Genomic DNA, 72,089 nt, shown 5'->3' on the forward strand with positions numbered 1-72,089 from the left:
TAACAATGCTACAAACTGTTGGATATGTGGCCGACTCCCTCCCTATCAGAAATATAAGGGAGTTCTGCCTCTCTTCCCGTACCCGTTCACTCACAATGGCTCCTGTGGTGCATGGTTTAGATTAATTAATTCTTTAGACTCTGATATTGCTGTTTTCGAGGGGAATTGGATTTGGGGAAACCTGAACCTAGTTCTGCTCAATGTCTGCTACCCTGACAAGAAGGGACTTCCCATTAGGACAGGAACTGATCTAGAAAATGAAGTATATGGATTAGGTAATTATACAATTAACCTCATGATTCTTACTGTTGAATCCGAAGCTGCACCAGTTCTCCCTGCTATGTCAGTATTACCAGTCACAGGTGACTTATGTGTCAGAAAGAAGGGTTCAGTACACTTAGGTCATAGTAAATGTACTACCGTGGTCGAATTCAGTGATCATGGCAAGTCTTCCTTTAGAGCTACTCGTCATTCCTATTTTGTTTGTGGCCATACCGCTTACATACGCTTACCTCCAGATTGGGATGGTACCTGTTATATTGCCTTCCTTCTGCCACCTGTTTTCCTAGCCCCTCCTGATTATCACAGAAATACAAATCTAGTAAAGAGTAGACTCAGAAGAGATCTCCCGATTGTCGACTACACTGAAACGGCATGGGAGCAATACACAGATTTCAATAAAGGATTCTTTTTCTTCACAGGCCCCGTCCAAAACAGTAAACTAATACGAAGATTAACTAGAACACTCGAAGCAGTAGTGAATGAAACTGCCTCCGCTCTAGGTAACTTAACAGAGGAGCAGTCCGCCATGCGGATTGTTGTTCTTCAAAACCGTCTCGTTATTGACGTCATCTTGGCAGACAGAGGCGGAGCTTGTAAGGTCATCGGGTCAAGTTGCTGTGTTTTCAGTCCAGAAAACGCGCCAACGGTATATCAAGCTATTACACGTCTTCATAAAATTGCAAGTTTGATACATCAGAATCCAGGCACCTGGACTTGGTCCGGTTGGTTCTGGACAACACTTACTGCTTGGGGATGGAAGATCCTATCCTTCCTAGGCATTGCCCTTGTCATAGTATTCAGTTGCTGCCTGTGCCTACAATGTGGGCCAGCGATTTGTGGACTGTGTGCCACATCATGCATTGCACATTCCAGTTTCCACTCAAAACGCAAAAAGAAGAAAGAAGAGCAAATGGTGTTACAAGAACAGACTGATCGATTCATGAGGATCGATATATCATGAAGGGTCCGTAGGGAACAAGGAGGGAATGAGGAAATATAAATTTTATGGTCAAGAAATGTTCCCTAACGTGTACCCCACCGTCTCCATGTACGAGTTTAAAGTGCATGTAACTTCCCTCCTGTGCCAGCTATGGAGACGCAAATACATTTGCGTCCAACGTTAACATGTCCTCTTTCAGACCCGCCATGAACGGGTTGAATATTCAGTTCCTAAATATGCTATGCCAACGTCTTTTTGTGGTGTACTTTACACGTTTTTCAGCTCTGGCGAAGCAGGCCCCGAATTCTGCCATCGAGCCTTTTTCTGTCTTCTGACTCCGAATGCCTCAGCCTGGGCTGCCTCTGTACCCGTGACCTCTGCCTTACTCCCTGCGCGGCCCACGGCGCTTAGCTCAGCCTGCTGCCTGCCAAGACCAAATTCAACCTTCGCATTATCTATTCCGCTCCTCGAAAATGCATTCCTACCTACTAGTTTAAGTAAACATTCCCCCAGCTGCAGAGCAAAAGGGCCCGGCCTCACTGTCTCCGTGCAAGTAATTCATAGCCTCTGTTACCATGAAAGGCCCATGCCCCCTCGCATCTCATGTAGACACTTAGACGCTTATACACGCACTCACAGTCAGTATAGAATAGCTTCTGCCCCAGAGACCTTTCTCTTCTAGATAATATGGTTCCTAAACATCAGATATCAGATATGATAGTGGTACAAGTTGATCTGACATGCCAGACTTCTGTCTCTTTCCGCTAAGTGTAAATGTCAAGTCCCCTGCACCCTCCAGTCACACGTCATGCACACGTCATGCAGCTGCGCGCGCATCCAGGCCTCAGATTTCTGCTGACATTGCAAGATTCTGCTTTTGTTGCCACCCACTTATGACACTTACATGTGACGTTTCTAGCACACACCTCTATGTTCACGCCTAGTTCACGCCTTCTAATTACGTATCACTACCACGTGTGTGCTCTTATCTTGTTTCTCTCAGCTGTTACGCCTACTGTATTGGTTTCTATAATATGATTTAAGTATATAAGCTATGTATTGTCAATAAAATATTGCTCTATCCCTTCCTGCACCCCTGTGGTGACAGGAATACGATATCCGGTCTGGTACCATTCCTTTTTAAGGAATAAAACCCCTAAGAACTCTAACACCACGGACTCTGTCTCTTTCTTTCCGATTGAGTTATTCTTGTTTAAGTACTTACCTGCATAGAAATTAAGACGGTAAATCAAATATTTACCACACTTCATTGGCATATCCGTGAAGATGAACCACGGGTGAGGCGAGATCTGCTTTCAGATTCTGAATCGGACCCCGGAGACCCGAGCTGTGGTGCTCAGAAGATTACGGCCTATGCCTCCGTGATGCCCGGCTGTGGAGTTGGCACAGTGCCCGAGCTGTAGTTGAACAACATCGGCCTGAGGTGGTGGGGTCGACCGGTCTGGTTGACTTTCACTTTCGATTTGGTCTTTCCTGGAGGGAGACTCGACGGCAAGCGGCCCCTTAGTGCCGAGGTCGGCTATTCTACGCCACATCCGAGTGTACCTCCTCACCGCTTTGAGAATCTTGATAGGATACCTGGCGTGTGCCCTCTTGAGTGAGGCTGGGCCATGGCACTGAGGTCCTGGAACCGCCATCTTCCTACCTAGTCTATCTGCCTCACGTCGGTCTGTATTCCGTAATGGCGGGGAAACCAGAGTGAGAAAAGCAGAAGCTCAAGACAACCCAGCGGGGTGGCTATACCCAGACTAATAATATGCACGCTATGCCCAGACTAGGGCATCTCCTAGCGGATCGGGCAGATCGCTGGAGGACACTAGAGATGCTCCGACTTCGGCAACCGAACCAACCCTACAAGACGTTATGGCCCCCATAGATGGGATCAAGTCCTCCCTTGGGCAACAAATTGAGATCCTCGCCCATAAGCTTGACACTGTGGCGATCGATGTTAATCTGATCCGTACGGACCTGACAAAAACTAACGAGAAAGTCAAGTCGTTTGACATTAGGACCTCCAGTTTGACGAGTGATGTTGTTGATCTGCAGACGGAGGTCCGCAATTTGAGGGCCTCCAATGATCTCTTTGTCCGTCGTCTGGAGGATTTTGAAGGGATGGCTCGGTGCAACAACATTCGCATTATCGGTGTCCCGGAGAAGGCGGAAGATTCTGCAGCTGACCTCTTCGTCGAAAATTTGGTTGTTAACCATCTTGCACCCAAGGGACTAAGTAAGTTTTTCATGGTCGAGCGGGCCCATAGAGTTCCGGGTGGTAAGTCAAAGGTGGGGGCCCCACCGCGGCCTATGATCGCAAGGATTTTCAATTTTTGTGACAGGGACTCTATCCTGCAGGCTTCACGGATGAGTGGACCTGTGAAGTTCGAGAACACTACTATCAACTTCTACTCGGACTTTACCCAATCTGTTCAAAAGCAGAGACTTGGTTTCCTGGGGGTAAAGAGGAGACTGCGTGACATGGGCCTTATGTACTCTATGCTTTTTCCGGCCAAGTTGAGGATCGAGCACGCTGAGCGCACTTATTTTTTTGTTCGGCCTGATGCGGTGGCCGACTGGCTTGACACTCTACCAAACCATCCTGCGCCAGAGGAACAATCCGGAGGGGCAGAAGGCGGACCGATGGAACAGGAATAGACACCTTTGCCTGGTTTCTGGGGTCCTCAGTTGGCCTCGAAATGTGGTTCGCTATTCCTGCAATGTGAATGGTTGTGACATCCTGGGGGGTTGCGGGGCTATTGGTGGGTCTCTTTCCTCCTCTGACTTACTTTTTGTAGTGAAGTTGATGTGGGAGCGACAGGCACACTGCAAATTGGGGTGGCTTTCTAGTCTTACGCAGGGGTGCAGGGTGAGGGGGTTCGTAACGGGATGTTGGTGGGGGGAGTGTTTTTTTTTTTTGTTGGGGTGTGTGTTTGTTTTCCTGCAAGGCAATGTATTGTTAGACCTTCTGATCGAAGTGCTGGATTCTCGTTGGGGTTGGAACTTTCACTTTCGGATGGGGGTAGGGGGCTGAAACTGATGAGTTGGAATGTGAATGGGTTGGGGGATAGGATTAAACACGGGGTAGTGCTTGCGGTTGAAACGTCTCTCCCCAGATGTGGTCCTTCATCAGTAGACGCACTTGAAAGGTAATAGTTGTCATGCCATGAATAGGAAGGGATATCGTCTGGCCGCTCATGCTGGGTTTTCCTCAGGCTCAAGGGGGGCTGGTATTCTGATTAAGGCTTCTCTCCCTTTGGAGATCGATGCAACGGTCCTCGATGACATGAATGAATGAATAAATGAATATAGATTTATAGAGCTCATAGTTACCCGGAAGCATCCCAGCGCTAAACCAAAACAGAGAGACAAAAGCGAAGGACCAGAGAGATAAATGCAGAGGAATTAAGGAAATAGGTGGGTTTTTAAGAGTTTCCGAAAGTGCAGATGGCAGGGTTCAGCCCGTAGTTTCAGGGGGAGGGAATTCCACAGTTTAGCTGTGTTAACCGAGAATCGCCTTCCTCCTGTACGTGCCTTTTTTTACTCTGGGCACAATGACCAGATGCTCGCCATATGAGCGAAGTGGTCTGTTGGCTTTGTAGGGTAAGACTAATTTCTTCAGTATGGGGGGCCCCTTGCCCTGCAACAATTTGTGGGCGATACATAGGGATTTGAATTTTACACTTTCGCGTATTGGGAGCCAATGCAGCAGTTTAAGTGCAGGTTTGGCTAACATTCTGACTGGGGTGCCCGTGAGGAGCCGTGCTGCAGCATTCTGAATCTGCTGGAGTTTGTTGAAAGTGGTTTCTGGTGCACCCAGGAGGATAGCGTTGCTGTATTCCAATCTGGACAGGATAAGTCCTTGGATAAGCAGTTTCTTAGAGGAGTATGGAAGAAGTGGCAGAACCTTCCGAGCCGATCGGAGGAGGCCAAAACAGGCTCCCGCCATTTTTTTGGCTTGGGTCTTAAATGAAAGATCCTGTTCCATCCAGACCCCAAGGCTTTTGATCTCATTTTTTGGGGCAGGGGTGTCCCCCAGGCAGGTGGGCCAGATGTTGGGGGGCAAGGAGGGCCCTTTATGCCCTAGTAGCATGATTTCGGTCTTGGACCCATTAAGTTTGAGGGAGGACTCGCACATCCAGGTATAGATATTAGATAGGCAAGAGTGGAGGGAGTCCGGGCACTGGGCATGCTGGGATAAGGAAACGACCAGTTGGGGCGCTATGTCGCTCTAACGGGTAGGTGGGAGGGCCGAACTCTTTCCCTGGTTTCCGTTTATGTTCCCCCTGGCTTACAGTCAACTACTTTCGCGGACCTGGGACGGGTAGTCCTTGCTCTCCCTGAGGGGTCATTGCTATTGGGTGGTGATTTTAACGCTGTGGCTTCTGGTATGGCTGATCGTCATCCACCTAGAGATCTTAAGGGGGCGCAGAACTGGCTTCATGATTTCATTGATACTCTGGGCTTGGTAGATTGTTGGAGATTGTTGCACCCAGTTCAGCGGCAGTACACCTTTCACTCGGGCGCGCACGGTAGCCTTTCTAGAATTGATTATGTTTTGGTCCCGGCTGCACAGGCACTTTATGTTACTGAGGTTAAGCATCTTGCTCGGGGGATCTCTGATCATTCACCACTATGGCTTTGTATGGAGTCCAGTCCTGGGACGGAGGGTCGGATAGCCCCGATCAATCCATGGTACCACCGGAACCCTAAAACTCGTGCTGATCTGGTGAAATCTCTTTACCACTATTTTCTTGAGAATGAGGGTTCGGTTTCATCGGCGGTGTCCCTATGGGAGGCTTTCAAGACTGTTCTTAGGGGCCAGGCCCTGTTGTTAATCGCAGGAGTTAAGAAACGGAGAGACGAGGAGGTTGTTAAGATTGAAGCGGAGATAGCAGACCTTGAGCTCGGCCTGGAGCAGGAAGTTACACGTGCTAGGATGCATGTTTTGCGACTCAAGCAGTTGGAATATAGGGCATTAGTTACTGATGTGGCTAAGGCAATGAGTACAGAACAGCAGGGACGGCTTTATGGCGTAGGAGATAAAGCTGGCAAATTGATAGCGTGGCTAGATAAGAAGGATAGGGCTAGTCGTGTAGTGCCTGTGATCGAGACAGCTAGCGGTTGTAGTGTTACTGACCCTGAGGAGATCGTTCAGTGTTTTGCAGATCACTTTCAGTCAGTCTATTCCTCTGTGTCAGATAGGCCTGAGGAAGATTCACATCTATTGTTGCATGATATTGCTCTACCGCATCTTTCTGATTTGGATAGGGAACAAATGGATGCTCCAATAACCGCACACGAGGTGGCTCTTGCGATTCGCTCCTTGCGCTCGGGAAAGGCTATGGGTCCTAACGGCCTGCCTATTGAACTTTACAAATTGCGGCCTTTCAAGATAGCGCCCTATGTAAGAGATATGTTTCTGGAATCTCGTGAGTGTGGTTCTCTACCCAGCGATCAACGTCTTGCGACTATTGTAGTGATCCATAAGGAGGGGAAACCGAGGGACAGGTGCACATCGTACCGGCCGATTTCTCTTTTGAACGCCGAACCTAAGATCCTTGCAAAACTGCTGGCTAACCGCTTGATCACCGTTATCAGTGAATTGATACATCCGGATCAATCCGGTTTCATTCCGCATAGAAATACGGCCCTGAATCTCAGGCGTCTGCACGGCGTTCTCGCGAAAGCTGCAACGTTGCGTGAGCCGGCCGTCTTGGCGTCATTAGACGCCACGATGGCTTTAGATACCGTGGAATGGCCATACTTATCGGCCGCGTTGGTGGAATTCGGGTTTGGACCTGGTTTTATTGGCTGGGTGCCGCTTCTCTACGAGGACCCCCTTGCGCAAATTGGCGTCAATAGTCGTGTTTCTACTCAGTTTAGTCTTGGAAGAGGCACTCGTCAGGGCTGTCCCTTGTCTACGTTATTGTTTGCCCTAGCCCTAGAACCCCTTGCTGCGTGGATCCGATGGGAACCCTCGATAAAGGGTATTCAATGGTCTCCTGAATTCGAGGATCGCATCTCGCTCTACACGGATGATATCTTACTGTATTTGACCTCACCCCGAAAGTCATTGATGGTTCTATGGGATGTCTTGGCCTCCTTTGGTAGGAACTCTGGTTTGATTATCAATTGGGCGAAATCCTACTTATACGTTCTCTCTGGTGATGTCCCTCTTCTCCCACGTACCTGCCCTATTCAGGTGACTCTGACGGGATTTAAGTACCTTGGTATCTTTATCTTGTTGGATCCGATGGCCCGTTATGAACAGAACCTTTTCCCACCCCTGGCTAGATTGAAACAGGACGTTGCGGGTTGGCGTAAACTTCCGCTTTCACCGCTTGGTCGTGCGGCCCTATTTAAAAGGATGTCTCTGCCTCATTTTTTGTATGCTCTCCAGAACACTCTTGATATTGTTCCCGCTAGCTATTTTCGTGCTGTCGAAGACCTTCAGAGGAAGTTGAAATGGGACGGTATAACTCGTATTGCTCTTGCCAAATTGACGCTCCCCTGGTATGACGGGGGAATCGCTCTACCTGACATCAAACGCTATTTTGGGCTGCTCAACTGGGTGCCATCAACCATGGTATGTATGGTCCTGCATTGAATCCTGCGTTTGCAATGGATAGATGGCTGTTGCCCGGGGGTAATTATTATAGGGCGCTCTACTAAAAATCGATGGTTAGCACTCTGTCGGGGCCTACGAAGACGGCGGTGCGTACGTGGCAGGATGCCAATACTTCCCTGGGGTGGAAAGATCGCTTGACTTTGGCGACCCCGCTCTTTTGGTTCGGACAGGCTTGGGAAGTTGTGGAAGACCAAGGGGTTCGATAGCTGGGACCTTATCGGTATTAGTAAGGTGGGTGACCTCTGGGTTAAGGGCAGGTGAAATTGTTTGAGGTGCTAAAGACGTAGTTTGAATTGGGTGACACAGAGTACTTTCGCTACGTTCAGGTTCACCATGCATTAACATCGGTCTTCCCTTTGGGTGAGGTGATTCCGGAATCGTCCCCACTTGAAGATAGGCTGTTGGATGGCCATGTACCTGGCAGCACTATCTCCCTTGTTTACAAGAAATTAATTAATAATAGGCCTGATCTCCTGCTACAACTCCGGGACTTGTGGACCCGTGACGGCCTTGAATTGGATGACGAGGACTGGCAATCTGCGATCTCCTCTCCCAAGGAGGTCACGATTCCAGCTGGACTCTGACTGGTACAACTTAAGATACTCCACAGGATTTACGTCACGGCCCCCCGTTTGGTCCGAATGGGCTTTTCTGAGGAGGGATTATGCAAGCGAGGGTGTGGGCAGGTTGCTACATTTCTTCATATTATTTGGGAATGTCGCGAGATTGCTGCTTTTTGGATGGGGTCCATGAGGTCATGAAGGAAGTGACTGGTATAGCTCTCTTGCCGGAGGCCAGACGCTGCTTGTTGAACGTTTGGGAACCTACGGACTATAATGTAGCTCAGACTCAGTGGGCATCCCTGGGGGCCATGATCGCTAAGCGAGATATTGCTCAGTTGTGGGGGTCCCAGAGGCCTCCTACAGTAGACTTATGGAAGGAACACATGGATTGGTGTATGTTCAGGGAAAAGACTGTGTACCTGGCCAGGGGCTGTCCCCGGAAGTGGTGTAGAGTTTGGGGACCTTGGAATAGTTATCGTGGAAACATATGTATACCGCCTGCAGTTGATAACATTGATGTTCCACCTTCCCCCTGACCCATGCATTTTGACCATTCTAGTGTTTTTTTATTACATTTGACCCCTGTCCCCCCCTCCCCTTTCTTTACATCGATTGCTGCTCATTGTATCTCTTCCTCCCTTAATTGAACTGGCACTCTGTAAAACATGTTTCATGCCTTGCTTGTTTTTATATTTCAATAAAAAAAACTGTCTTTTTTCCTTATCAGTATATTCTTTATTGAGTAAATATCATAAGATTTTAAAGTTCTACTAAAGACTCAGTTCCAGGATTTTGCAGAATGTTAATACATGAAGAGATTGCTGGTATTTTTCTCTGTGAAGAGGTGGTAACACTGGATGAGACCGAAACACATAATTTGTTTGGTGTACCTCAAAAAAATCTTGCAGCATCGCTCATATATCAGCACAAAAGCCATGTGTGCACCTCAAACCAAACCTACCACAACCAACAACCTGTCAATATCTAGACCAGGGAGAGCTCTAAAAATGTCACTCAATTATGACCTCTGGTACAAATGCTATTCTAACAACAGGACCTTCAGATAGCGCTGTCAATGCACACCAACATCTGGGTGATTTGAATTGTTTTCAGGATTGTCATTCAGGGTTGAAATCTGAGTGGCAGAACGCAGGGGTGTGGAATTTAATAAAATATCTACTTTTCCATGGAACAGGTAGCTTCATAAATCTACGTGTTCTGTATCAAAATCTACTTGCCCCTTTGGTGCCATGTAGTGCAGTGACAAATAATTGCAGCAATCTTATTTTATAAGAGCTCTGATAGTAGCCTCTCTGATTATACCAGGGTTCATATTATAAAAGAGTTTGAATACTATCAATTTCCTTATTTTGCCACCTTTCTGCAGAACAACATACTGGGGCTAGAGGTAGTGGTAAGCAATGGTTCCAAGGTTGAAATGCCTTTTTGAGTCTGTGCAAACCTACTAACTTGCACATTTTAGTGGTTTTTACCAGCTCTTCTCTTCTCTAATCTTTTCCCACACTGACAAAGGTTAGAAATGTACCTACTGACAATAGCAGAAGAAAATTTCTTACTAGGCTGGGAAAATGTGGTTGGAGGAGAAGTGTACTTGTAAACGCTCAACAGATTTTCGCCGGAGCAAAACTATGCATTCATATTTGGTAGTGCTATAATGCAGTTCACAATTATTATCTAGGAGTACGATTTCCTGGCCTTCATGTGACTACATGAAAGCCGTAAATCTGCACTAATGCAAGAAAATATACCACGGGTGAACTTTCGTGACTTTCTTTAAGAATTGGGGTCTTAATTAGGTCTGGTGTTAAGCAAGACCTGTTGCTTTTTTGAAAATTCTATCAATCAACTGGCTTCACCGTGAGTGACGGAATATTGCTCTTTTACGAGCAGCATATCGGAACACATATTAGTTTTGCAAGAAAATACTGTTGTAATGTGTGCTTTGAGACCAAAAACCATTTTTTCAGTAGTTTTTGAAATAGTTAAGACCCAGCAGCTCCAGCAACAATAAAGTTTTACATAAACAATGTCAAAACAAGACACCCATTGACAAACCAAAAGGTTGATTATCAAAGTCAGACCTTTTGGCAGACATTTTGGTGTTGCCAGTGCTTGCTTATTTTCATGTTTCCCATAATCTTGTTGAAACTGGTTACACTGATTTTCCATTATGATTTTTTTTTAGAAAAACTAGCATGCATCCATGCATTTTAACCCCTTGGGCGCGGCCGCGATTCTGCACCTGTGCGGCACATTCCGATCGCGGGTGTGGTCATGACGGCTCCCAGTCGTCATCAGCACACGCCCACCGTGATGCATGTCGGCCAGGAGCCGTCATCAGCATGGAAGGGGTTAATAAATGATGCTTCACATGAATGATTCCTACAATTTCACAGTAGCAAAACATAGGGAAGGGTTTTAGAGATGGCTTGAGCTGGTTACTGTCTTAATAAAGGGGTAGTGTTTCTACAGTGGGTACCTTTGTGATTTCTGTCTCGCTGCTGCCGAGTGCATGACTAGATGCCTCGCAGTTAAACTTGCTTTTAAACTCACTTTGTTGTATATTTTAAACTGTGATTTTTCCGCGTTCTTAGTGACGCCTACCTGCTGCTTGCTTTTCACCGCCAGCGCCCCGGTCCACCACGGGTGTTCCCGTTTGCTGTGGAGGACGCCGGCGAACAGCTGCTGTCCCTGCCCCCCCCCCCATTGGCCTCAGCAGGTCACGTGGGCCGTGACGCTTAAGCCAAACACTATTTAGCTCTCCATGGCTATCTCCGTGCCCAGCGGACTCGCGCCGAAGTCGCACCAAAGTCCAGCCCTTCTGCGCCCGTCCGCGCTGAGTCAGCGCCTGGGGCCAGGCGGGCTGGTCCTCGGTTCTCACTTCCCCAGGGAATTAGTCTCTACTCTACTGGTATTCTGCTCTCTCTGAAACCTCTTAGAAACCCCCTGCCACTATTCCGTCCCTCCGGACGCTCTTCCCTACCTGCATTGTAGTAAATGCCATTCTGCCCCCTGCAGGACACAGAAGGTTCAGAGGGGCCTCTCAGATGTTGGGGTGTTGAGATCCACCCCCCAGGAGGTAGAACTAGGCTTCCTGATTAACGCAAGATCCCTGATTAAGAATAATATCGCTTTCAGGGATTTTGTGTCATTGAGGAAGCCCCTCTGGGTGTTCATTACCGAGATGTGGAGCTCAGAATCATCGGGCCCGGAACTTATCGAAGCTATTCCAAGTGGTTATGCCCTTACCAGGCTGGACAGATTAGGATGTAGAGGAGGTGGGCTGGGTATTCTGTATAAAGGCTCATCCATCTGTCGAACTGAACAGCTCTCTACTGCCACAGACTCCTTTGTGGCCCTATACTTTTCAATTAATTTGACTCCCACAGCCTCCTTTTCGGGCATCTTGGTTTACTGACCCCCAGGCCCCAGGACCTCCTTTAGTCAAGATCTGATGAGGCTATTAGCACCCTTCATTGACAGGCCCAACCTCACTCTTCTGGGAGACCTTAACGTTCATTTAGAGAATTTGACATCTAGGGACACTTTGCCCCTGACTGAATCCCTGCAGGCTTATGGTCTGATCCAACTGATGGAGGGTCCCACTCACCTGGACGACCATACACTGGATGGGGTTTTTTCAAATTATCATAGACTAAAGACCGGCTCCCCGATCCCTTTAGCCTGGTCAGACCATCTGGCGGTCCCGCTGGAGCTTAACTGTCACAATTATTCCTCTTCCTCCTCAGACCCAAATAAATGGCAACTCAGAAGGAATTTTAGACACATTAACAACGAAGCGCTTGCGCCGCTCCTGAACAGTCTCAGCCCCCTTGTCAACAAGGACACTGACTCTGCTGCAGCAGACCTTTTTAACACCATCTCGGGGGCTGTAGACATCTTAGCCCCCGCCAAGCCCCTCTACTCTGTCAGGAAAAGCCCATCTTTACCCTGGTTCTCTGACAAACTGAGAAGACTGAGACAAGGTTGCAGAAAGCAAGAGAGGCTCTGGTGTGCTAAACCAGGCTCTTCTGAGAATAAACAACGACACAAACATCTTCTAAAGGAATATAATAGGGCCATCCTTGAAGAAAAAACATCTTATTTACTTAAATTGACCACTTCGCTGAGCTCCGCTAGGGAGCTTTTCAAGATTATCGATTCCCTCTCAGCCCCCCAGAAAGTGGACTCTATTGTGGAATGGCAGGAGCTCTGCAATAAGATTTCAACTTTTTTTCCACATGAAAATTGCGGACATCCACAGTTCCATCGATCATCTCAATCAGGGACTCATCCTGAGGTCAGACCCCACCCCGCCTTTTGCTTTGACTAGTGTAGTGTTGGATTCTGCTGAGTCCAGACCGAGTCTTCATACCTTCCCTCTCCTCTCCCTCGATGAGTCAAATCGCATTCTCGATAAGATCAAATCAGGTTCCCCTTTTGACCCTTGTCCTTTGAAAGTCCTGATAAGTTGTAGGGCGGTGATCCTGCCCTCTCTTCTTGAAGTGCTTAACCTTGCCATCACGGAAGGGGTTTTTCCCCTCTCCTGGAAACTAGCGGTGGTCAAGCCTCTCTTGAAGAAAGCCTCACTGGACCCTGGGGTTCTGAAACATTTTCGACCCATTTCCTTGCTCCCCCCCCCGCCAAAATACTTGAAGTCCATCTCAATCAACATCTGATTACCTTTCTGGAGGACTTGAATCTCTTGGATATCTCACAGCATGGTTTTCGAAAATCCCACAGTACTGAGTCAGCTTTGACCGTGGTGATTAATAACATTCGTTCGAAGGTGGACAGGGGCCAGGTCACCATGTTGGTGTTACTCGATCTGACGGCGGCCTTCGACACCCTGTCCCCCTCAATTCTGGTTTCAGGCTGGGGGAGATGGGTGTTGGGGGCCCTGCCCTCAAACTTCTAGCCTCCTTTCTCCATCAAAGGGAGCCGAAAGTTAAACTGGGTGATTTTCTGTCGCCTTCCACTCCTGTGCAGTGTGGGGTCCCCCAAGGGTCTTCTTTAAGTCCCACCCTTTTTTATATCTATGTGGCCCCCCCTTGCCAGGGTGGTGAGATCGTTTGGTTTTGAAGTGCTGCCCTATGCTGACGACACCCAAATCATGGTCTCCCTGACCCAGTCGGTGAATGATTCTGCCCTCAACTTTAAAACCTGTATGGAGGCGGTCTCCCGCTGGATGGTGCAAAACTTCCTTAATCTAAATGGAGAAAAGACCGATGTTTTGATCTTTGGGGGGGGGGGGGCAGGACACTTGGTCCAAAGATTGGTGGCCGGACTCCCTCGGGGATTGCCCGCTGCCTTCCCATTCTGCCAGGAATTTGGGGGTCCTGATTGATACTTCCCTTTCATTCGATCTCCAGGTCGGTAGGACTGTGTCCACATGCTGTGGGATCATTAGGATCCTCAGAAAGATAGGTTCTTATCTTTCCTTTGAGGCACGGAAGCAGGAGACGGTAGCACTGGTCACATCGAGATTGGACTACTGTAACGCACTGTACGTGGGCCTGAATAAGAACTCCGTATATCGTTTGCAGATGGTCCATAATGCGGCAGCCAGGTTGGTGCTCAATCTTCCTAGGCTCTCCTCGGCCTCTTTGGCCAGGAAAGACCTTCACTGGCTGCCCATTCAGGCTAGGATCTCATTCAAGCTTCTTTGTCTGGCCCATGGGGCCTTTAATGGCTCAGGGCCAGAGGGCATTAGGTCCCTTCTTGTTCCCTACTCTCCTAGTAGAGCCCTTCGGTCCTCTACCAAAAATCTCCTTCGAGTGCCCAGATTCGTCAAAGCCAGATGGGGAGGGAAGGCCTTTTCTATCCTGGTTCCCAAACTCTGGAACTCTCTTCTGCCGGATTTGGTTGGACAACCCTCTCTGGCACTCTTCCGTAAGGATTTAAAAACTTGGCTTTTCCGAGAGGTGTATTCCTAAGTCATGGAACTGGTAACTTTGAGACCTGCGACTTTACATAGGCTTTGCCTGGCGCCTTGATGCCCTTGGGTTAAGTTGCGCGTTATAAATTACGTTTCATTCATTCATTCACTTTCACATTGTTTTACTACCTCTCCTGAGAAGTTTGCACTGTTAGCCGTTCCTGGCTTCAGTAGTTTCCAGGGGTAACTTCTCCATGTATTCACTTGCTCTGCATATGATTTCTTTCCAGCAGAAAAAAAACTGTCTTCCTGACTGCCTAGTGGTAAAAGTCTCAGCAACGTGCTTTGATGTAACTAACGTTCAACCCAATTGCAAGGTGTAGCTGTTGTAGTGAAAACAAATATAACACAAAAGGACAGACTCATGGGCCTCTGCAGACATTTGGACCCAGAAAACAATCCATCTTATTGAAGTCCTGGAGCGGGGAGCCCCATCAATCTATCCATCCCAAACAGTAGGCGGAGGATTTCTTTAGACCAGTTTATCCTACGGTCTCAACATCTTTCGCTTTCCTGTGTCAAATGTAAAGGTGCCTATTTGTATACATTACATATACACACACACGCTCTGTCTACCCATAGTAGCTCCTCAAACTAGTCACCTCTGCCAGTGTATTGTAGGTAACCATTCCATATTTTGCCTAGTATCAGCACACAATTCACCTAGCTCTTGAGGAAATGTGTCTCAAATATATCCGGCCAAACGAGGGCACTGAACCTCCATCCAACCTTGACTCACTTTCAGTTAACCTTATTGTGTTATCCTGGGCATGTGTTTTATTTACTTGGTCCTCCGTTTCTTAATCTACTAAAATTGGTGGTACTTGGATAAATATTAACCCGTTCTAAACACTACCTAAAACAAGTGCATCTTGCTAAACCGCACAGGAGCCCAGGGGTTAACCGAAACTTTAATAGTTTTTGCAGCGGTGATGAAGAGTTTTCAATGCATAATTATTGCTGTAAATTAGATCAAGGTGCAGCATATTGGGAAACTCATGGTTGCTTCATGGGAGAGTTCGACGGTACATTCTTATTCAATGAGAACTGAGCTGACCCTGCTGTAGCCTCTTTGTAGGCCTCAAGTCACCTATCTTATTGCAGATGTGGTCTTGTGCCCTGGCACTTGAAGAGATCACCCTCTATTTTGCACCCCATATTTCATTAAAGCCATGCTTGGCAGTGCACAGAAAAGTATATAAATTCCCTCAGTTCAAAGACAAGGCTTTGGTACCATCAGCTAATTTAAGTTGAGATTTACATTGAGTGTCTTTCGTACACACATCACAGCACAAATCGAGATGGGAAAGGGTGGACTGAGTCCCCTCACTAATCAGAGGGTACACTGTCGTGTTTTGCCAAAGGCAGAAGGAAGCTCAGGTATGTCCCTTTTACAACTGTATGAACACCCATGCATTACCTAGCATTTGCATTACTGATTCCAATCGCTTGTGTTTACTTACAATGTGGCTCATGGAATTTCTGTGTCACTAGACAGCATCTTCCTTCTCCAGAGGAGCCCATGATGGGGGAACTGTCCACCTCTGAGACATTAATTTCGTAACAATGTTGGGAGTGTGGTGTTTTGCAGTTTTATGGTTTGTTTACAGAATGGTCGAAACAGAGCACTTAACAATTTGCTCTGTACAAAATATACATTAAACACCTTATATGTACTCACTAAAAACTGCAGTTTTTTACTGTAATCAAGAAGGGTTTCTAATAATGTCACCTTGCTTACCCCTTTGTGTTTGAGGAAAACAAGTGATTTAAAAGTAGTAAAACGAATATAAAACCTAGTTCAGCATTTCGCTGCATAATTATATTTGTTGTTTATGTAATGCACTTACTATTGGAAAGAAAAGAAATTAGGAACTGGTTTTAAATGTAGGACATGGACGGACAAGAGACAGCAAAGACTAAGGGGAAACAAAGTGCATGGTACAAAATTAAGGATTTTATTTTATTAGATTATCATTATATTAAAAAACATCTTTAATTTATTACAAATTTTTATCGTGTGCATGCCTCCACTATACATGTAATTATTGATCTACATATATATGCATATTTATTGCATCCTTAATTTAATTCAGTGCATTTCAAATAATGATCTTGACTTGAAAGCTGTGCGGAAGCTTGTTTAACACACTGTACATAAAAACATGGCTAAGTATGACATCTACGCGCGTTTCGGCTGAGGGCCTTCATCAGGGAGCCATGTGAGTATCCAAATGAACCTATGCACATAGAAAAATATAAACAATAACAGTGCTTGTCAGTGTCCGTGAAATGTCCTAAATATTTACATGTTAAAAAACTGAGGAAAATTATGATACATTTATACAGTGATAGGAAACAAGACAATAGTGTCCTAAAAGTACTTAAACCTGTCCTATTATATACAATTATATACAATTTGTTGCCCATTTAGACTAGTGCATCTAAGATCGTATACAAATGGCATTAGTACTGATTTCTTGCATGAAGACTTTGCTACATTAGAGCGTTATTTATACAGTGTAGCTTAGGGGGGGGGGGGGAAGGCACATAGGGTGATTATCCTAACAACATTTTAGGGTGTTAATGCTAACCACATAAAGACACAAGGCACTGGTGTTGTGCAGGGCGGAATGAGAGGAGGAAATGGGTGTTCATAGGTGTAGAAAAGTGTGGAGGATAATAGGGAATAAAAGAAAAAAGGATAAAGAAAAAGGAAGATGGACGAAGGCGAAAGAACAAATGGGTTCGGATGGATTTGGAAAGCCATGATTATACCTGGAAGTAGAAGATGGTGCAGATTCTCACAGGAAGGGAGGATAGAGTAGTCTGAAATATAGGACGGTCTGTCCTGCAGACGATGATACTAGATGATGACATGATATTAAATGCAGAGATATTAGTGGTTTAAGAGGAGAATGTTCCAAGAATGTAACAAGGAAGATACAGGGTGGATGAGTACCTTTGTTATATTTTACTCGTTTTTTTCTCTTTGGGACGCTGTCCTGCTATTTTGGTATCAGTCTGGAATTCTGAGCTGTTAGATGCAGAGGACAAAGGGAGGAATTATATGGGTCATGTTTGTGCCATCAGATATAATGGGTGGAACAAGACAGAGATATTACCTGTAAAAATAGTCCTATATCATTGAAAGGCTACTTGCTGTAGGCGCCAGGGGTGAGGTATGCAGGTGATCTACATTACAGGGGACATTGATGGTAAGCGGTTAGTGAAGGATATCTTATGGGGACGCTAATAGTCATGGCCTTGAGAGCCCAATAAGTACCTGCTAGTTATCCTCAAAAGTGCTCTAAATGGGGGTCTCTGGACGTTTCTTGTAGCGCTGACAGTCTGCTTATAGGGAGACATAACCAGTGACAAAATTCAGAAAGGTTATTCTGACGACAGTTCTTTTGGATGCTAAAAAACGGGTGTAGTTGTAATCATTTACAGCTAAGTACCTGTTGCTTGCGTCCAATGTGTTTCCAATGGGGGTCTGTGGGCTTCTGTGTTTTAACCAACGAATGCCGTCATGTTTGTGGCGGTTCGGAAAGGATCTACATCGCAAAAGAGACAACGCCGAGCGTTATTGTCCGGTTGTGCTTGGGGAAGCGTGCATGGGCACTGCGTAATAGAGGATCGATGTATGCGGGTCGGTGCTTACCTGTTAGGTGCCTTCCGTTCGCCTTCCAATGGGGGGGTCTGCCGACGTCTGTGCAAGTAGAGCCAGGTGTGGGAGAGCCTACATGGCACCGGGTGTATTTTAACCAGGGGGGTAGCTTTCGCGAGCCAATGCACTTGCGCGATAATTAGATAGAGAGGTCGATGACGGACTATGCGCGAAAGTGTCCATGAGCAATGTTAAAAACGGGCGGACATTTTGAAAGGGTGATGCAGACCTTGTAATGTCCGATATTAATGTAATTGTTGTTCCGTTATCCAGTTTAGGGGGGGGTTTTAAGAGACAACGAGTAGAAGCACATAGTGTCTTGTTATAGATGTCTTGGTGGAGTCATTTTGGCGGGCCAATACACTTGCGTGATGCTTTAGGCAGAGGGGTCGATGACGGACTGTGTGCGACAGTGTCCTGGAACTATACTAAAAGTGGGCGGACATATTGGAAGGGTGAGACAGACCCTTTAATGAATGACATGTTAATGTAGTCAAGTCAAGATCATTATTTGAAATGCACTGAATTAAATTAAGGATGCAATAAATATGCATATATATGTAGATCAATAATTACATGTATAGTGGAGGCATGCACACGATAAAAATTTGTAATAAATTAAAGATGTTTTTTAATATAATGATAATCTAATAAAATAAAATCCTTAATTTTGTACCATGCACTTTGTTTCCCCTTAGTCTTTGCTGTCTCTTGTCCGTCCATGTCCTACATTTAAAACCAGTTCCTAATTTCTTTTCTTTCCAATAGTATACCTATCCCGAATTAGGAACTCTAGTCGGGGATACCCCTTCCTCTTTACATATATTATGTAATGCACTTATACAATTAGGGGACCATTTTGGAGGGCTGACAAAGCCTAACAATATAAATCTTTTTTGTGCAAAAATAAATGATACATTTTTAATGCTTCGCATAAGATTGTAACATTACTTGCTGTGACATCACTTTGTGTGATGTCTCTGTGCATCTCCAATGCTAAATAGTCTGGGGTGTGTGGGTGGTGGTGGGGAGTCTGTTTTATTTTCCCCTCTTCTCATTCCTGTTGCCAGTGAAGATACAAATGCAGAGCACCTGGCTGTCTAGGAAGAACGAGCTGGCAAGCAGCACCGCGCCCATCAAATAAACCTTAGGCAGGGACGCCCGTTTTTATATCGCCTGCTACTGCCTGCAATACCTTGTTCCTTGCCGCCATTGAGGAGTACCTTGCCTTGTGGGGATCCCTGCTACACAGTTGTTGTTGCTGCTCGCCTGCAGCCTCGTAGCCTTTCCTCCGAAGTCGCGGACCGCGCGCTGCCTACCACAACATCCAGAAGGCAGCACGGTCCTGCCAGAGGAGAGGAGGGGCGGAGCCTCTGGAGACATAAGTTGGGAGCAGGGCTAACGCTGTGCCGGACGCGTGCTGGCGTGCCCGGGCCAACGGCGGGCCAGTCAGGGGCCGTAAGAGGCCGGGCCACGATATTTTATTTTTTCTTTTGATCATCTAGGGCCATTTAAAGTACTGCTTGTTCCCTGTATACTAACCCTGATTTGATATATGTTATTGTGCCTTTTTCGTTTGGTTTTCAATTAGCGGCGCTTACTGTTCTCCATCACGGGGTGGCACAGATGGGGAAGAGAAATACCCAGGTGTCCTGCACAGGGACCATAACGGCTGCTAAATCCACTGTTACAACAATGGACGCTTTTTTCAAGGGCTGCGCAATTCATCGATAAGGAAATTGAGATGGTTAATAGACGTCTATCTAAATCACCCACAGGCACCCTGCATCTTTTAAAGAGTGATGTGAACAAGGGCACCAAAGAATCCACCTTAGTGCTAGGTGGTACCTCACCCCCCATAGATGCAGAAAGAAATATATCTGCAGAAGATATGCTGCTTGGCTTTATAGAGGGTGTGGGGGAGGTATCGCATAGGCCTCTATCCCCTGTAGTAATAATAGCAAATAGGCAGGCCATCTCTCATAGTGTTACGCCAGGGGAGGGTGGCCTTAATGAAAAGAATACCGCTATGCCCGATGAAGGCAATAATGGCTCGTCTATATCGAAGTGTATGGAGGATGGTTGAGGCTCCATTGGGACAAGGAAAAGAAAGTGAAAAGCCATTTCCAGCCAAGCAAAAAAATAAATAAAAATAACCCGTCATCACCAGTTCCAGCAACAAGGGGCATCCAGGCGGCGACTTTGCCCATGGATGCACATCACCTATTAGAATCCATGAAATCTTTGCTAATCCATATCCTGGAGGAAAATCTGACCCCCATTGTGTCTAAATTAAACGAGATAGAGCAAAGTCTTGTAGCTCATATGAAAATCTTGCCAATAACCAATACCCCTGAGAATACTAATATTGGCCTAATCAGTTCAGATCCCATTGTAAGCTTCCAACACCTTCCAGTAGGTCAGGGGAATACAACCCTTTCCAACTTACCTAGAAACCTGGTCATTAATCATTCAGGGCAGGTGGCGGGGAGTTTCAAGGAGGGTCCGGCTAAGGCTAGGTCTGCTCCAGCTTTACAACAGGCCCAGGCTCCCCGGTGCTTGGGGGACAATGTTGGAGGTGCTGCAGGCAGCCACTCTGCCGTCTCTCCAAATTCCACATCCATTAATTTACCCCCTCAATCAACACCCTTGGTGGTTATGTTAGGGAACGTTCTTCCCTCCCTCGAGGCACTAATGAGGCATTTAGCCAGCTTAAGAACAAAGTCACACACTGACCTTCCAGTAACACCTCCGTAGGGCTGGCGGTAGCCCGTAAGATCTTAATGGTCTGCCGCGTGGGCTGGGTGGGTATGCCAGAAAAACAGGGGTGGGGGATTGCATTATTGTAAATTTTAATGATCGAATGATTGTTGAAAGAATATTCAGAAAATCTCGTTTTGGCCAGCCTCACAGGGGTTTTAACATACAGATCCTCCCCCTGGGCTTCTTTTATCAACCTGCGTCGTCACGCAGCGATAATCCTCATGGTCATTACCAACCACATGGCCAGAGCGAGAGTAGAGTTCCACACATTCCAAGATATTCCACCCTAGAGGGGCGTCCCTTTTCGCAAATCCCCTAGGGGCCAAACAGATTTGCTGCCCTCTCAGGATTAGAAGATTGTGATTGACTGAGTTCAAGCCCAGATCCTATTGCCCTAACCTCAGACTTCCAGTTACATGCACCCCTTTTACATCTCAGGAAGTCTCCGCCAAGGTTGTATATCCCTGTGTCACCAGAGGTTCAATTGAATGTCTCCTTTGGGGATCCCCTAGAGAAAGTACCCCATAACATCAATTCCTGGAACATCGCAGGAATGGCGGTTTACGTTCCTTGACCCTAAGTGGGTATTACTCATTAAGCAATTCCTGGTGATTTGCTTGCAGGAGACTTGGATGGTGGAATGCAACTTATTCTTAGAGGGCTACAAAGCTTTTTTTGTTCCCGCACTGCCTTTGTTAAGGTGTAGAGCTAAGGGCGGTTTGGTTATTTACACAGCCTTAGCTTTGAAATGCAGAATAAAGGAAATTTGTTCCCCTCACCTAGATCTCCATGCTATTGTTCTAAAGCAAGGAAATGCAAGTCTCTGTCTGATTAACTTTTATAACGCAGTACATCCTGTGAAGCCCTGTAAGATCACTCTATTGGGCAAATTTGTTAAACAGCATTGTGGTCTTTTCGCCCACTGCCTTATGTTAACTGGTGATTTAACTTACGACTGTGCGGAGACCCGGCATTAACCTGCATGGGAGATTTGGGCTGCGCAAAGATGGGGGGTCTACACTGTGAGCACTCACTGCAGAGAGATGCACTCAATAATTTGCTCAATGACCTAGATCTGATTTCAGCCATGTCCATAGTAGACGATTCCAGTAAACAGCTTGTTCCCTCTTTTAAAGGTCATAATGGGGGCTCTTTTGTAGAGCATGTTCTTATTTCCACTGGCCTACAATCTTCTCTTCTGGAGTTTAAAATTAGAAGCAGTATCTTTAGCGACCACAATCCCGTATGTGTACGCCTTGGAGGAGATCTATTGAATCCCCATGGGAAGAAGGTGTGCTGAAACTCACGGACGGTAGGCGCCAACTTAAGTGGTCCCAGGTGAACCCCGAAGTCTTTTATGACAATATCTGGGAATCTTGCGCTGTTGATTTAGCATTATGTGTGTCCTCTGATTCTTCTCATGGGAATGTACTTAAGGCCTTCGAGGGTAGTCACCAAGGTGGGAACCCTGATGTCTATTCGTGCACAAAAACCATCGCCTAGACACCCCAAGTGGTTTGACTGTCTATGTCCGAAAGCTGCAAGAGAGCTAAAGACGGGTCTGAAGTCCATCCCCAGAGATCCATCCAGTGCTTAATTTGTAAAATTTGAAGTGCAGGTGTTCAAATCATTGTCGGAGGCCACACCTACTTTTCTCTGGCCCCACCCACTTCCTCGATTGGCTCCACTGACTCCCTCTATTAGCTCCGCCCACATCCTGAACTGGCACTGCGAAAAGACAGATGAATTTCAGCAGGGGAGTCTTCCTCATATAGAGGAGCGTCAGAATCATCTAGGTCACTGTGCTGGCCTGCTCTCTTCGGACTTGCAACTGTCTCTAGCACATCACAGCCCTGCCCATAGTCTAAGCAACTGTCTTCAGTGAGAGTGACCCACAGGCTGTAGTATACAGGTCAAGCAGCATAAGTTATTTTCCCAGCACTAACTCCATTAATTCAAAGAGAACGTGGGATTTAATGTTCCTCCTGGGAGAGATCAGAGGTTTGCCCAGTGCAAGTTGACTCACCAGAGTAAAGGGTTAATGTGCCTGCTGTGAAGAGCGTGCTTCATGCATATCACAGAACCTAATGTTGCTAAAAGGGATTACTTTGGTTAGAAATGTATTCTTATTAGGAAACCCAACCCCACAACTACTGTGGTACGTTTTCAATCCTCAGTTTGTGCCCCTCCAGATCAAGCACTTAAAATATACTGCACATTTACACAATTATTTTACTGTGCAATCAGCTCACAAGGATACTAGATAAGTGCCCTTCCATATATGTTCCGATCATCTTCTATGCTCGATTGTGCTTGCAAGAAAGTGTCACTCATAGTTGTTGAATGTCACTCATAATTACACTGAAATCACGAAAATGTCACACATAGCAATCTGGAACCTTGGCAGCTATGGCTCACCAATAATTAACGTATACGCTTCTTAATCCTCACCCGTGTGCTAGAGTAGAGGCAAGGATACCGGTGACACTACAGCTCAGGAAGACAAACGGAAAACACACTTCCATGACCCTGCACTCAGCCTGCAAAGACCCCTTGAGTGCACAAACGCTCCTGTGTGCTGTTGTTACAGCCGCCGCCTCGGCCGCTGGTAGTACACTGGGCTGGCTACTGTAAAATACACAGACACAGTGTACTAAGTAGCTGTAGCCATCAACCACAACCAGTGACCAACGTCGGGTAGCGCTACTGGTCTGGTGGTGAAGTCAGAGTTGTTGTTGAATCAATGGCCGACCGCCCGGACCCAGCCAGAGCAGTGATGGATCACATGACTGATGACTCGGTGTTCGGCCGGTATGCTGGGGCATGGCAAATCAAATGCGCGCAATCTACAATCTATCTAAACAAATAAAATTGTGCAAGCACAACCCCAACCGCCAACCCCCGCAGAACCAAATGTCAAAACCAGTTACCAAAACCCAAATCATTCTCCCGGCACTCCCTCCCTCCCTGCCCACCGGGCCGGCAACACGCCATCAACATAGAATATAGATCATTCCCATCCCAATCATCATCCCACCATAAAATACAAATTGAGGAAAAGAAACTAGAAGTTAGAACCGAGTAGTCTCAGATTCATTCAGCATCATGAATCTCCCTTCTCGGCAGCCTGGCTTCATCGTGATTTTATGATCCTTGTGGGGCAGGCCGCGGCCGCATGTGGCGATTTTGCGACTCACAGTTCACTGCGATTACATACAGTACTTATATACACTACTACGCTAACGCCTGTACTTTATTTATTTATTTATCAATCTTTATTTCAGCCATATGGCCATCAAAGACATACAATAAAAACATATACAACCATTATAAAATCATCCACAATAACAATCGATACATATTTATACAATGTAAAATCGTGCCATTCTAGGAATTTAAAAACTACTAGAGTTACATTTAAAGTTGTAGACTTAAAATTAAATGGGAGCCTGCGACTTCAGAATACGGGTGCGAGTGTGCCAGACATTGCTAAGAAATTTTGCTAATGCAAACACGATTGGGTTTGAAACATCGGTTTTTAGAATTCTGTACATCGGGAGATACTCCCTACAACCAAGGTTTCTAATCAGTGGAAGGAGCCAATATTTCCTAGCTGCCTTGTAAGTCGGGCAAAACAGGACCACATGTAGATCGCTTTCCTCAGCACAAGAGCATCCCGGGCACTGCTTGGAGGAGGTCGGAGTTGACCAGGAGCTGGTAAAGGATCGCAGAGGCAATGTGCCATATCTCCATTGGAGAAACAGCCTCCTGGCCAGCACGGGGGACATGGCGTCCAGGACCCTCTCCAGCCTATATGAGTCCTTGCTTAGCACAAATACGGATGTTAATGTCCCGTCCCCCTGACAATCCAAGGCCATGGCTAGTTTCTGTTCGTGGTAAACATTGGCCAAAGCTCTCCGTGAGATGTTTAGTGAGGCATTAGCAGGATCGGACCAAAGGTCAGGGAACCCCAGTCTCGCACAGGATTTTTGAATATATTTTATCCAGGGGATCTGTAACGCTTTAGGATGGGTTAGAAGCTCCCTCAATTCCGCCCTATAAGCAGAGAGTTCTTCGCTACTCCATAGCCTTCGCCAGAAGACTATGGGTCTGAGACCTAGTTCGTCCGCTATTGGTCTCAGTCCCAGATCCAACCTCAGGGGGAGGAGCGGGGTGCTGGGCGGAAGTGCAACTATCTGTCTGATAAAGTTGTTCTCAGTTGAAGACAGACTGCGGGAGGATGTGTGGCCCCACAATTCCGTCCCGTACATGGTAGCACCCCTGGCCTGTGCCTTGTAGATCTGGATGAGCGGCCCCAACAGAAGGTATGTGGAGCTTTTCATCATCCGAGCGATACCCCCAGTGGTCTGTACTAGTTTGAGGTTGAGCCTAGTCTGATGTGGTCCCCAGGACAGGGTTTCGTTCAGGGTTACACCAAGATATTCAAAGGTGGAGACTCTCTCTAGCCGTGACGCTCCCAATAGTGGGTTCGGGCGCAATTTTTGGCTTGGGTTCAGGACCATGAACTTGGTTTTTGCAGCATTGATTTCTAAGCCTCTATCTGTGCAAAAGGCCACAAATTAGTCGAGGATCCTCTGAATCCCCATAGGGGTTTTAGACAGCAGCAGGGTGTCATCTGCAAACATGATTGCAAGCACCCTGCTGCCGTTCAACTTTGGGGCGTCAGTGTATTCAGTGCCATTCAGGTGGGCGATTACCCCGTTGACAAAGAGGCAGAACAGGATCGGTGCCAACACACAACCCTGTCTAACCCCCCTGTCAACGGGGAATCTGTCCGTCAATTCCCCAAATTTCCCGCACCTCACTCGAGCATAGTTGTTATGATGCAATCTCTGTAAGATTATCAGGATGTCCGGGGGGCGCCCATCTCGGCCAGGACACTCCAAAGTTTCCCTCTGGGCACCAGGTCGAAGGCGGCCCTCAGATCCACAAATATTGTGTATAAGCTGCCGCCTTCGAATATCGCTGCCCTCCAATAGATGATGTTCAATCGAAAGACCTGGTCCACAGTAGAGGCTCCCTTCCTGAAGCCCGCCTGATAGGGACTAAGGACACCCATTTCTTCTGCCCAGTCCTGAAGCTGGTTCAACAGTATCCTACCAAACAGCTTCTGTGACAGATCAATTAAACTGATTGGTCTGTAATTGGCTGGGAGCAGAGGCGAGCCCTTTTTGAATATGGGAACCACCTCTGCCCCCAGCCAAGTACTCGGGATTTCCATGCCGCTCAGAACTCCGTTAAACAGAACGGCAAGGTAGGGGGCCCAAACATCGGGCTCCTGCTTGTACAGGTCCCCGGGTAAGCCATCCAGTCCTGGCGCCTTACCCGATGTCAGTCCTGCTATTGCTACCTTAACCTCCCCCACTGTTATTGGGTCCCCCTCATAATCAGCCCGGCCAATACCGATGTCATTCGTAGTTTCTCCCAACTCAGAGCTGTAAAGAGATTGGAAGTGTGCCTGCCACACCCCTGCTGCGATGTTAGGCTCAATAGCCGAGTGGAGACTCCCCGACCCCCCGTTCACTACTCTCTAGAACATTCGGTGGTCTCTTTTTGCAAGGGAATTAGTAAGCTCCTCCCATTGGTTCTCCTCCCATTCAGTTTTAGCATGGGCAATTAGTTTTTTGTTTGCCCGTCTGCTATCTCTTAGCTTCTCTCCACCTAGGCCCTCCTTAATGTTTCTAAGAAGTTCTCCCTTTGCCTTTCTACAGGCTGTATTATACCATGAGGATTTGTGTTGCTGCCCCCTCCTCGGATTCTGTACATTACTAAAGAGGTTGGGGGCAGCACCCTTTATGAGGTCCTCGTGAGCCTGATATAATTTGCCATGTGAATCTTTGTTGCCCACCTCAATGGCTAGATCTCCCACACTTTCGAAAATAGGGATTAACCCTGCATAAAGCCTCGGGAGTTTCTCTTGGCTCGAGGCTAGTTTTTCCCACCTGATTCTTCTCCTGTTGTTGCCCAATAGAAGTTCAGGTTTGTTCTCCTCCCCAGTTGTTATAGAGGTTTGAAGGCCGGGGTGAATGAGATCAAGTTCGAGAGCATTGTGATAGCTGTCTAGTCTTTCAGTAACCCTAAAATCCTGAATAGATGGCCAGTTCACTATCTGTACCAAGACATAATCCAGGCGGGAGTTTTACTTCCCGCTCTATTATAGGTGGTTCTGCTAGGTACATCAGAATTAATACGCGCATTACAGGCTCTGATTCCAAATTTTAGGGTGAGAGCTGTGATCTGCAATGCTACGGGAGTCCATGGCTTCGGGGGAGGGGCTTCTACCGAAGGTACTGACCACCTGAGCTCTTCTTCAATTGGGAAACCCTCTAGGAGGCCGGGCAGCGGCTCAAAATGGGAGTTTAAATCCCCTCCCACTACATAGGGTATATCTATTGGTATTTCGGCTAAATAAACTGAGAGTTCATCAATGGTGGGCGACTCCCTGGCAACTCCCACTGGCCTGGAATAGATGTTTATCAAGACGAGTTTCGCTTGATTCGGCCAGGACAGTAAAACCACGAGGATATCATCAGATGGCACCGGTAAACGTGAAGCCTCACAGCCTAGGTGGGATGCCACCCACGTTGTTAGTCCACCTGAAGGGCGACCTTTGCCCTCCCACCTGGCCGGGATGGAAAATGACTGGTAGCCCTGGTGCCTGTATTCCTCCCTTGCCCAGGTCTCCTGGAACATACAAACGTCCCCAGTCTCAATATAAGTTACCCAGTCTTGAGTGACCAGCTTGCTAGCTAGTCCGGCCACGTTCCACCAGATTAGTCTCAGGTGCTCAGTAGGAGGGGTTGCAGGGATGGAAGTGTGGAGGGAGCCAATGCCAGATGCTACACCAATTACTACATCGGGAACGTTGTCGGCTGTATATCCAGCTGGCTCAACGAGATCACAGGGACCATTGTCCGGTGTCACAAGGTTGGGGTCTGAGTTTGAGGACAGTCAATCAACCCCGTCCAGCCCGCTCAAACAATTAAAACGGTTGTAGTGGAAAAAGGGTGTGTCAGGTGGTTGGTAAACTGGACGTGTAGCATATTCCTTGTATCTGGGTCTCCGTTCTACCCTTGTCCAATTGCCTTGTGGAGGGTTATGGTCCATACGAATGGGGGGGAAGAAGAAGGAGACTGGCAGAGTCTGTATGGTGGAATCCAGAGATCTGTTTGACCCTGCCCAGATATGTAGAACAGTACCGGGGTCTCGGAAAGACACCATGATGCAGTCCCCTATTATTGTTTTCCTCGTTTTCCCCAGCCATGGTACCCTTCTGACCATGATGATCTCATTGTTGAAATGGGACGGTAAGGGTCTGTTCCAATTCAGCCATTTGATGACTTTCCTCTTGAGTGATTGGAAATTTTCATTGTCGCCCCTTTCAAGAGGAGGGGCACCCGCCAATACCACCATAAGGCTGTTAGCTTCCGGTGGCTAGTCCGGTCTCCGTGGTCTGGGAGCGGGCTCGCCAGCAGGAGGAGGGGAGATACTAGCATTTGGTGGGGCCCTGGGATTTATGCCTGGAACTAAACTGTGGGAAACTGGAACTGCTATCTGGCGAGGCGTGGTGTTAGAAATGTTGGGTGGAATTGAAACTGGGATAGCCATGAGTGGCTGCAAGGGGGGAACAACAGCGGCACCCTGGGTGGGTCCTGCATTAAAGGGAGGGTTTTGTATGTTGGAGAGGGTTCCTATAGGTGGATTGGGCCCAGTGGTTTTGGTCTGCTTGCTAGCCGTGGTGTTCAGACTGGTTAAGGTTGCCTCTAGGGTGGTAAGCCTGATCTCTACTTTTTTTAGACTCTGGCTAATAGGCAACAGGAGTTATCTGAGTAGGAATTCTATGTTCCCCAAAGATGTAGCAGGGGGTGCTGTGTTGAGCGGGTTAGCCCCTAGGTCGCTGTTGGCAGCAACGGTAGTAGTGTTGGTGCCCTTAGGGGGAGCAGCGGTGTGCACATTCTCTCTGGGCCTATCTGTGGTGTGTGCCGGCTTGTGATTTTTTCCAATGTCTGAGTGGGGTATCTTAATTTTCCCCTGCCCACCCCTCGTCTTCCTTCTGCGCTTGTTGGGTGGAGGGCCGTGCACCTCCACCGCAACAATTTGCTTGGGCTTGTTTTTCCTGATTTTAGCTGCAGGGGGCGTTTGGGTAACCAAATCAACAGCCATACTAGTAGGAGTTGAGAGTGGGATAGCCTCCATAGTCTGTTCGGGGAATGTGCCGGGGTTGGGAATGCTATTCCGTAGTAGTAGGGGGACGCCTTCTTGGGTTGATAGATCCTGACTACCATGAAGGGGGCTTTCCTCTTGGGAGATAGGGTAGGGAATTATCTCACTGAGAGGTCTGTTTTTCATATTTTCGATGGAGCGGCGACGCTCCACCCTACGCTTCTCTAAGGAGCTTTCCTTTCCCCCTTCACCCTTAGCCGATTTAAAGTAGTTGTCCAGAGTCCCAGTGTTGCCTCCCCCCGCCCTTGATGGAGTTTCGCCTAGGGCCGGCGAGGGCATGACCGTAGCCTATACCGTGGTCCAACTAGAATCAAGAAGGTGCAGGCGAAAGAGGGTGGGCCCAGCCCAGCCTCCTTCGGCCCCTGACGGTCACAGACCGTCCCGCCCTTGTCCCGGGCTTCTCCCGGGCACGCTCCCGCGCGCTCCCGCGCTGCGGGACACGTCAGCCGTAGATAAAGTAACTTAGATGTAGGTGGGAGGAGCCTGCAGGGAGAGCATCCCAGGTGTTGTTAATTGGGGGTTGCGGGCGCTCTTGGGACCTGTAGTCCTGCGCCCGCAACGCTCGCAGCCCTGCTCAGTCAGACTCCCCCAAGCAAGGTTCCAACGATGTCCGATCAAAGTCCAGCAACCCCACACGCAGCGGGACCCGCGCAGCGGGTTCCGCAAGTAGTTGACAGACAGTGCAGGGAGAAAGTTCAGCAAAGCAAACCCAGCGTTGAGGAGGCAGCAAGATGGAGAAATCCGCCGGAGAACCAGAGGAGGCGACTTTTACCTCGGTGGTGGGAGGAGCCTGCAGGGAGAGCGTCCCAGGTGTTGTTAATTGGGGTTTGCCGGCGCTCCTGGGACCTGTAGTCCTGCGCCCGCAACGCTCGCAGCCCTGCTCAGTCAGACTCCCCCAAGCAAGGTTCCAACGATGTCCGATCAAAGTCCAGCAACCCCACACGCAGCGGGACCCGCGCAGCGGGTTCCGCAAATAGTTGGCAGACAGTGCGGGGAGAAAGTTCAGCAAAGCAAACCCAGCGTTGAGGAGGCAGCAAGATGGAGAAACTAATTAAAGACAGTAAAGTAGTGTCCCGCCAGGACACACGTCTGATTGCAGGGCACTGGCAGTCAGTCTGAGACTGTGCAGTCCTGCTTTTAAGCTGCTGCGCTGCGCAGTAGTAGCTTGTTTTTTTTTATTAACAGATTGGCTGTCGCAGGCGGGCGGCAACTGCAAGGCCTACCAGGTACCATGCCAACTTACCTGCGGGCAGCGGTGCGTGCCTCACCTGGGTCACGGACGGACGGTGCTGTGTGTTGACCGCTGGGTGGTACAGTCGGGCTACCGCTACACACACAGTACTTGAAGGCCGTGGCCCGTGGCGTTGATTTAAACCACAAGTGTTAGTGGGATGCGGCCGTGCGGGTATGCTTGGGCGTGGCAATGCGCAATGAAATCTGCACATGTTGCCTGCTTCCTGCCGCACAGCCCTAACCCCGGCCATCCCCCGCAGAACTAAAAGTGAAACCCAGCCAAATTCAGTGTTCCGAGTCCGACCCGCCCACCGAGCCGAGAAGTTGAGAACACTGTAGTGCTGCTAAGGGCGGCCTTCATGACGCCATGATGCCATTGCCATTAACACAGTATCAGACATCAACAGTACTGGAGAGATCATCAATGAGTGAGACATACACACTGGCTACAGAATGTGAGTTATACTTATTCATGAAGATTGAGATTCATTCATTCACACTTCATGATGAATGTCAATCTTCATTTATTTTTTCTCCACTGGGAGGGCCGAGTGCAGGCCAGCCAGGCAGGCTCATCCCAGATGCGAATGTGGCCAAGCCGAAGCCTACGACGGAGTCTACAAGTAACTACTACCTTCTGGTGCTGACTGACTGAGTGTGAGTGAGTCTGTGCTGCTGTGGCCGCCGTGCACTTCCCGCTCTGTTATAGGTGGTTCTGCTAGGTACATCAGAATTAATACGCCCATTACAGGCTCTGATTCCAAATTTTAGGGTGAGAGCTGTGATCTGCAATGCTACGGGAGTCCATGGCTTCGGGGGAGGGGCTTCTACCGAAGGTACTGACCACCTGAGCTCTTCTTCAATTGGGAAACCCTCTAGGAGGCCGGGCAGCGGCTCAAAATGGGAGTTTAAATCCCCTCCCACTACATAGGGTAGATCTCTTGGTATTTCGGCTAAATAAACTGAGAGTTCATCAATGGTGGGCGACTCCCTGGCAACTCCCACTGGCCTGGAATAGATGTTTATCAAGACGAGTTTCGCTTGATTCGGCCAGGACAGTAAAACCACGAGGATATCATCAGATGGCACCGGTAAACGTGAAGCCTCACAGCCTAGGTGGGATGCCACCCACGTTGTTAGTCCACCTGAAGGGCGACCTTTGCCCTCCCACCTGGCCGGGATGGAAAATGACTGGTAGCCCTGGTGCCTGTATTCCTCCCTTGCCCAGGTCTCCTGGAACATACAAACGTCCCCAGTCTCAATATAAGTTACCCAGTCTTGAGTGACCAGCTTGCTAGCTAGTCCGGCCACGTTCCACCAGATTAGTCTCAGGTGCTCAGTAGGAGGGGTTGCAGGGATGGAAGTGTGGGGGGAGCCAATGCCAGATGCTACACCAATTACTACATCGGGAACGTTGTCGGCGGTATATCCAGCTGGCTCAACGAGATCACAGGGACCATTGTCCGGTGTCACAAGGTTGGGGTCTGAGTTTGAGGACAGTCAATCAACCCCGTCCAGCCCGCTCAAACAATTAAAACGGTTGTAGTGGAAAAAGGGTGTGTCAGGTGGTTGGTAAACTGGACGTGTAGCATATTCCTTGTATCTGGGTCTCCGTTCTACCCTTGTCCAATTGCCTTGTGGAGGGTTATGGTCCATACGAATGGGGGGGAAGAAGAAGGAGACTGGCAGAGTCTGTATGGTGGAATCCAGAGATCTGTTTGACCCTGCCCAGATATGTAGAACAGTACCAGGGTCTCGGAAAGACACCATGATGCAGTCCCCTATTATTGTTTTCCTCGTTTTCCCCAGCCATGGTACCCTTCTGACCATGATGATCTCATTGTTGAAATGGGACGGTAAGGGTCTGTTCCAATTCAGCCATTTGATGACTTTCCTCTTGAGTGATTGGAAATTTTCATTGTCGCCCCTTTCAAGAGGAGGGGCACCCGCCAATACCACCATAAGGCTGTTAGCTTCCGGTGGCAAGTCCGGTCTCCGTGGTCTGGGAGCGGGCTCGCCAGCGGGAGGAGGGGAGATACTAGCATTTGGTGGGGCCCTGGGATTTATGCCTGGAACTAAACTGTGGGAAACTGGAACTGCTATCTGGCGAGGCGTGGTGTTAGAAATGTTGGGTGGAATTGAAACTGGGATAGCCATGAGTGGCTGCAAGGGGGGAACAACAGCGGCACCCTGGGTGGGTCCTGCATTAAAGGGAGGGTTTTGTATGTTGGAGAGGGTTCCTATAGGTGGATTGGGCCCAGTGGTTTTGGTCTGCTTGCTAGCCGTGGTGTTCAGACTGGTTAAGGTTGCCTCTAGGGTGGTAAGCCTGATCTCTACTTTTTTTAGACTCTGGCTAATAGGCAACAGGAGTTATCTGAGTAGGAATTCTATGTTCCCCAAAGATGTAGCAGGGGGTGCTGTGTTGAGCGGGTTAGCCCCTAGGTCGCTGTTGGCAGCAACGGTAGTAGTGTTGGTGCCCTTAGGGGGAGCAGCGGTGTGCACATTCTCTCTGGGCCTATCTGTGGTGTGTGCCGGCTTGTGATTTTTTCCAAAGTCTGAGTGGGGTATCTTAATTTTCCCCTGCCCACCCCTCGTCTTCCTTCTGCGCTTGTTGGGTGGAGGGCCGTGCACCTCCACCGCAACAATTTGCTTGGGCTTGTTTTTCCTGATTTTAGCTGCAGGGGGCGTTTGGGTAACCAAATCAACAGCCATACTAGTAGGAGTTGAGAGTGGGATAGCCTCCATAGTCTGTTCGGGGAATGTGCCGGGGTTGGGAATGCTATTCCGTAGTAGTAGGGGGACGCCTTCTTGGGTTGATAGATCCTGACTACCATGAAGGGGGCTTTCCTCTTGGGAGATAGGGTAGGGAATTATCTCACTGAGAGGTCTGTTTTTCATATTTTCGATGGAGCGGCGACGCTCCACCCTACGCTTCTCTAAGGAGCTTTCCTTTCCCCCTTCACCCTTAGCCGATTTAAAGTAGTTGTCCAGAGTCCCAGTGTTGCCTCCCCCCGCCCTTGATGGAGTTTCGCCTAGGGCCGGCGAGGGCATGACCGTAGCCTATACCGTGGTCCAACTAGAATCAAGAAGGTGCAGGCGAAAGAGGGTGGGCCCAGCCCAGCCTCCTTCGGCCCCTGACGGTCACAGACCGTCCCGCCCTTGTCCCGGGCTTCTCCCGGGCACGCTCCCGCGTGCTCCCGCGCTGCGGGACACGTCAGCCGTAGATAAAGTAACTTAGATGTAGGTGGGAGGAGCCTGCAGGGAGAGCATCCCAGGTGTTGTTAATTGGGGGTTGCGGGCGCTCTTGGGACCTGTAGTCCTGCGCCCGCAACGCTCGCAGCCCTGCTCAGTCAGACTCCCCCAAGCAAGGTTCCAACGATGTCCGATCAAAGTCCAGCAACCCCACACGCAGCGGGACCCGCGCAGCGGGTTCCGCAAGTAGTTGACAGACAGTGCGGGGAGAAAGTTCAGCAAAGCAAACCCAGTGTTGAGGAGGCAGCAAGATGGAGAAATCCGCCGGAGAACCAGAGGAGGCGACTTTTACCTCGGTGGTGTGAGGAGCCTTCAGGGAGAGCATCCCAGGTGTTGTTAATTGGGGGTTGCGGGCGCTCTTGGGACCTGTAGTCCTGCGCCCGCAACGCTTGCAGCCCTGCTCAGTCAGACTCCCCCAAGCAAGGTTCCAACGATGTCCGATCAAAGTCCAGCAACCCCACACGCAGCGGGGCCCGCGCAGCGGGTTCCGCAAGTAGTTGACAGACAGTGCGGGGAGAAAGTTCAGCAAAGCAAACCCAGCGTTGAGGAGGCAGCAAGATGGAGAAATCCGCCGGAGAACCAGAGGAGGCGACTTTTACCTCGGTGGTGGGAGGAGCCTGCAGGGAGAGCGTCCCAGGTGTTGTTAATTGGGGGTTGCGGGCGCTCCTGGGACCTGTAGTCCTGCGCCCGCAACGCTCGCAGCCCTGCTCAGTCAGACTCCCCCAAGCAAGGTTCCAACGATGTCCGATCAAAGTCCAGCAACCCCACACGCAGCGGGACCGGCGCAGCGGGTTCCGCAAGTAGTTGACAGACAGTGCAGGGAGAAAGTTCAGCAAAGCAAACCCAGCGTTGAGGAGGCAGCAAGATGGAGAAATCCGCCGGAGAACCAGAGGAGGCGACTTTTACCTCGGTGGTGGGAGGAGCCTGCAGGGAGAGCGTCCCAGGTGTTGTTAATTGGGGGTTGCGGGCGCTCCTGGGACCTGTAGTCCTGCGCCCGCAACGCTCGCAGCCCTGCTCAGTCAGACTCCCCCAAGCAAGGTTCCAACGATGTCCGATCAAAGTCCAGCAACCCCACCCGCAGCGGGACCCGCGCAGCGGGTTCCGCAAATAGTTGGCAGACAGTGCGGGGAGAAAGTTCAGCAAAGCAAACCCAGCGTTGAGGAGGCAGCAAGATGGAGAAACTAATTAAAGACAGTAAAGTAGTGTCCCGCCAGGACACACGTCTGATTGCAGGGCACTGGCAGTCAGTCTGAGACTGTGCAGTCCTGCTTTTAAGCTGCTGCGCTGCGCAGTAGTAGCTTGTTTTTTTTTATTAACAGATTGGCTGTCGCAGGCGGGCGGCAACTGCAAGGCCTACCAGGTGCCATGCCAACTTACCTGCGGGCAGCGGTGCGTGCCTCACCTGGGTCACGGACGGACGGTGCTGTGTGTTGACCGCTGGGTGGTACAGTCGGGCTACCGCTACACACACAGTACTTGAAGGCCGTGGCCCGTGGCGTTGATTTAAACCACAAGTGTTAGTGGGATGCGGCCGTGCGGGTATGCTTGGGCGTGGCAATGCGCAATGAAATCTGCACATGTTGCCTGCTTCCTGCCGCACAGCCCTAACCCCGGCCATCCCCCGCAGAACTAAAAGTGAAACCCAGCCAAATTCAGTGTTCCGAGTCCGACCCGCCCACCGAGCCGAGAAGTTGAGAACACTGTAGTGCTGCTAAGGGCGCCCTTCATGACGCCATGATGCCATTGCCATTAACACAGTATCAGACATCAACAGTACTGGAGAGATCATCAATGAGTGAGACATACACACTGGCTACAGAATGTGAGTTATACTTATTCATGAAGATTGAGATTCATTCATTCAAACTTCATGATGAATGTCAATCTTCATTTATTTTTTCTCCACTGGGTGGGCCGAGTGCAGGCCAGCCAGGCAGGCTCATCCCAGATGCGAATGTGGCCAAGCCGAAGCCTACGACGGAGTCTACAAGTAACTACTACCTTCTGGTGCTGACTGACTGAGTGTGAGTGAGTCTGTGCTGCTGTGGCCGCCGTGCAGTCAGTGCGTGTGTGCATGGGACTGGGAGTCAGTGGGAGGGGACCGCCACCGGACCGAGTGACTCGGCACCAGGGATTGCGCCTTTTGTGGATGAGAACTACAGCAGTCAGCAACACAGCACTGGGACACACACACTGCACTGGATGGTTGTTTTCGGTCACAGACTGAGTGACACTGTGACACTCGGATGATGGACACTGTGTTGTGGACTCTAACTATCTCTTCAGTCCCAAGCAAGTCCCATCCAGCCAGGTACGGTACTACCGGCAGCGCACTGCGCAGCATTTTGCAGACATCCACTGTCACCACCTGATTGTGTACGGATTTAGGACTACAGACGCCGGACCTGAACTGGCGTAGTGGCGTGGCGGTGGCAGGTGGCGCCTTCCCAGCACCACAGCAGCACCCACCACTCCCAGACGTGTTTTTTAGTTTCCTGGACCCAGGCCGGCATCGACGAAACACGAGAAGAGAAGAACAACACACTCACTCACACAGACAGTTTTCCCCGAGTCATGCCTCCTGACCATGATGACAGAGGGCTCAGGGCTGGCTTCCCAGTCGGACAGTGGACTCCTCCTGCTGTAGTATCAGCAGTTGACTGTGTGTGTGTGTCTGTTAAGTTCCATGACAAAAACAAACACTCTGTGCAGAAAAAGCAATAAAAATTAATTCAATGCAGCATTGCAGTGTAGACCCTGCCCTGTCAATTAAGTGCAGGTGCTAAGTACCGGACAGCACCGGCACAAATTAAGCACTGGATCCATCTTGGATTGGCTTCTCCGCCTTAATTACAAAAGGGCTATGGCAACTCGGAAAAACGAAATAAAGGACACCACTTGGAAAGAGCTCCTAGACCCAGGTACACTAGGTAACAGCTCGAAATTCTGGGGAATAATCAACAGACCCCTATTTGAGAGGGAAGGGGCGGATGTCATCGGCAAGAACATCACTGAAGTTGACTGGGTACAACATTTTGGGTCCATATTTAAGTGCACTACGTCCAATTTAAATCCCAAGTTGGGAGGTAGTAAAGAAATCCTGCCCCCGTTCACTCCGTGTGAGGTTGAGAAAGGCATCTCAGGCCTGACCTGTAACAACAATAGACAACTACAAATGCCAATACAGCCGTTTGTTCCACAAACTTGAGGCAGATTTAGACAGAATGAAACTGACCCTTTTGAATCACTTTTTCAGTTTGAATAAATCAATTTATTTTGCATCAATTTGGATCAATTCACTTCTACAATTCCTTTAAGAAAATTCATACAAAACAGACATTACAAAAACATCACCCTATCAACTTTTTCTTACAAACGTACCTCATTCATATCAGCAATTTCACGGATTACCATCAACATTCTCTTTCCCTGACACACAAGTGACACACCATACCTACTCGTGTTTCAACTCATTCACACATTCTTGCATACATCATATATACACTTACTAGAACCACCCCTTTTGGGGTATGGGCTATTAATATACACCATAAATTGTTGACTTCAGTGATTTCCAAAAAACATAATCGATAGAGAACTTTTAACAATAGGCCATCCGAAAATACAGCATTGAATAAGTTAATTTGTCTTTCTCTTAAAGATGATAGTTTGGTTGGATTGGCCTAACAGAAAGATGCGATTGATGCGTTTCGAATTCCTAAGACCAGGAATTCTCTTCAGGACCTCCTGACTCTTGTCAATTCTCAAATATTTCTCTCAAGGAAACCAGCATGTGTTCCTTGTGATCATCTTGGTTCCAAGGACTTCAAATGGAATACTTTGTGTTCTTTATTTGCGCAATGCATGTGTACTTGTTGTCTGTCTCAGACTCACAAGATTGTATTTTTGTGTGATCGTGATTTCATTCGCTGTCTGAATTCTGAATTAATCTGGACGCGTTTCTCTCTCGTGTTCACCCAGCGTTAATGGATGCTCTTCAGCCCCGGATGGCTTGCCCCCAGACCTTTTCAAATCAAATCATTTCCTCTGGACTCCGGTCCTCACGGCTGTGCTTAATGCAACAGTGGTGGAAGGTTGCCCAGAGTCATGGGGTACCTCCACAATCGTACCAGTTTTCAAGAAGGGAGATCGTAATAGCACTAGTTGCTATAGACCAATCTCCCTTATTGATTCTGTTGTCAAGGTCGTGGGCGGAGTAGTACTGAATAGACTGTCCTCCTGGGCAGAAGAAAATAGAGTCTTCTCTGATATCCAGTACGGGTTTCGCCCGGGGCACTCTACCTTAGCACAATGCCTCCACCTGTGTATGGTCCTCAGGAAGTACACCGTCGCCCGCAAGGGTGCCATCTACATGGCGTTCATGGACCTTTCCTCCGCATTTGACTGTGTCAATCGGGGGAAATTGTGGCAGTCCATGGGCGCCATGGGGGTGGATGTCACTCTGGTCAACTTCCTGACGGATCTGCACAGGGACACCAGGGCGAACATTAGATTTTCCCTGGACATGAGTATCAAGGGATTTCACTGTTGACCGGGGAGTAAGGCAAGGATGCATCTTCGCCCCTTTTCTTTTTAATCTATATATTAATGAGCTGGGTAAGACTCTGACCAAAACTGGGGTGGATTTCCCATATGTAGGGCGTAGGGGCCTTCCCGTCCTGCTTCCTGCTTTTTTTCATCCACATTGGAATGTTGATATTCCAGCTTTCCAGTTTTATAAAACAAGCTTGCAATTACACTACAAGTTACTCCATATGTAAGAGCAAGATGGTGATAGGTCACCCCTTCTGACACTGATGCTGGTACCCTTACATAGGCAATAACCTATACTCACGCTAATCTGAGTCCAGGTCTATATTCATAAAGTCATTGAGATGTTGCTGTAGCATCATCCTATTACTTAGCTCGTTTCTTTATACATGTTTCCTTACACACGGTGTAGCACAGAGGCCACATATTGCAGGAGCACATTGTATACATAGACAGAACAGGAAAAGAATGGCTAAGATCATCCCAATGACTATCAGAATCTTCCATCCCCAGGCAGATATCAGTTCCCAGAACCACCCCATCGAAGACCAGTCTCCTTTATCCACGTGAATGGATTCGGAGATTTTATGCAGTTTGGAGATGGCCTGGTATACTGTCGGAGCGTTATCTGGGATGAATGTATGTGCTCTATCATGGCAGATGAAGTAGGTACCCTTAGCTGCTAGGAATGAAGGGGAAGTCTGAGACGAAAAGACATACGTTTCAGTACAGACACTTTTCCCTAACTGAGCTCTAGAGTTCTTGCCATTTCCCTGCAGACAAAGGTGGCCCTTGTGAGATACAATCCAAATTGGGGGGATCTCTTTGCTCGCTTATTTTCGCTCACGGTAACTCCATGCTCTGTTATGTTCCATATACTGTAAGCCTGTAACTCATCTCGTGGAATCGTTCTATATGAGTCAATATCCCTGCTCATATTTGTGATTCCCACCACTAAATTAAGAAACTACTGCCTTACCTCCCTACTTCTGCTGGGAAGACCCTGGTCTCTACCTTAGTCTTCTCAAAAATAGACTATGGGAATGCTCTCTTTTTAAACACACAGAAGCGTGTCCTAATGAAGCTGCAGTCTATTCAGAATGCGGCTGCAAGGATCCTTCTTAACATTCCTCGTCGCAAGCCCACCACTCCTGCTATTCGCCATCTCCACTGGCTGAGAGTCGAGAGCCGTATCAAATTTAAGGCCCTCTGTATTGCCTATAAGGCAGTACATGGCGTTGGACCCAGGTTCCTCAGAGAAGCCTTTCAGTTGTACACCCCCAAGAGGCAACTAAGATCGGCTAACATCTGTCTCCTCCCTGTACCGCGTGCTAGAACTGCCACATGGGGAGACAGACGTTTTCTGGTGGCTACTCCAAAACTGTGGAATCTCTTGCCACTGGCTATTAAAACTGCCCCGAACCTGATGAGCTTTCGCAGGCTCCTAAAAACATGGCTGTTCAACCAGTAAGCTAATGGTTGTTTTTTCTAGTAGCTCCACAAGCGCCGAGACACCCTAGGGTATTTGTCGCGCTATAAAAATTTCGAAAATAAAATAAATAATAAATAAATAATGCCTTGTTGCTCGAGTTACTTCTCGTGGAACTTGGGGGATATGGTTAATCTTGGAAATATATCTATCAGTCAGGGGTGCGCTGCCATACTTAGCCAGGAAGGATTACTGAAAGCACTTAGGTCAAATCCTGGTCGGAATGACGTACATAAGGCTCGGGGCCTGCGCTATGGTCTCCTCAACACTCGTTCCCTTCAACGTCATCATTTGGAGGTCTTTACTCTGTTGGAAGATGGAGAATTGGATCTACTAGGAGTAACGGAAACGTGGCTAGAGGATTCCTCAATGCCTGATCTCGTAGACTCTATGCCAGCCGACTTCTCGGCGCTATGTCATAATAGAACGGATACTAGGAGAGGGGGTGGTGTGGCCCTTCTTTACAGCTCTCGCCTACGGGGCGAAAGACTTTTGGCCGAAAGTATGGGAGGCGCCGAGGTGTTGAGTGTTAAGCTGAAGTTGGGGACAGACTGTATGATCATTCTTCTAGTCTATCGCCCCCCGTGGGCATCGCCGGATTTTCCAGATTTGTTCCTGAGACTGGTCCAGGATACAAGCTCAAGGTATGAGAAAGTGGTCATCATGGGTGATTTTAACTACCATTGGGAAAAAGTCCCGAAAGAAGGACAAGCTTCTCAAATTGATGAGGCATTGACTTCACTAGATTTTGTCCAACAAGTAAGGGGCCCGACCCATGTCAAGGGTCATACCCTTGACCTGGTCTGGATGACAGTTCCCGCGCAAGGTTTGGTAGCTGTCCAGCCGTGCGTATGGTCCGACCACCATTTGGTGAGGGGTGAGATCCGGTTGGACGAACAAAAAATGACGTCCAGGGGAGGGTGGAAGGCGGTTAGGAAGTGGAAAAACATTGATGGAGATAAAATGGTAGACTATCTCCGAACTTATCCACCACCTAATAACCGGATAGATAATCCAGATGTCCATTGCAAGGAATTCATGGGTAAATTGAGGAAGGCTACGGATTGGGAGGCGCCAATTCGAAGGAAGAACTTAGTGGACAGAGGACCTGGGGCCCCATGGTATAATAAATCACATAGGGAGCAGAAACGGGCGTTATGAAAATTGGAAAGAGCTTGGCGGAAGGAGTACAATTCCAACTCCCGGAGTCGATATCTACAGGCACTCGCTAGCTATAAGCAGGCGATCATAGCTAGGAAAGCCGAGTTCTTTGAGGAGAGGATTGTAACCGCCACGAACCCCCAGAAAGAAATCTTCAGAGTCCTTACGGAGCTTAGAAAAAACAAGGAACAGACTACAGAGTTTGTGCAGGAGGACTGCCAAAAATTTCAAAACTTCTTTACAAACAAGATTACGGATCTTGTTTCTGAAATCATTGCGACTCCCAAGTTTGACTGTCCATCGCAGGCCATGCCTGTTAGAATGCCAGTGACAACCCCACTAACTGCCTTACCCTTGATTACGAAGGAGAGGTTGTCTTCTCTTATGGGGCGGGTCAAGTAGGGCTCCCAGGCAGATCCGTGCCCACCAGAAGTTTTCAAATTGGAACTTCCAGGTATAGAGGAAGACGTGCTGAGCCTCCTGAATTCATCCCTACAGACAGGACAAGTTCCGTCCTCCTTCAAGGAGGCGCGGCTGATTCCTCTGTTGAAAAAAACGGGGGCGGATGTGAAATGTCTGAAAAATTTCAGGCCAATTTCTCAGCTACCGTTCCTGGCGAAGGTGGTGGAGCAACACGTACTTACCACTCTGTCGGAACACCTGGAAAGTAATGTCCTGCTTGAGCCGAATCAGGCTGGGTTCCGTGCGAATCACAGCACGGAGCTCGTCATGTTGTCGATTGTGGATGAACTGAGGAACAGAGCAGATAAGAAAACCCCGGGTGCCCTGGTGCTGTTGGACCTCTCCGGCATTTGACACCGTTTGTCACAAACAACTATTGTCGCGAATGAGGGACTTCGGCATTCAGGGCACAGCACATGCATGGTTCTCCTCTTTCCTCCAAGGGAGGACACAGAGAGTGCAACTTGGTGACCTGCTTTCCACCACAACACCGATCACCTGCGGAGTGTCGCAAGGGTCTGCCCTGTCACTCCTTCTTTTCAACATTTATTTACAGCCTTTGATTCTGTTGCTCAACCAGATGGACTGCCAGGTGTACAATTACGCGGACGACACCCAGATCATCATCCAATTGGATGATGGCCAGGATGCTTTCGCAAGATTGCAGAACATCTTGATGTGCATAGCCAACTGGATGTCCATGAACTCTTTAAAGATCAATCCAGACAAGACTGAGGTGTTGCCAATTACCATCACTGGCAACCCATGGAATGATCAATTTTGGCCAAGGGAGCTAGGGACACCCCCGGAACCGGTGGCCGTTGTCAAAAGCTTAGGCATCCATGTGGATGGTAAGCTGCCCATGCAAAAACAAGTCATGGCTGTGGTGGGTACTTGTGTCGGCATTCTTCGACAACTTAGGAAAGTTTCCTCATTGCTGTCCTTCTCCACCTTGAGGCGTGCGGTCTCTGCTACGATTCTTGCCAGGCTGGACTATGGCAACTCATTGTACATAGGGCTGCCGCAAAAACTTCTGAATAAGATGCAGGTTGTCATGAATGACACCGCTAGACTTATTTTTAAAAAGCAGAGGAACACGCATGCATCCCCCCTCCTGCGAAAACTGCTTTGGCTGCCAGTTAAGCAGAGGGTAATGTTTAAAGGGCTGTGCATTGTGCACAAAGCCCTTTATGGTAAGGCGCCAAGTTACATGAAATCCCGCCTGACCCTCTACAGACCGGGCAGGGCGCTAAGATCTGCAGACGCTACCCTCCTCACTCAACCACGTTGCAGATTGGCTACAGTGGGCGGTCGTGCCTTTTCCTATACTCTCCCAGCTTTTTGGAACAAACTGCCAATAGAACTGCGGAAAGAAACTAAGTTGTTGTCCTTCCGAAAGAGATTAAAAACAGTGCTCTTTCAGCAAGCGTGGGGTTGCCTGTAATATCTGATCAGCTGTTTTTCCTGTATTCGTCTGTGTGGATCCTGACAAAGCGCTTAGAGACCCCTGGGTTATAACGCGCTATACAAATCAAATAAATAAATAAATAAATAAATATGGTTCGATGGCGAATAGGAACATCGTCTGGAATGCCCACAAAGAACCATAGTAGCTGAATGGCAAGACAAAATATGGGATACCTTTGTCTGTCGTATGTGGCATAAGACCACACACCCAGCAATTTGTTGTGTTCATTACTAATTGGTGTTGGTGTAGAAGCTGGACAAAGGAACTATTGACAAACTCCAATCTTCTAGCAGACTTGTGTCCAGGCAGGGGGTGAAAGACGTGTGAGGAAACAGGAGGAGGTGGTGTGGGCTGTGTAGTGGGTGCAAATGTCACTTGAAAAGGGAATAAAACATATCCTAATAAAAATCGTGTTCTTGTCATCAACGTACACATTTTGGTTTTAAAGTTAATTGATTTGGCAGGTCTCTCCATCTTAGAAAACATCATCCTCTCTAATTTAATGCCCGCGGTGGTAGGGTGTTTCTGCTAAAGAGTGCTTCTGTCAGTCCAGGGCAACGCCCTTAGACCAACCAGAACTGTCAACCTAACCGTCTTCAGCTGCACTCCAAAGACTTGGGCAACCGCGACCCTAGCAGCAGAACCCAGATGGCGGTTCGAAAAACAAAAACAAGCAAGTATCTCAGATGAGAGAGCTGCACTTTCAAAAACAGAAAAAATTATTTTATTTGACCATAGTAATAGTTCTCGGTCTCTAATTGTAACGGTTTCTTCCAGGTGCTGTCTGGTCCTGGAATAAGAGTTCAGGCTCTGTAGTGTTCAATCGAATTGACGGAGGCACAGCTGTTTGCAAAAACATTATCACTTTCCTGTTCAGAAGTTGTTCCTTTTACACGTGCATCGCTAAAAGGTAGGAAACGAGGCACAGTCTCAGTTTCAGAGTCAGCGATTCCCACCTGGACCCATCGGTCGTGCGGCAGAGGTAAAGGGACTCTCTTGCAATGGATCCCGTGGACCCAGTGTTTCTTTCCTTCCACTCGGCCCGCCGACCTTGTTGAGAGAAGCACTAGATGGAGACCGGTCCAGCGGGGCTCATCTTTCTTTGTCCGCTGAAAGTTCTTTATTAACATGTAGGATCCAGGATCGATGGGATGTCCTGGAGATTCAGAGGCTTGAGGTAGAGTGTCATGAACCTGTTGGTGTAAAACACGCAATTTAGCCGTCAATTCGTACAGGTAATCGAGCAGTACAGGGTGTTCTAGCTCGCTAAACTTGGTTGGCCTTGGCACTCCCCATATGTTGGCCGGGTGGCTGAACACAATTTCATAGGGGCTAAGTCCCACCGTTGAATTAACAATCATTCTCGTTGACAGGAGTGCCAAGGGCAGAGTGTCTAGCCATTGAAGACCAGTGCTCGCTTGGATTTTGGCCAATTTAAGCTTCTGGGTGCCATTATAGCACTCTACTAGTCCAGCTGATTGGGGGTGATTTGCAGCGTGAAACTTTTGCTGTATGCCTAGCCCCTCACACACTTTCTTCATCACTCGACCCACAAATTCACTCCCGTTATCACTCCAAACCATTCTCGGCATTCCAAATCTGGGGAAGAAATCTTTAACAAGGGCTTTAGCTGTCGATAAGGAAGTATTGTCTTTCAGGGGATATGCTTCTATCCATCTTGAAAAGGCACAAACAACAACGAGTACGTATTTCAGATTGTTGCGCCTCTCCATGTGGATGAAATCTAGCTGCAAAACCTCGAACGGATACGTTGGAGGTCCAAAATGATCAGCTGGAGTTGGGGTTCCCCTACCAGGATTGTATTTCAGACACACCATACAGTTCTTGACTACATTCTCTGCATACTTAGGAATTTTAGTGTTCTGCCATACGGGAGCCAACAACTTGCAAATCCCTTTCGCACTGATGTGTGTCATTCCATGCACCATTGTAACCACTGCAGGCACATATGCGTCAGGTAACAATCAACCCTGATGCTCTGACAATTCAACCCAAAAACCCTTCGCATCCAATTTCCCCGTACTCTCTCTCCACACACTCAACTCTTTCTCTGTAGCTTCAGCTTGGATGGACTTTACACTCTCAATCGTATCTTCACACATACCGACTTCACCAACCCATCTTGCAGGGCCTGCAACATACATTCGACTCATCACATTCCTTGCAGTTTCTTTCGCGACTTCGTCCGCAAATGCATTTCCGCGACCAACATCATCCGTAACCTTTTTGTGTGCACTGCATTTCACAATTGCAACTTGTAACGGTAAGGTCAGTGACTCAAGAAGTTCATTTACCAACTGACCATGCTGGATCTTAGCACCATGCGAAGTCAGGTACCCACGCTCACGCCACAAACAACCAAAACTATGCGCCACACCAAAGGCATACATGCTGTCAGTATATATGGTCACTTTCATTCCTTTTGATAAAACACACGATCTCGGGAGTGCAATTAACTCTGCTGCTTGCGCTGAGTTATGTGGGATGCGTGCAGTTTCGACAATCGTATGCAAAGTTGTAACAGCATATGCTGCAGTCGTGTCACCATTCGGAAGTTTGAAACACGAGCCATCAACCCACAAAGTACCCTCACATGCAGTAATAGGAGTGTCCCTAAGATCTATTCTCCCTTTCGTTTCTTCTTCTGTCCTAAAGGAACAGTCGTGCTGCTTTTCAGCGGTCTCTGTCTCAACTGGTATCGGCAACAACATGGCTGGGTTTAATGCGTTGCATCTTTTAATGTGGACGTGACTCGCTAACAGGGTTAACTCATAACCTGACAATCGAGCACTGGTTAAGTGCTGTGTCTTGATTCTATTTAGCAAAGTGTTCACCGCATGTGGAACCATTACGATCAACAAGTTATTCATCACTAACCCAGCAGACTGTCGGATAAAAACAGCTGCTGCGGCTGTGGCTCTTAAACAACTTGGCAGCGCCTTAGCTACCGGATCCAAAGTCGACGAGAAATACGCGCATGGACGTTGCTTGTCCCCAAAAGACTGTGTCAACACTGACAATGCACAACCTTCATTCTCATGGACGTACAATGTAAAAGGCTTACTGTAGTCGGGGGTACCCAACACAGGGCCGAACACAATGCATCACGCAATTCTGAAAAACTTTTCTGACACTCTTTAGACCATGGAATGGGATTCGGTGTATCTTTACAAGTTAATGCCACCAGAGGTTTGGCCAACAATGAGAAATTCGGTATCCATTGCCTACAATATGATATAATGCCCAAAAACGCACTCACTTCTCTCTGTGTCCTAGGCACACTCAACGTTGCAATTGCCTGTATTCTTTCTGGGGTCAGTTTCCTTCCCTCCTTCGATAAGAGGTGACCTAGGTAGGTAACCTCTTGTCGACAATATTGCAACTTTGAAAGAGACACTTTGTGATGCAAATCGGACAAATGACGCAACAACGACAAGGTGGCTTCTTTACAACTCTCCTCAGTATCCGCGGCAACTAACAAATCATCGACGTACTGAATAAGTGTAGCGCCGTCAGGTAGAACGATCGCGTCAAGCTGTGATTTCAAAGCCTGACTGTATATCGATGGACTTTCACAGTAGCCTTGAGGAGCGCGTTTGAAACGGAAGCTTCGGCCTCCCAAACTGAAGCCAAAAATATCTCTGCTCTCCTCGGCAATTGGGATGCTGAAGAAAGTGTTCTTCAAGTCAATCACTGAGAACCAAGCCGCTGAGGCTGGAATCATTGTCAATAGGGCAGTGATGTCAGGGACAACTGGGAACTGTGGCACAACGATCTTATTCACCTCTCTAAGGTCAACCACGAACCTATAAACAGGTGGCTGGGAAGGATCAGTACGCTTCAAAACAGGCAGAACAGGACTATTACAAACGTTGCCTCTTGTCTCTTCAATTACATATTTATTAATTAGGTCATAGACGATCGCTAACAATGCCTATTCACCTTCGCTAGATATTTTGTATTGGGGAATGTGTGGTATTCTAACATGGGCTTTCAATGTCACAACATATGGCGATATTTCCAAAAGACCCACATCGTTAGGACCAGTAGCCCAGAGAGTATCCGGAAGAGAAGACAATTCTGTCGGAAGTTTATCCTTCGACAAATACATTGGAGAAACCACTTTCTTACCCAGTGTAAGTGGTACTCCCGAAGGAGTACAGTACAAAGTAGCATGTAGTCTTTTCAATAGGTCCAATCCTAACAGATTTTCGCCACAACCTGTTGTAAGAATAAGGGGTGGTTCGAATTCGCAAGGTCCAACAGAAAGAGACATAGGACTAGAAATCGGGTTCCTAACCGGGGCGCCAGAAAAACCTACTGAAACATGCATTTCGCCAAACAAAGGTGCGCCAGGGAGTTTTGAGTGCATAATAGAACTCTTTGTAGCACCAGTATCCAACAGAAAAGGTTCTGACACACCTGATGTAATCACCTCAACATAAGGTCCACTCTGATCTACTGGAACTGAAACAACTCCCTCTCTTTGTCCACGGCTGTCCTAGCAATCATTACCTTCCATATTTTCATCCTCTGCATAGTAGTCATCAGTTTAGTACTGGTTTGTTCTAACAGACGCGTTATTCTGCTGGTCAAAACTATTCATTGAACTCTGTGGTGGAAACAAACGTGCATTTTGTGGGAACGCACCTCGTCCCCTACCTCTAGGCGTTTGTTGAACACCACGACCTCGTACACCAGAAGCGCCATTCGTACGTTGCAACAAAACCGGACAACTACTTTTAAAATGACCTTCTTCTTTACAATACGCACACTTTTGGGTCCATACTGTAAACGTTGTTGAGGAAACTCGTTTCTTTGCGAATTCCTCGAATACTGTTGAGGTTGCTGATAATCGCACTGACTATTAGTACGGGGTGGATAAGCTTGCTGCAGGAGGACTTTAGTTTTCAACTCCTTAGTCTTTTTATCCGCTTTCTCCAATTCATCTTTGCGCCTATTCTCATAGTACTGGGCCGTAGCTAAAATCTGTGCTGAAGTGGAAACAGCCCAAGCACTCTCGGAATCCTTCAACTTAGCACACAACTCGGGAAGTAAATTATGCACAAATTTGTCGACGAACAATCTCTGGCCACCTTCACTAGCCATATCCTGACCGCTATGATCTGCAAAAGTCTCTTCAAACCGCGTGAAAAAGTCGGACACTGCTTCGTCTTTCTTCTGCTTACATGCGGACAACTTGTCCCAATTGACACGCAACTCAGGCATTAGAGTCTTCATGTAAGTAATAATTCTGCCAGGGAGTTCTGCAATTAAAGGCTCGGGTTTAGCACCACCAACTTGTCTGTTATCTACAGCAGCAATATTGACCCATGTATCCCCTAACTCCTGATCGTGATCGGCGTGACGAATCTTACCCCATAAAGGCTGTGGAACAACATTTCCAAACAACATGTCTATATCAGCTAAATTCATAATGCATGAACCTGCAGTCTGTGATAATTCCTTGTAAAATCCTGCAGGGTTTTTACGTGGGTCAGGTAATGTCGGTTTAAGGGCCAAGACTTCAGCTCGTTTCCAAGGAACATGTACCCACACATGCTGAAAATGAGGCGGAACAGCGGGATTAGCATTCGCGTCCCCCTCCCTCCAACTGGTTCGAACCTCGCGCATCGGATACTGTCGCGCCTTTTTCCTACCATCACGCCCACGTAGTGACCGGGAAGTGCCCTTCTCACTCCGATACGACAACAATGTCGCAACTGCCCTCTCAACATCGGGGCCTACGATCATGCCCTTTGAAAACTCGAATCGCACACGGCACAACTTAGGCGCATCGTATTCCAGGTCATTCTCCTTCAAATCCTCACAGAGAAAAATACACATTTGCTCAAAAACATATCTCTGCTTCGATGCTTCCCATTGACGGAAGACTTCTACTATAGACTGTACATCATATCCTACAGGATCGGTAGCCCATTTATGCGCCAAAGAATTCAGTAATTCTCTCTCTTGATAGTCGGGCAGTTGACTCCGCAACTGTCTTCATTCTGCGTTAGGGGTCGTACTAGGTGACCCGAAGAAAGGCGAGAAAAGACCAGTAACAGTGTTGGCCATTCTCTGTCGAACAGACGGAAAAACTGATGGAAGGACAGGTGGAAAGACAGGGTGAGGTAAGGCAGAGGCGGAGGCAGTTGCAGATGGAGTATTAGGAGAAGTAGTCGGTACAATAGGTGAAGTCGTAGAGAGCACAGGTGGAGCAGGTGTGATCGGTGGCCCTTGAGGAGGTGGCACCAGAAGATTAGGAGCCACCGCAAGAGGAGCTGGTGGCTGTGGCAGAACTAGGGGCTGTGCGGCTGGGTGTTGTATAACGAAAGGTTGCGGAGGTGCTGTAGCACTCCATGCATAGGGGGTGGTGATTTTAATACGTGTGACATTAAAGAATCCCTCTCAGAGTCTCGTGAATCTGGGTGGAGAGGTGGCAAGACCGGATAACATTTATCTATCGCTAGTTTCCTAATTCTATGCATTTGTTCGTTGTCCTTCTCTTCTTCATTATCCCTAAATGCAACAGCAGCTTGCACCATTGACATTCCTCGTTTATTTTTCTTCACTAATTTTATTTCCTTCTGTCTGGATTCCTTGCGCCATAAGCGGAAAGAGTCACACATTGCCGGCCGGGCTTTCTTCTTAAAAGGTTTAACCTCGAGGTTATCTAAAACCTCTGTGTCAAAACTACCATATTGGTTCCATTTTAAAACACCATCTTTTCTGGTGTATCGGATCCATATTTCATTATATGTGATGGGGCCTATGCCGTGTTTCACATAGAGCTCATGTGTTGGAGTTCCAATCAGAGGAACCGGACACGAGTCCTACAACCGGGAATCCTTATTACAACCAAGAAAAAACTAATTTCCAAGTCTGCTAAGACCAGGCATCTTCGCTCTCTAGTCTAGCTTCAAACTTCGAAGGATTATCGAATACGATAGTCTCGTGAATACACGAGTCCTTCGGTTTTGGCACTTGCAAGTTCCAAACAAAACGATCCCGAAGGATACCCAAAAACTAAGAACCAAACTAAGGACTGGAAGACCCTCCACATATACTTAACTGAGGTATCGATGACGTCACCCGAAGACTCGTTTATCGTTTCGCTCTACCAATCATCAAGGGTCCAAAACAGGGCGATAGTCAGGGCAGCAGTCCTTTGTAGCCGTCGGGACACGGGGAACCTCACAGCAAAGACTTTCGGACCACGTCGACATGCAGGGGTCGATGAAGTGGTTGGCCGTCCTCCGGAATTTTTACACGAAGCTCCTCACGAACCTCTGGCTTGGACCGGTACCGCTGATACCGCCCCACGTTGGGCGCCAACTGGAGTACCGGGTATTTTAGAACCCGGCGGTGCCAGGGGAACATACCTGAAAACTCCGAGTCCTTCCTGTTTCAGACTACAGAAACACAGAGTCTTCTAGGTGAATTCAAAGATCGTATTTATTGGCTGCAGCCAGTAACAGGTATCCTAGAAGTGCAACAGCATGTATGTTCTCAGGAGACTGCTCTCTATTACAAAGCCAGACTTCTCCTTAAATACAAAATAATATGCTTCAGGCAAACATTCCTTATTTTACGGTAAACCATTCACATATTTTCGCCACAAAGGAAAAGCAGAGTCATGATGACAAGCCCACATTTCAGTTTGTCCAGTCCATAATCAATTATCCGGCAAGGCCCAGAACGTTCATCAGATATCGACGGACCCCTAATAAAAACGGGCACATCCTCCTCGTAAAACAGGCCATAAAGAAGAAACAGGGACAGGTGTGTGTGAGATTAGGCATGGTTTGTGTGCGGTGATCGGTTTATGACATGTTGTGTCTTGATTCTGATCTCGCTCGGCCACTGGGAAAGAAACTGTCCGAACAGCTTTGGCTTCGGGCAGTGGAGTCACCTTGCCCAGGTCACAGCGGAGTCAGCAAAGGTGTACGTGTCCTTGAGGTTGGTTTCGATCTTAGACATTGCCTTATGTGAGGGCAATCACAAAATGGCTGCCGATCACAAAATGGAACCTGAGGGTTCCGGACGAGAAATCCGATTTTCAGGGTGATTTCGTCACTCGAACATGACGGAAATGCATGTGCATAGTATTCGTACCATTACCGGTCTTCTGATACGAAAATCGTCATGATGCGACGATGTATATGACACGGGTCCAGAATTTTCAGTACCACAGACCCTCCTTTTGCCCTTACATAGGCAATAACCTATACTCACGCTAATCTCAGTCCAGGTCTATATTCATAAAGTCATTGAGATGTTGCTGTAGCATCATCCTATTACTTAGCTTGTTTCTTGATACATGTTTCCTTACACACGGTGTAGCACAGAGGCCACATATTGCAGGAGCACATTGTATACATAGACAGAACAGGAAAAGAATGGCTAAGATCATCCCAATGACTATCAGAATCTTCCATCCCCAGGCAGATATCAGTTCCCACAACCACCCCATCAAAGACCAGTCTCCTTTATCCACGTGAATGGATTCGGAGATTTTATGCAGGTTGGAGATGGCCTGGTATACTGTTGGAGCGTTATCTGGGATGAAAATGCAGCAACTCGACTAGATCACTTTACATACCCCACCTCGGTCTGCGAGTATGACGTCTAAAGCGACCCTGTTCTGAAGAGTCATAAGGCGGTCCGACTGGAGCTCAGCAGTCAAGTTACTAAGGGCACCGGCAGTTTCGACAATAGTGGATTCAACCACCCTCGTCAGTTGGCGAATGTTCCTGCTGTTCACCATAGGCCCCCAAAACGGCAGAAAACCTTTTACGAAGTCTCCAAACTCTTGACCCGCAGTGTCGTCTTTACTCACGACACCTCTAACTGTCCTTGTCTTATGGTAATCTGCCGCGGCCGTGTAGGTGGGAGGCAACAGGATTGAAATAAAACATGTGCCCGAAAAGTCAGGGGGCAGCCATGTATATGCTCTATCATGGCAGATGAAGTAGGTACCCTTAGCTGCTAGGAATGAAGGGGAAGTCTGAGACGAAAAGACACACGTTTCAGTACAGACACTTTTAACTAACTGAGCTCTAGAGTTCTTGCCATTTCCCTGCAGACAAAGGTGGCCCTTGTGAGGTACAATCCAAATTGGGGGGGGATCTCTTTGCTTGCTTGTTTTCGCTCACGGTAACTCCATGCTCTGTTATGTTCCATCTACTGTAGCCTGTAACTCATCTCGTGGAATCGTTCTATACGAGTCAATATCCCTGCTCATATTTGTGATTCCCACCACTAATGCCTTGTTGATCGAGTTACTTCTCGTGAAACGTGGGGGATATGGTTCGATGGCGAATAGGAACATCGTCTGGAATGCCTACAAGGAACCATAGTAGCTGAATGGCAAGACAAAATATGGGATACCTTTGTCTGTCATATGTGGCATAAGACCACACACCCAGCAATTTGTTGTGTTCATTACTAATTGGTGTTGGTGTAGAAGCTGGACAAAGGAATTATTGACAACCTCCAATCTTCTAGCAGACTCGTGTCCAGGCAGGGGGTGAAAGACGTGTGAGAAAACAGGAGGAGGTGGTGTGGGCTGTGTAGTGGGTGCAAATGTCACTTGAAAAGTGAATAAAACATATCCTAATAAAAATGTCATTATACTAAGCAACATAAAAAAATGCATATTATCAAAAATCGTGTTCTTGACATCAACGTACACATTTTGGTTTTAAAGTTCATTGATTTGGCAGGTCTCTCCATCTTAGAAAACTCCATCCTCTCTAATTTGCTGCCCGCGGTGGTAGGGTGTTTCTGCTAAAGAGTGCTTCTGTCAGTCCAGGGCAACTCCCTTAGACCAACCAGAACTGTCGACCTAACCTTCTTCAGCTGCACTCCAAAGACTTGGGCAACCGCGCCCCTAGCAGGAGAACCCGGATGGCGGTTCGAAAAACAAAAACAAGCAAGTATCTCAGATGAGAGAGCTGCACTTTCAAAAGCAGAAAAAAGAATTTTATTGGTCCATAGTAATAGTTCTCGGTCTCAAATTGTAACGGTTTCTTCCAGGTGCTGTCTGGTCCTGGAATAAGAGTTCAGGCTCTGTAGTGTTCAATCGAATTGACGGAGGCGCAGCTGCTTGCAAAACATTATCGCTTTCCTGTTCAGAAGTTGCTCCTTTTACACGTGCATCGCTAAAAGGTAGGAAACGAGGCACAGTCTCAGTTTCAGAGTCAGCGATTCCCACCTGGACCCATCGGTCGTGCGGCAGAGGTAAAGGGACTCTCTTGCAATGGATCCCGTGGACCCAGTGTTTCTTTCCTTCCACTCGGACCGCCGACCTTGTTGAGAGAAGCACTAGATGGGGACCGGTCCAGCGGGGCTCATCATTCTTTGTCCGCTGAAAGTTCTTTATTAACACGTAGGATCCAGGATCAATGGGATGTCCTGAAGCTTCAGTGGCTTGAGGTAGAGTGTCATTAACCTGTTGGTGTAAAACACGCAATTTAGCCGTCAATTCGTACAGGTAATCGAGCAGTACAGGGTGTTCTAACTCGCTAAACTTGGTTGGCCTTGGCACTCCCCATATGTTGGCCTGGCGGCCAAACATAATTTCATAGGGGCTAAGTCCCACACTTGAATGAACAGTCATTCTCGTTGACAGGAGTGCCAAGGGCAGAGCGTCTGGCCATTGAAGACCAATGCTCGCTTGGATTTTGGCCAATTTAAGCTTCAGGGTGCCATTATAGCACTCTTCTAGTCCAGCTGATTGGGGGTGATTTGCAGCGTGAAACTTTTGCTGTATGCCTAGCCCCTCACACACTTTCTTCATCACTCGACCCACAAATTCACTCCCGTTATGTCAGGGCTCCACGAACCTTCAATTCTTGTCTCTATGTCGACTTGCACAGGAACAGATGATGCTTGCTTTCCAACTCCCTCTCTCCAATCAGTCGGAGTCAGAGTGAAATCATAACTCCAAGCAATCAGAAAAAGGGAAGGGGAAAAGTGGAGAAAATAACCATAAAAAAAAGAAAAGGCACAGAAGAGACTGGTCCAGGTCCCTCGATACTTCAATGAATCCTCTTCTGACTTTTAATCAGCCTATCAAAGATTCCTGTGAATGCTAAAACACATACAAATATTTAGTCCTAACATCAAGGCTCTGCTCAACTGTCTTCTTTTAGCGACTACTCTTACATACCCAAGGGACTGCGTTGACCTGTTGCTCTTCTTAGTACTGATGTGGTTCCCTTTTACCCGGGGCTGCCTATTGGTGTTCCAATCACACTAGAACAAATAATTCCAATTAATTATTCCACTCTTCTACTCTATTGGAGTACTATGTTTTAAGTCTATTAACCTACCCTTCTATGCAACTCCATGTCATTTATTCGTTTTTTCTTGTGTTAGTATCTGGCTTGTGTGAACCTCATCTGCAAAACAGTAGATTAATTAATTCCCTGCTCACTCTCTATTTTGCCTGTTATCTCTCTTAATCTCTTTTGACCTACCAGTACTGTATTCTGTTATCTTCATTAGGGGATTCTGTTAACTTGTCTTTGTTCTTCTTTTTTAGGATTGCAGACTTCCTGCTTGAGTGATAAGTCTCACTATTTGCAGGTAAGCGTTTATTTCTTCCTTCTAACAAATAATTAACAAACTAAATTTAAAGCTAACTATTTAACTTTTCACTGGAATACTTATTTCGGTTTTGCCTCTGTGCCATTAGCACGAACTCAAATGTCTCAGCTTTATCTTCTCATTCAGAAAAAGACACAGTCTGTAATCATCTCGCAATAAATCAGCTGAACAGTCACGAATTAATTAGTCACTTAGCTCCGTGTTTACGGAGCAGGGATATTGACTCGTATAGAACGATTCCACGAGATGAGTTACAGGCTTACAGTAGATGGAACATAACAGAGCATGGAGTTACCGTGAGCGAAAACAAGCGAGCAAAGAGATCCCCCCCAATTTGGATTGTACCTCACAAGGGCCACCTTTGTCTGCAGGGAAATGGCAAGAACTCTAGAGCTCAGTTAGGGAAAAGTGTCTGCACTGAAACGTATGTCTTTTCGTCTCAGACTTCCCCTTCATTCCTAGCAGCTAAGGGTACCTACTTCATCTGCCATGATAGAGCATATACATGGCTGCCCCCTGACTTCTCTGGCACATGTTTTATTTTGTTCCTGTTGCCTCCCACCTACACTGCCGCGGCAGATTACCATAAGACAAGTTAGAGGTGTCGTGAGTAAAGACGACACTGCGGGTCAAGAGTTTGGAGACTTCGTAAAAGGTTTTCTGCCATTTTGGGGGCCTATGGTGACCAGCAGGAACATTCGCCAACTGACGAGGGTGGTTGAATCCACTATTGTCGAAACTGCCGGTGCCCTTAGTAACTTGACTGCTGAGCTCCAGTCGGACCGCCTTATGACTTTTCAGAACAGGGTCGCTTTAGACGTCCTACTCGCAGACCGAGGTGGGGTATGTAAAGTGATCCAGTCGAGTTGCTGCATTTTCATCCCAGATAACGCTCCAACAGTATACCAGGCCATCTCTAACCTGCATAAAATCTCTGAATCCATTCACGTGGATAAAGGAGACTGGTCTTTGATGGGGTGGTTCTGGGAACTGATATCTGCCTGGGGATGGAAGATTCTGATAGTCATTGGGATGATCTTAGCCATTCTTTTTCTGTTCTGTCTATGTATACAATGTGCTCCTGCAATATGTGGCCTCTGTGCTACACCGTGTGTAAGGAAACATGTATCAAGAAACGAGCTAAGTAATAGGATGATGCTACAGTAACATCTCAATGACTTTATGAATATAGACCTGGACTCAGATTAGCGTGAGTATAGGTTATTGCCTATGTAAGGGCAAAAGGAGGGCCTGTGGTACTGACAATTCTGGACCCGTGTCATATACATCGTCGCATCATGACGATTTTGGTATCAGCAGGCCGGTAATGGTTCGAATACTTTGCACATGCATTTCCGTCATGTTCGAGTGACGGAATCACCCTGAAATCGGATTTTTTGTCCGGAACCCTCGGGTTCCATTTTGTGATCGGCAGCCTTTTTGTGATTGCCCTCACATAAGGCAATGTCTAAGGCCGAAACCAACCTGAAGGACACGTACACCCTTGCTGACTCCGCTGTGACCTGGGCAAGCTGACTCCACTGCCCGAAGCCAAACCTGTTCAGACAGTTTCTTTCCCAGTGGCCGAGCGAGATCAGAATCAAGGCACAACGTGTCATAAATCGATCACCACACACAAACCATGCCTAATCTCACACACACCTGTCCCTGTTTCTTCTTTATGACCTGTTTTACGAGGAGGAGGTGCCCGTTTTTATTAGGGGTCCGTCGATATCTGATGAAAGCTCTGGGCCTTGCCGGGTAATTGATTATGGACTGGACAAACTGAAATGTGGGCTTGTCATCATGACTCTGCTTTTCCTTTGTGGCGAAAATATGTGAATGGTTTCCTGTACAATAAGGAATGTTTGCCTGAAGCATATTATTTTGTATATAAGGAGAAGACTGGCTTTGTAATAGAGAGCAGTCTCCTGAGAACATACATGCTGTTGTACTCCTAGGATACCTGTTACTGGCTGCAGCCAATAAATACGATCTTTGACTTCACCTAGAAGACTCTGTGTTTCTGTAGTCTGAAACAGGAAGGCCTCAGAGTTTTCAGGTGTGTTCCCCTGGCACCACCGGGTTCTAAACTACCCGGTACTCCAGATGGCGCCCAACGTGGGGCGGTATCAGCGGCACCGGTCCAAGCCAGAGGTTCCTGAGGAGCTTCGTGTGAAAATTCCGGAGGACAGCCAACCACTTCATCGACCCCTGCATGTCGACGTGGTCCGAAAGTCTTTGCTGCGAGGTTCCCCGCGTCCCGACGGCTACAAAGCACTGCTGCCCTGACTATCGCCCTGTTTTGGACCCTTGATGATTGGTAGAGCGAAACGATAAACGAGTCTTCTGGTGACGTCATCGATACCTCAGTTAAGTATAAGTGGAGCGTCTCCCAGTCCTTAGTTTGGTTCTTAGTTTTTGGGTATCCTTCGGGATCGTTTTGTTTGGAACTTGCAAGTGCCAAAACCGAAGGACTCGTGTATTCACGAGACTATCGTATTCGATAATCCTTCGAAGTTTGAAGCTAGACTAGAGAGCGAAGATGCCTGGTCTTAGCAGACTTGGAAATTTGTTTTGTCTTGGTTGTAATAAGGATTCCCGGTTGGAGGACTCGTGTCCGGTTCCTCCGATTGGAACTCCAACAAATGAGCTCTATGTGAAACACGGCGTAGGCCCCATCACATATAATGAAATATGGATCCGATACACCAGAAAAGATGGTGTTTTAAAATGGCCCCAATATGGTAGTTTTGACACGGAGGTTTTAGATAACCTTGAGGTTAAACTTTTTAAGAAGAAAGCCCGGCCGGCAATGTTTGACTCTTTCCGCTTATGGCGCACGGAAGCCAAACAGAAGGAAATACAATTAGCGAAGAAAAATAAACGAGAAATGTCAATGGTGCAAGCTGCTGTTGCATTTAGGGATAATGAAGAAGAGCAGGACAACAAACAAATGTATAGAATTTGGAAACTAGCGATAGATAAATGTTATCCGGTCTTGCCACTTCTCCACCCAGATTCACGAGACTCTGAGAGGGATTCTTTAATGTCACACGTATTAAACTCACCACCCCCCTATGCACGGAGTGCTACAGCACCTCCGCAACCTTTCGTTATACAACACCCAGCCGTACAGCCCCTAGTTCTGCCACAGCCACCAGCTCCTCTTGCGGTGGCTCCTAATCTTCTGGTGCCACCTCCTCAAGGGCCACCGATCACACCTGCTCCACCTGTGCTCTCTACGACTTCACCTATTGTACCGACTGTAGGAGGGTGAATACCTGACTATGGTTCCCCCAATTTTTTTGCCTGGTGTTTTGGTGGTTTTCCGACTTAGTTGACCTGGGACCCTGCTATTCAGGACCCCAGGCCCACTGCTCTCTCTGTAAAATGGATTTCATGTACCTTAGTTGCATTTACCAATTGGTACTGGGCCACCTTACCAGTCCCTGTACCCAGGGCATAGGTGTTCCCAGAGGCTGCAGCATGTATTATGCCACCCCTGGCTGGCCATCGAAATCTGACACAACTGGCTGCACGACAGCTGGGGCAAGGTGGTGTATTCCTATCAGTCACTCCGATGGCAGGCCTTAACAATCCTGAAGGCAGAGTGCTTGGAATTATGTGAGATGGTGCTCTGGCATGAGCTGAGCCCGTCTGAAGCTTGCGGAACCAAATCCTAATAGCTGTTCTATGATAACGCGTACCATATACTCTTAAGTGCATTATAATCCTCTCGGTTATTTGCTATCTTTGGTATCGCCTTATCAAAACATGTCGAGTAAGGTGTCATACGAATTGGAATACTAACCCCTCGCCAATTCTGGCGACGCGGTTAGCATTCCACCCTTCTAGAGGGACAGGACATGTATGTAACTGTGAACCCCGGTTAAAGTTAACTCGAGCCTCAGCATCACAAAATGGATGCTGCCACCACAGACACAAGTCTGACCCCCTGCAGCTGGGAGTCCTTCCAGCGAGGGGAGCTTGGACAAAGGGTTTCCTGTCAGGGGCGGTGCTAGCACCATCCCAGACAGGGTTTTGTGTATCCTAGGTAGGCAGGGCTGAATAGGAAGGTGACTGCAAGTGGCACCCCGGTGCTCACTATGCATCTGCCGGCTTGAACCAGTTCCAGGGGCACACCAGCCCCTGAGCTGGGGAAAGTCCAGACATGGGAGAGGGGTGTAACCACCCCCCTTCCTGGTCCCACCCATGGGCAGGACCTAGTCCCGTACCAGCCCCTTTCTTTAGAATAAAGGTAGGAGCGTGGACCCTTCCAAGTTAGATCATCTTTGAATCCTGAAACTACTTTCTACGAAAGAAACTCTCGAATTCTTCTCAAAATTTCTCCCTTGTGACTAAGGAGTCAGCAGCAGGCACCAAGTAAGTATCTTGCGGTTTGCTAAGACGTCCTTCCTCCAGGAACCAGACTGACCAGCACGACGGGACCCGGACTCCCTGCCCTCTCTGACCTCTACCTGCCTCTACAGCACAGCTGAGAACCGTGGGTGCGACGAGACCAGTGGACCCGGTGACCATCAGAGCCAGCACGACACTAACCCAACACGACCACCGAGGGACCCTCGAGTGGGTGCATTGGGGTAAGAGAAGCCCCAACCCCAAGCAGCACGAGCACCGAAGACCAGCCCCCCAGCATCCACCAGATCTGCGTGGGGCCCTTTTGCTTCTGTGTCGCTTGCCACGTTGTCCGGTCACTTGCCCGTTGGCTAGTGACCCTCTTGACGACGTCCTACGTTTGTTTCACCGCTGGTCTAGCTCCTCTAGACTGGCACTAGTCTCCTCCTGAAGGGGACCTTCCTCGGACCCTCCTGGTCCACTCAAGACGCCATTTTGTGTCACCACGTGGGCTTGCCGTAGCCAAGGCTTGTTGCCTCCTTCACCGGATCCAGCATCGCCAGCAGCAGACATCCGACGTGGGACAGCTCGCAGACCTCCAGCCTGGTCGACATCAGCGCCCCTGGTCCGTGCAGCAGCAGAATCCAGTGTCACCTCTTCGCCTGGTTGAGTGACCTCGTCCGGTGCCATCCTGGTGCCCACCTAATCACTGGCTAGTGATTCAGAACTTGGTCCCCTCTGCTTACAGGTACTCTTCTTCACTGATCCATCCCCGGATCAGCCCGGAACATCTTCACTGGTCGCCTGCCAGCAACTTCCACTTCAGGCTCCTGGTTCGTCAACGAGGATTCCCGACGACACTTGAACCCTATGCAGCCGCAGCCCCTGGGTTAGGTAAACCGAGTACCATGGTGCTCCAGCGTAGAACAACTCTCTAAGTGTCTAGATCCACTTTCGTTTTTGACCTACCTAGTCGGGTTCGCCCGAGAACACTAACTTTGCATTTTCTAGCAACCATAGACTTTGTCCCGCATTACGCGTGAGAGTTCCCACTCTGCACACGGTGTTCCTAGATCTCCTGCTTCTAATCTAAGGGTTCAGCATTGTAGGCCTAGCGATTCCTTAGTCTCTGAGAGTAGTACTTACCTGCTAGTAATTTCGCATTCCACTTCCATAGTATATGGTTTTTCGTGCCCCTCGGGCATTTGTGTAAATTGTGCGACTTTCAGTATTTCTTTAAGAGTTTTGTATTGTGCTTAGTGCCCTGTCCTCATAAAGAGTCCAGGGCTGTTGTGTTATAAATAAATATCCTTTTATTTTCATAACAACTTGTGTGGTGTCCTTTCACTTGGTGTTCAAGGGGTATATGTGTGGTATAACAGCTGGCTTAACACGCCCTCTAGAGTTTAGCCTAAAGACTGCTCTTGTCCATGCTACTAGGATAGCTGGTCTATAAGGTTGACTTACAACCAATCATCAATAAGGGTCGTTTGGACTGATACATAGTGATCACTAGAATAGTGAGCACTGCATATCAGGCCAACTTCTCACATTGGTGAGCAGCGGTTGGGATTTGAGCTTGCTGTTGTTTTACCACACGTATCCTAAGAATATCATTTGAAAGATCACATAAGTACCCAGGTACATATAACTTAGCTTAGAATACTCTGAGTTCTAATGAACCAGCTGTTGTAGTTCAACAGGGCCTAGCACACCCTGACTACAACTCTTAGCAAGGGATCAGTAGGCAAACAAATAGTGTAGGTAGGTGCATCACTTACACCACACTAAAAGCATGTCTAACCACGGAGAGTCTGCAGAGACCCCTCTTGTGGTTATTGACCCCCCACAGGCCATGTCAAGATATGCAGCTCTTAGCTTCCAGGAGATGAGACAAGTGTGTACCTCCAGGAAGCTAAAACAGGGTTCTAACCCTACCATCCCATTTCTGATAGGTCTCTTAGAGACTTATGATGCCAGGAGGGCTTCTAATACAGGCCCTTCTAATCCAGATGGGAACATGCCCCCCTTAGAGGGAACCCTTGGGGACCCTGACCTCCAACTCAATGGAACAGTTAGTGAAGGAGAGGAGGAGGAACAGGAGTTGTCAGGGGATGAGGCAGAAAAGGGTCAGGTAGAAGGCAGTAGACTCACCTGGACCAACTTAAGCAGGCATGAGAATGGACTTGGGGGACCCCCAGGGCCACTTTGAGGCAGGCTTAACATTGGGAATGGACGAGTTAGGTCTCTATCCAGAGGTTCTAACAGATCCATTCGAACCAATGGCTCTCAGACCTCTTCTCACAGAGGGATGACATCCCCTCAGAGGAGAGAGCATGAAGCTAAGTTGAGGGAAGTCAATCTGAGGATTGAAAGGGAAGAACTTGCCCTGGCCAAAGAGAGACTTGCCTTTGCTAGAGAGCAGAAATTGAGTGGGGCAGACCCCACTGGTGGCAGCATTTTACCTAGAGAAAAGTACAGGAGTTTAGACACTAGACACCTGAGTAAGATAGTGCCCCCCTTTAAACAAGGGGATGACATCCACAAATGGATGACTGCTTTGGAGAGGGCCTGCACTGTCCAGTGTGTCCCCCAGAGTCAGTGGGCAGCTATCTTGTGGCTCTCCTTTGAAGGCAAAGATAGAGATAAGCTCCTCACTACTAGAGCTGAGGATGCTAACAATTACCAAGTCCTGAAGAATACACTGGTTGATGGGTTTGGCTTAACAACTGAACAGTAGAGGTTGATGTTCAGAGACACCAAGAAAACTCAGTCTCAGGATTGGGCTGACTTTGTTGATTGTGCCACTAAGGCTTTTGAAGGCTGGCTACTCGGAAGTAATGTTACTGATTTTAAAGGATTGTACAATCTAATTATGAGAGAGCAAGTCTTAAATAATTGTCAGAACCAGTTATTACACCAGCACCTGGTAGACTCTGATCTGACCTCTCCACAAGAATTGGGTAAGAGGGCAGACAAATGGGTCAGGACCAGGGTTAGGCCTAAGAACCAGGGTGGTGACCAAAAGAAGGAATCAACCAAGCCTCAAGAGAAGGGTGGGAATAAATCTTCTGATCAAACCCCAGGGCCCCAAAACTCCTCTGAAAAGGGTGGGTCCCAAAACCCTTCCAATACCCAAAAGAAACCTTATTGTCATACCTGCAAACAGGTAGGCCATTACAAAAGTGACAGCAGTTGCCCCAAGGCCAACAACAATAAGGAGAACATACGCCCAAATAAAACTTCCCAGCCTCCTGTTACTACTAGTAGTAATCCCCCAGGTGGTGGGAGTCTCCCCCAGAATCTGGGTGCATTTTCTTTGGGAGTTCCTGGGGACTCTGGCCTAACCAGGTCCTCTGACTTAGATACTCTTGTCTGTGAGACTGGCATGGGATTTGCCAACTTCACAGCTTGTCCCAACACTTTGGGCAAGTACAGACAGGAGCCCCTCATCAATGGTTCAAAAGTTGAGGCATACAGAGACACAGGGGCTAGCATCATCATGGTGACTGAGAGCCTAGTCCCCTCAAGGCAACTTATACCTTGAGCCACATACCAGGTAATGAACATTGATGGAGTGCAGAGAGATCATCCCATAGCAGTGGTAAATCTCAGCTGGGGAGGTGTCACTGGCCACAAGAGAGTGGCAGTGTCACCAAACTTGCCTGTAGATTGCCTACTGGGGAATGATTTAGAGATCTCAGCCTGGGCTGAGGTAGAGCAATAAACCTATTTTAAAATGGTAAACCTCCATGGTAAGGTTAGTGGGGCAGTGATAGCCACAGCCCCAGTCCAAGATGTCCTCCCTGAACATGTCAGGAGGGGTGTGCCAGTCACAGCCCTATCCCAGAAAGATGCCTTCCCTGAACAGGTTGGCAAGGCTGTGATGGTCACAGCCCATACCCAAACTGAGTCCCTTCCTGAAAAGGTTGGTGAAGTTGTGATGGCCACAGCTCAAACTCAGACAGATAATAGTGTTGTGAAGCCTGAAACTATGGATCACTCCACTCAGACAGAGAGTATTGAGGAGGAAGAGAAATCTCCCTCCCACCAGACCTAAGGAAAGGATCAGCCTCCTCAGGGAACTGATCTGACCCCTTGTGAAGGAACTGCCCCAGAGGTAGTCAGGCCTAGCCTGGCAGAGCCTCTGATGTCAGTGGACCCTTCCAAGGTGGGACCCAGTCTGGAGCAGGTAACCTGCCCCTCTCTACCCTGCCTCAGTCAGCCCAGGGCTGTGGAGGTCAGGGAGGCCAGTGGTGGACCTCAAAGGGCCCCCTGTCCAAAAAGAACTTCCCAATCAGCAGATTAAGGGCACTGAAGCTAGTAATCCTAGCCCAGTGAAAATAAAACACACTCCTGAGGGATCCCCCTTAAAATTAGCTAGGGACCTCCCACAGCTGGACACTGTTGGGCACAGCCAAACCTGGGGCCTAAAAACCCCAAACCTGACCTGTCCCTCCAGTAAGCCAAACAGAGGGACTCAGCCTCCAGCTTTAGGTAGCCAGAGGTTGACCCTGAGAGCTCACAGCAACTCAGTCCTGGAAAGAAAGGCACATATGGTGGATAGTGATTGGAGGAAGTTGAGCCCAACAGTAGTGGAGTCTCACTTCAGTACTCCATTCCCACACCAGCCTTTTACTTTACCAAAACACACCACAGGTAGAGATTCCCTATGGTGGAGACCCTCAGATACCCTTAGGGTGAGGGATTGCTTAGTGGACCATGAGATACGGGGTAACCATGCCAGTGCATATACCACCTCATATGGCCACTCAGGCAATATAGGCTTACCTGGTCAAGGATAGCCTTATCTCCTTTCGTTTGGGGGGGGGGGGGTTGTGTAGGAGGGTGGATACCTGACTATGGTTGCCCCCCATTTTTTTGCCTGGTGTTTTGGTGGTTTTCCGACTTAGTTGACCTGGGACCCTGCTATTCAGGACCCCAGGCCCACTGCTCTCTCTGTAAAATGGATTCCATGTACCTTAGGTGCATTTACCAATTGGTACTGGGCCACCTTACCAGTCCCTGTACCCAGGGCATAGGTGTACCCAGGGCCTACCAGGGGCTGCAGCATGTATTATGCCACCCCTGGCTGGCCATCTAAATCTGACACAACTGGCTGCACGACAGCTGGGGCAAGGTGGTGTAATCACTCTTTGCTTTAGATATAGTATACCTATATCTAACCCTAAAATGGACACATGTATTCCTATCAGTCACTCCTATGGCAGGCCTTAACAATCCTGAGGGCAGAGTGCTTGGAATTATGTGAGATGGTGCTCTGGCATGAGCTGAGCCCGTCTGCAGCTTGCGGAACCAAGTCCTAATAGCTGTTCTATGATAACGCGTACCATATACTCTTAAGTGCATTATAATCCTCGCGGTTATTTGCTATCTTTAGTATCGCCTTATCAAAACATGTCGAGTAAGGTGTCATACGAATTTGCATATCAGGCCAACTTCTCACGCCGACTACTTCTCCTAATACTCCCCCTGCTACTGCCTCCGCCTCTGCCTTACCTCACCCTGTCTTTCCACCTGTCCTTCCATCAGTTTCTCCTTCTGTTCGACAGAGAATGGCCAACACTGTTACTGGTCTTTTCTCGCCTTTCTTCGGGTCACCTAGTACGACCCCTAACGCAGAACGAAGACAGTTGCGGAGTCAACAGCCCAACTATCAAGAGAGAGAATTACTGAATTCTTTGGCGCATAAATGGGTTACCGACCCTGTAGGATATGATGTACAGTTATAGTAGAAGTCTTCCGTCAATGGGAAGCATCGAAGCAGAGATATGTTTTTGAGCAAATGTGTATTTTTCTCTGTGAGGATTTGAAGGAGAATGACCTGGAATACGATGCGCCTAAGTTGTGCCGTGTGCGATTCGAGTTTTCAGAGGGCATGATCGTAGGCCCGGATGTTGAGAGGGCAGTTGCGACATTGTTGTCGTATCGGAATGAGAAGGGCACTTCCCGGTCACTACGTGGGCGTGATGGTAGGAAAAAGGCGCGACAGTATCCGATGTGCGAGGTTCCACCAGTTCGGAGGGAGGGGGACGAGAATGCTAATCCGGCTATTCCGCCTCATTTTTAGCGTGTGTGGGTACATGTTCCTTGGAAACGAGCTGAAGTCTTGGCCCTTAAACAGACATTACCTGACCCACGTAAAAACCCTGCAGGATATTACAAGGAATTATCACAGACTGCAGGTTCATGCATTATGAATTTAGCTGATATAGACATGTTGTTTGGAAATGTTGTTCCACAGCCTTTATGGGGTAAGATTCGTCACGCCGATCACGATCAGGAGTTAGGGGATACATGGGTCCATATTGCTGCTGTAGATAACAGACAAGTTGGTGGTGCTAAACCCGAGCCTTTAATTGCAGAACTCCCTGGCAGAATTATTACTTACATGAAGACTCTAATACCTGAGTTGCGTGTCAATTGGGACAAGTTGTCCGCATGTAAGCAGAAGAAAGACGAAGCAGTGTCCGACTTTTTCACGCGGTTTGAAGAGACTTTTGTAGATCATAGCGGTCAGGAAATGGCTACTGAAGGTAGCCAGAGATTGTTCGTCGACAAATTTGTGCATAATTTACTTCCCGAGTTGTGTGGTAAGTTGAAGGATTCCGAGAGTGCTTGGGCTGTTTCCACGTCAGCACATATTTTAGCTACGGCCCACTACTATGAGAATAGGCGCAAAGATGAATTGGAGAAAGCGGATAAAAAGACTAAGGAATTGAAAACTAAAGTCCTACTGCAGCAAGCTTATCCACCGCGTACTAATAGTCGGCTCGATTATCAGCAATCTCAACAGTATTTGAGGAATTAGCAAAGAAACGAGTTTCCTCAACAACGTTTACAGTATGGACCCAATCAGTGTGCATATTGTAAAGAAGAAGGCCATTTTAAAAGTAGTTGTCCGGTTTTGTTGCAACGTACGAATGGCGTTTCTGGTGTACGAGGTCTTGGTGTTCAACAAACGCCTAGAGGTAGGGGACGCAGTGCGTTCCCACAAAATGCACGTTTGTTTCCACCACAGAGTTCAATGAATAGTTTTGACCAGCAGAATAACGCGTCTGGTAGAACGACCCAGTACTATACTGATGACTATTATGCAGAGGATGAAAATATGGAAGGTAGTGATTGCTAGGACAGCCGTGGACAAAGAGAGGGAGTTGTTTCAGTTCCAGTAGATCAGAATGGACCTTATGTTAAGGTGATTACATCAGGTGTGTCAGAACCTTTTCTGTTGGATACCGGTGCTACAAAGAGTTCTATTATGCACTCAAAACTCCCTGGCGCACCTTTGTCTGGCGAAATGAATGTTTCAGTAGGTTTTTCTGGCGCCCCAGTTAGGAACACGATTTCTAGTCCTATGTCTCTTTCTGTTGGACCTTGCGAATTCGAAGCACCCCTTATTCTTACAACAGGTTGTGGCGAAAATTTGTTAGGATTGGACCTATTGAAAAGACTATATTTTACTTTGTACTGTACTCCTTCGGGAGTACAACTTACACTGGGTAAGAAAGTGGTTTCTCCAATGTATTTGTCGAAGGATAAACTTCCGACAGAATTGTCTTCTCTTCCGGAAACTCTCTGGGCTACTGGTCCTAATGATGTGGGTCTTTTGGAAATATCGCCATATGTTGTGACATTGAAAGCCGATGTTAGAATGCCACACATTCCCCAATACAAAATATCTAGTGAAGGTAAAAAGGCATTGTTACCGATCGTCTATGACCTAATTGATAAAGATGTAATTGAAGAGACAAGAGGCAACATTTGTAATAGTCCTGTTCTGCCTGTTTTGAAGCGTACTGATCCTTCCCAGCCACCTGTTTATAGGTTCATGGTTGACCTTAGAGAGGTGAATAAGATCGTTGTGCCACAGTTTCCAGTTGTCCCTGACATCACTGCCCTATTGACAATGATTCCAGCCTCAGCGGCTTGGTTCTCAGTGATTGACTTGAAGAACGCTTTCTTTAGCATCCCAATTGCCGAGGAGAACAGAGATATTTTTGGCTTCAGTTTGGGAGGCCGAAGCTTCCATTTCAAACGCGCTCCTCAAAGCTACTGTGAAAGTCCATCGATATACAGTCAGGCTTTGAAATCACAGCTTGATGCAATCGTTCTACCTGACGGCGCTACACTTATTCAGTACGTCGATGATTTGTTAGTTGCCGCGGATACTGAGGAGAGTTGTAAAGAAGCCACCTTGTCGTTGTTGCGTCATTTGTCTGATTTGCATCACAAAGTGTCTCTTTCAAAGTTGCAATATTGTCGACAAGAGGTGACCTACCTAGGCCACCTCTTCTCGAAGGAGGGAAGGAAACTGACCCCAGAAAGAATACAGGCAATTGCAACGTTGAGTGTGCCTAGGACACAGAGAGAAGTGCGTGCGTTTTTGGGCATTACATCATATTGTAGGCAATGGATACCGAATTTCTCATTGTTGGCCAAACCTCTGGTGGCATTAACTTGTAAAGATACACCGAATCCCATTCCATGGTCTAAAGAGTGTCAGAAACGTTTTTCAGAATTGCGTGATGCATTGTGTTCGGCTCCTGTGTTGGGTACCCCCGACTACAGTAAGCCTTTTACATTGTACGTCCATGAGAAAGAAGGTTGTGCATTGTAAGTGTTGACACAGTCTTTTGGGGACAAGCAACGTCCATGCGCGTATTTCTCGTCGACTTTGGATCCGGTAGCTAAGGCGCTGCCAAGTTGTTTAAGAGCCACAGCCGCAGCAGCTGTTTCTATCCGACAGTCTGCTTGGTTAGTGATGAATAACATGTTGATCGTAATGGTTCCACATGCGGTTGACACTTTGCTAAATAGAACCAAGACACAGCACTTAACCAGTGCTCGATTGTCAGGTCATGAGTTAACCCTGTTAGCGAGTCACGTCCACATTAAAAGATGCAACGCATTAAACCCAGCTACGTTGTTGCCGATTCCAGTTGAGACAGAGACCTTTGAAAAGCAGCACGACTGTTCCTTTAGGACAGAAGAAGAAACGAAAGGGAGAATAGATCTTAGGGACACTCCTCTTACTGCATGTGAGGGTACTTTGTGGGTTGATGGCTTGTGTTTCAAACTTCCGAATGGTGACACGACTGCAGCATATGCTGTTACGACTTTGCATGCGATTGTCGAAACTGCATGCATCCCACATAACTCAGCGCAAGCAGCAGAGTAAATCGCACTCACGAGAGCGTGTGTTTTATCAAAAGGAATGAAAGTGACCCTATATACTGACAGCATGTATGCCTTTGGTGTGGCCCATAGTTTTGGGCGTTTGTGGCGTGAGCGTGGGTTTCTGACTTCGCATGGTGCTAAGATCCAGCATGGTCAGTTGGTAAATGAACTTCTTGAGTCACTGACCTTACCGTTACAAGTTGCGATTGTGAAATGCAGTGCACACAAAAAGGTTACGGATGATGTTGGTCGCGGAAATGCATTTGCGGACGAAGTCACGAAAGAAACTGCAAGGAGTGTGATGAGTCGAATGTATGTTGCAGGCCCTGCAAGTTGGGTTGGTGACGTCGGTATGTGTGAAGATACGATTGAGAGTGTAAAGTCCATCCAAGCTGAAGCTACAGAGAAAGAGTTGAGTGTGTGGAGAGAGAGTACGGGGAAATTTGATGCGAAGGGTTGTTGGGTTGAATTGTCAGAGCATCAGCGTTGGTTGTTACCTGACGCATATGTGCCTGCAGTGGTTACAATGGCGCATGGAATGGCACACATCAGTGCGAAAGGGATTTGCAAGTTGTTGGCTCCTGTATGGCAGAACACTAGAATTCCTAAGTATGCAGAGAATGTAGTCAAGAACTGTATGGTGTGTCTGAAATACAATCCTGGTAGGGGAACCCCAACTCCAGCTGGTCATTTTGCACCTCCAACGTATCGGTTCAAGGTTTTGCAGCTAGATTTCATCCACATGGAGAGGCGCAACAATCTGAAATACGTACTCGTTGTTGTTTGTGCCTTTTCAAGATGGATAGAAGCATATCCCCTGAAAGACAATACTGCCTTATCGACAGCTAAAGCCCTTGTCAAAGAGTTCTTCCCCAGATTTGGAATGCAGAGAATGGTTTGGAGTGATAACGGGAGTGAATTTGTGGGTCGAGTGATGAAGAAAGTGTGTGAGGGGCTAGGCATACAGCAAAAGTTTCACGCTGCAAATCACCCCCAATCAGCTGGACCAGTAGAGTGCTATAATGGCACCCTGAAGCTTAAATTGGCCAAAATCCAAACGAGCACTGGTCTTCAATGGCCAGACGCTCTGCCCTTTACACTCCTGTCAACGAGAGTGACTGTTCATTCAAGGGTGGGACTTAGCCCCAATGAAATTAAGTTCGGCCGCCCGGCCAACATATGGGGAGTGCCAAGGCCAACCAAGTTTAGCGAGTTAGAACACCCTGTACTGCTCGATTACCTGTACGAATTGACAGCTAAATTGCGTGTTTTACACCAACAGGTTCATGACACTCTACCTCAAGCCACTGAAGCTCCAGGACATCCCATCGATCCTGGATCCTACGTGTTAATAAAGAACTTTCAGCGGACAAAGAATGATGAGCCCCGCTGGACCGGTCCCCATCTAGTGCTTCTCTCAACAAGGTCGGCGGTCCGAGTGGAAGGAAAGAAACACTGGGTCCACGGGATCCATTGCAAGAGAGTCCCTTTACGTCTGCCGCATGACCGATGGGTCCAGGTGGGAATCGCTAACTCTGAAACTGAGACTGTGCCTCGTTTCCTACCTTTTAGCGATGCACGTGTAAAAGGAACAACTTCTGAACAGGAAAGCGATAATGTTTTACAAACAGCTGTGCCTCCGTCAATTCGATTGAACACTACAGAGCCTGAACTCTTATTCCAGGACCAGACAGCACCTGGAAGAAACCTTTACAATTTGAGACCGAGAACTATTACTATGGACAAATAAAATTCTTTTTTCTGTTTTTGAAAGTGCAGCTCTCTCATCTGAGATACATGCTTGTTTTTGTTTTTCAAACCGCCATCCAGGTTCTGCTGCTAGGGTCGCGGTTGCCCAAGTCTTTGGAGTGCAGCTGAAGACGGTTAGGTCAACAGTTCTGGTTGGTCTAAGGGAGTTGCCCTGGACTGACAGAAGCAATGTTTAGCAGAAACACCCTACCACCGCGGGCAGAAAATTAGAGAGGATGGAGTTTTCTAAGATGGAGGGACCTGCCAAATCAATGAACTTTAAAACCAAAATGTGTACGTTGATGACAAGAACACGATTTTTGATAATATGCATTTTTATGTTGCTTAGTGTAATGACGTTTTTATTAGGATATGTTTTATTCACTTTTCAAGTGACATTTGCACCCACTTCACAGCCCACACCTCCTCCTCCTGTTTCCTCACACGTCTTTCACCCCCTGCCTGGACACGAGTCTGCTAGAAGATTGGAGTTTGTCAATAATTCCTTTGTCCAGCTTCTACACCAACACCAATTAGTAATGAACACAACAAATTGCTGGGTGTGTGGTCTTATGCCACATACGACAGACAAAGGTATCCCATATTTTGTCTTGCCATTCAGCTACTATGGTTCTTTGTGGGCATTCCAGATGATGTTCCTATTCGCCATCGAACCATATCCCCCACGTTCCACGAGAAGTAACTCGATCAACAAGGCATTAGTGGTGGGAATCACAAATATGAGCAGGGATATTGACTCGTATAGAACGATTCCACAAGATGAGTTACAGGCTACAGTAGATGGAACATAACAGAGCTTGGAGTTAACGTGAGCGAAAACAAGCGAGCAAAGAGATCCCCCCCAATTTGGGTTGTACCTCACAAGGGCCACCTTTGTCTGCAGGGAAATGGCAAGAACTCTAGAGCTCAGTTAGTTAAAAGTGTCTGTACTGAAACGTATGTCTTTCCGTCTCAGACTTCCCCTTCATTCCTAGCAGCTAAGGGTACCTACTTCATCTGCCATGATAGAGCATATACATGGCTGCCCCCTGACTTCTCGGGCACATGTTTTATTTCAATCCTGTTGCCTCCCACCTACACGGCCGCGGCAGATTACCATAAGACAAGGACAGTTAGAGGTGTCGTGAGTAAAGGCGACACTGCGGGTCAAGAGTTTGGAGACTTCGTAAAAGGTTTTCTGCCGTTTTGGGGGCCTATGGTGAACAGCAGGAACATTCGCCAACTGACGAGGGTGGTTGAATCCACTATTTTCGAAACTGCCGGTGCCCTTAGTAACCTGACTGCAGAGCTCCAGTCGGACCGCCTTATGACTCTTCAGAACAGGGTCACTTTAGACGTCATACTCGCAGACCGAGGTGGGGTATGTAAAGTGATCCAGTTTAGTTGCTGCATTTTCATCCCAGATAACGCTCCAACAGTATACCAGGCCATCTCCAACCTGCATAAAATCTCTGAATCCATTCACGTGGATAAAGGAGACTGGTCTTTGATGGGGTGGTTCTGGGAACTGATATCTGCCTGGGGATGGAAGATTCTGATAGTCATTGGGATGATTTTAGACATTCTTTTCCTGTTCTGTCTATGTATGCAATGTGCTCCTGCAATATGTGGCCTCTGTGCTACACCGTGTGTAAGGAAACATGTATCAAGAAACGAGCTAAGAAATAGGATGATGCTACAGCAACATCTCAATGACTTTATGAATATAGACCTGGACTCAGATTAGCGTGAGTATAGGTTATTGCCTATGTAAGGGCAAAAGGAGGGGCTGTGGTACTGAAAATTCTGGACCCGTGTCATATACATCGTCGCATCATGACGATTTTGGTATCAGCAGACCGGTAATGGTTCGAATACTATGCACATGCATTTCCGTCATGTTCGAGTGACGGAATCACCCTGAAATCGGATGTTTCGTCCGGAACCCTCGGGTTCCATTTTGTGATCGGCAGCCATTTTGTGATTGCCCTCACATAAGGCAATGTCTAAGGCCGAAACCAACCTGAAGGACACGTACACCTTTGCTGACTCCACTGTGACCTGGGCAAGCTGACTCCACTGCCCAAAGCCAAACCTGTTCGGACAGTTTCTTTCCCAGTGGCCGAGCGAGATCAGAATCAAGGCACAACATGTCATAAACCGATCACCGCACACAAACCATGCCTAATCTCACACACACCTGTCCCTGTTTCTTCTTTATGACCTGTTTTACGAGGAGGAGGTGCCCGTTTTTATTAGGGGTCCGTCGATATCTGATGAAAGTTTTGGGCCTTGCCGGGTAATTGATTATGGACTGGACAAACTGAAATGTGGGCTTGTCATCATGACTCTGCTTTTCCTTTGTGGCCAAAATATGTGAATGGTTTACCGTAAAATAAGGAATGTTTGCCTGAAGCATATTATTTTATATATAAGGAGAAGTCTGGCTTTGTAATAGAGAGC

Source organism: Lissotriton vulgaris, unplaced genomic scaffold (assembly GCF_964263255.1).
Source record: "Lissotriton vulgaris unplaced genomic scaffold, aLisVul1.2 SCAFFOLD_607, whole genome shotgun sequence".
Taxonomy (NCBI): Eukaryota; Metazoa; Chordata; class Amphibia; order Caudata; family Salamandridae; genus Lissotriton; species Lissotriton vulgaris.